Genomic DNA, 63023 nt, shown 5'->3' on the forward strand with positions numbered 1-63023 from the left:
TAGAAACAAATATTCAAGTATTTAACCTTACACTAAAAACACTCCTCAAATTCAGCAAAGGCAAACCTAATACAAGGTGTAGGCAGAACAGATTATTCACAGTATCTGAAAGTTTTGTGTACTGAGGTCCTTCTCTTTCAACACCTAAGACTGAAGATTTTTGAAACTTTTCAAGAAGACACAAGGCAGTCTTGCCTCAAAAATCAAATATGAAGTGACCATGTTTTCTCTTGACACAATTAACTCCTTATGGATCTTTGACAATGCACAAAATATAATGTGCACATCACTATTGTGTACAGTGATTGATGTAAGGAACTCCTGCAGGAGTAGCAAGCGCTTTAAGATCAATGAAATGCAGAAGGCAGACTTGCATGGCTTTTTCATACAGAGTTAAGAGAAAGCTAGGATTAATAATTCACTTAAAATACAGGTACTTTTTGTAAAGAGCTGTGGAATACTTTGCCAATACAATTATAAGGCAAGAAATGGTCTGATTTCATTTAGAAATGGGGTAGAACATGTGCTTTGTCACCATTAACTTACTGAATTGGCAGCAAGTTTCAACAAAATTTGACAGAGCTCTGAAGTATCAAATTCTTACAGAGTGTTAGAATAGCAGAGAGAAAGCATGTTAATAGAAGCCTGCAGCATGAGCATAAGGCATGGAAATCAACAGGTGACCACAAAGCAGGAAAATACACTGTATATAGAGTCTTTCTATTACTAATACAAGTGGTGAAGCCTTCCACTGAAGATTGGTTTCTATTGCCTGAAGTGAAGCACTGGAAATCCCTGGTAGATCTTTAAGTGATGACAGGTGCTTGTGCTACAACTAAAAAGTCAATAAACTGAGATGCAGAAATTACTTGGAAAACCAAGATCTGTGTTACTTCTGCTGGATTCCACAACTTTTAATTTATCATTTCTGGGAGTTGTGTGGGATTGGGGAGGAAAGAGTTGATGAACTACAAGTTGCCTTCAGACAGTAATGGGCAGGGGCACACTGTGAGGCCAGAGGGGAGTGCTAGCTAAAAGAATGAGAAGGATATTTAAAGCAAGGATAGGATGGGGTAAGGGGAAAAAGGGACTGCTTATAAATTTAGCAGGGCAGCAATCGTGTATTTCTGGCTATGGGTGCAGGCTGTTAGACTGGGAAAGAAGAACAGTACCCTGAAAGGTTACAGGCTTGCAACTGCTCAAAATGTCCAGTCCTGACTGGGAAAATAAATGCTGTTTGTTTTATATATATGATACTTACATTCTGGGTTTTTTTAAAGAAAGAAGCAGACACTCAAACTTGCATTGTTCACCTTGGTGCTACTCTTGGCAGTCTAAGTGCTTACTTGTCCAGGTTTCTGACCTGTATGATCCTTGGTGTTAAAGATCTTCATCTGCCTGACCATTTTGCTCACCTGAGAAGATGCCAGTCAGTGCTGTGTTCTCTAGCCTGCTGGCTGCTTTTGAGATGAAGTACAGCTCAGCCAGATCTGTGGCTGCTGCTGTTGTGCGTGTGGTGAGGCTTTTTAATCTTACCAACATATGATGTGCTGGTTATGGCCTTGCAGAGCCGAGATGTGTGACAATGACCTTATTCTAAAAATCCCTTGTGACTTGAGTATCAGTGATCTCAGCATTAGCAATGCTGGTAGCACATGTAAAGCTGCATCCTGGAGACATGGGTATCTTTATGCTGATACAATCAAGCAGGCACAGACAGAGCTGTAAAATGCAGCTGGGGAGAACAAGGAAGCAGATAAAGCATCTGATAAACTCATGCTTAAATATGCCCTCCTGACCAAGAAGCTGTGGAGGGGTAAGAGATTTTCTTTGTTCTGATTCTCACTGGGCTCTGGAAAGTCCAACAGTCAGTATTTCCTCATGAAAATAAGCCACAGAGTGCTGTATTGGGCAGCAGCTGTTCTCCTATCCAGGCTCATTTCAATGCCAATGTTTTGCATATACAGTTAGGGAGAACTTCTTGTTTTCAGCAAGCCCAGATCTTCTAACATAATGAAGTTACACTGAGAGGAAGAGGCGGAGGGCTTACTTGTTTCTAAGTACCAGTTTCCATGTTGGATTGAAGCACATTCTCAAGAGAAGGTAAACACTGTGTATACAAAATAGTAAGAAATCAAATTCAGATGTGCTTATACCTATCCAGTATTAAAATGTGTAAAGGCATAATTTATCTGGCACATGGGGAGACAGGAATGGAAACAGAGGTAGGACAACACAGAGACACTGCTGTAAAAAACAAAACCTGTGGCTGCACCTGTGAGGAGCATCCTCCTGCCTCAAGCAGTAGCTAATGCCATAGGAAGCCTTAAAAAACCTTCCTGCATGAGCTGACACAATGCTCTTGCAGCTAATGTTGAGAAACTGCATATGGATGTTTGTCTGGGCTTTTGTTCCTTCTTCTCCCATACAGTGTGACCACAACCAAATACAGCATGATCCGAGAGCATTGTGTAAGAATCCTGTGCTGCCCATGTCCCCTGTGTGGGCAGGTAGAGAGCTCAGTCGCTGCTATGATGCCTCTTAACGTTTTGATCACCCTAGTTTGGAGTAACTGCGTTTAACCACATCCTTTGAGGAACTAAATACCTCTTGACCCGCAAAGACAGCTAACTCTGCAGCAGCTAATCTCACCTGCAGTCTTCCCTGCATGCTACAGGGAAGACTGCAGGTGAGGCTAGCTACTACACCTGTAGTCTACAACTACTACCGTGTCTACAACTACTACCGTGTCTACAACTACTATTTGGCAGTAAGGCAACTCCTGTTATGGCAGAGATTTTGGTGAATTGCAGGGGACCCACAAGAGCGATGCAGCCCAACTCCCAGCCCCTCACGGGACATCCCCAGGAGTCACACGGTGTGTGTGAGAGCACCGCGCTCGGGCCGGGGCAGCGGGGCCGGGCGGGCTCAGGGCACGTGTGCGGCGGGGCTCCCTCCTCCGCCGGGCCCATAAAGGCGGCGCGGCCAGCGGGGCAGGAGCGGGGCCCGGGCTGCTCCGCCGCAGTCCTGCCCCGGCCGGGCAGCGGCCGAACCCCGCGGCCCATGGAGATCCCCCTCAAGTCCCTCCCCGGCGGGCGGGCCGCCGTTAGCGGGTGAGGGAAGCGGGCCGGGCTGAGCCGGGCTGGGCGCGGTGCCGAGCCCTCGGGTCAGCCCGCCCGGCGGGCAGCGGGGTCAGGGCGCGCCTTCGCCAGCGGCTGCGGACCGGACTGGGCCGAGCCGGGCTGGGCTATCCCATCCCATCCCGCCGGCCGGGGCCGCGGTAGCGCCGGGGCACGGGGACGGCGGGAGCCGCTCGGGAGGCACAGGGGGGAGGCGGGCGCGGGTGCCTCGGGCTGCGCTCAAGGTAGGTGGGTGGGTGGGTGCTGCCCGCCGCCGGGACGCTGCTCGTAGCGCAGAGGTCCGTGCAGGGCTCACACCGTCGCTGCCCCGGCTGCGGCCGCTCCGCCCGCGGCTGCCGGGCGCGTTTAGCGCGGCAGTGACGGTGTGAGCCCCGCACGGGAGCGCTTTCCCCTCCGCTTCTGAGAAGAGCGAAGCGGTGCCGTCCTCTGGCAGAGTGCTGAGAGCTTAGGACAGATCGGGAAGGTGAAGCTGGGGTTGCCCAGGCTGTCGTGTAGAACTCAATTCAGTGATGGCTTTTTTCCCCGGTTTTTTTCTCCTTCTTGCCACCTTAGGACCGCAGGGTTCTCGTTAATAGCTCTCCAAGATACAGAGCTCGAGTAGATAAATGTTGTTGATACGGAGCTCTGATGGGCACTGTTAGTGTCGCTGCTCTAGTGAGTTACTCATTAATGAAAGTGACTGTGCTCGCTTACTAAGCGCATTTTAGCTCTTGATTCAATGGTGCTTTTTCTGCTGGGTGAAGAGCTAACTACTACACGTGTATTTCAGGAGTAGGTAGCTGTAAATTGTTGTCCTTACTGTTGAAACTTCTTTGCTGAGTGGAATGCTGAGCTCTAAAATGCCTCGCTACAGAACAGCTGAACAGCAGACTGTCCTACCAGGTACAGCAGTGCAGTGCTGGTTACAGCAATGCAGCTGCTAGAACTGAGTTAGTACCGGTTATAATGTATGGGACACATGAACCTGGATGTGCAGCTCAGCAGGCATTATACAGTTAGTCTTCATTCACAAAAAAATTTGAATGTGTCGGTGCTTCCAAAACACTCTATGGAAACCCATTGAGTGGTGTTAATTACACTACTGTGTCAGGATTTAATTGCTTCATTACTCTGTGCTGAGCTGGGTACCGTGTTTCAATTAGGTTTAGATTATTAGGCTAATGACCATGTGGTAGAATTAGATGGTTTGGTTTAAATATGGTAAATCAGTGGTAATCTCTTGGAGCTTTTAAACTTCTTCGGGGCTTTGGTTGAAGGTTCTAGTTTTGCTGATTTAATGTGGTCTATTTGGATGTAAATTTTAATCTATCCTAGAAATGAATGAGTTCAAAACCAGTTGATCTATTTCACCTGTTGCCCTGTTACCTGTTTCACCTGTTTAAAAATGAATTCTTAAATACTACACCAGAGAATGCCTCTTTTTTAATTGAAAGACAAAGTCCAACAGTGATAGAGGCTTGAATCTTTGATCTCTCTTAAGCAAAAAATTGTGCTGCTTTCTTTGACAAATTTCCTGGTCATAATTTCTCCAGTTAACTAATGAAGGGAGCTAAAGACATCAATAATAATAATCCCTAGCCACAAGTGAGAGTTGTGTAAAGGGGAAAGTGCTGTTATTAGTCAACATCAAGTTTTTGGAATATCTGTGAGGTCTTGACACATCTTTGGAGTAACTGGTATATTTTTCATGCTCTGTATTTTAATATTTTTTTTAAAAAAGTTTATTATAAAGTTTGTTGTTTGATTTGTGAGGTTTTGGCCTATGTTTGTTTGCTTTTTTTATTTTAAAGATTTGTCACTTCTGATATGCTTTTACTGGAAGATTAGGGAAGGATTTTGCTGAAGTCTTGGCGTGGTTCTTATGTCATACCTTCATGCTTTAAAATGTGGCCAGATTTGGCTTAATCCTGTTCTGTTTCCTCTTTCCTGCCCTCCTCCTGCTGTCAGTTTCACTCTGGGCTGGCTCTTGTTCTCTGCGTGCCCACACAAACAAGCACTGCTGCCTGTGGGAGAGGCTGGTACGGAGCAGCGATGGCTTTGGGGGCCAGTGCAGGACTGAGGCACCTTTGTACCTGAGTCCTTGGTCAGTGCTCACAGCTGTAACTATCACATCCTCTTCTGGCAGCTGTGTTTGCATCTTTCGAAGTTTTTGTATCTTAGACATTACTGAAGCCAGTCCAGTGTGTTTTTATTATAAATTTAAATAGGGATGCTGCCCACAGTTTCTTTTTCTTGGAAACTTCTCATGTTTTTCCTGCTTCAAAAACCAAAATGGTCCTCCCTCTCATTGTCTTCATGAAAGATTGATTTAAGGCTGTGATGGAAAGATAACTTTTGAGCTTTTGATATTAAAATAGATTTTTTTGTAGTTTTCACTTCCTCTTTGAGGAAACCCCACAGTGTCAGCTTTACTCTGCTTCATTAACTGAAATTTCTCTTCTTGTGGGACAGCTGGTTCTAGCAAACCAAATATGCTTTGTGATCTACAGTTTGAGCTTAAATATCTGTGCACTTCAGACAGGCGAGGACACAAAATGTAAAAATTAAAAAGTATTCCAAGTACCTGAAAACTTGGAATCAATGCTTTTGGTTTTGAGCCTCAGACAAAATGGTATCCTTTATAAAATTCAGAACATTGGGAACAACATTCTGAATGGTAAATGGGACTGATAATCAGCTGGTGTCAGATATGATCCTCTTAACATGTAAAGAGAGAAAAAGAATTTACAAGTTGTGTTCTGGTCTGTGTGTGAAGTAGGAAAGTTCTGAAAGTTTATGGCACTGGAAAACAGGGTTAAAATGATCAGGAGATGGGTGAAGGTTTTTCAATGTCCCAGTCAGTTGAAAAGGAGAAACCTAAGGTGATTTAAAACACAACAACAGTCCTTTGTACTTGGTCCTCTGATTTTTACATGCCCAGGTATTTAAATAAATAAATGCCTTTGAATGTAGCCCTTGAAGCTGCATGTTCATAAGAGAAATGTGTGTAAAGCCTGCTCTTGTATAATCTTTAAGACACCTTTTTCTTCTGCTAGAATGTGGGTTATTTAGACAAACATGTTAACAGGGGTCCCTATTTGTTTCAATTACATTTTTTTACTAGCAAGTCTACATTTCTTTCTATTACAGACCTCTTATTTAATACTTATTAATTATTTGTCTAAATGGTGTGTTTTAATGATCAGATGTGTTTGAATGCTTCTCAATTATGTGATCACAGGAAAATATGTTTGCATTTCCATAAGATAACCCGAAAAACTATTTTGGACCTTTTATGTCATATGGTGATCTGAGGTGATACTGCAATGAGGAAATTGTCTGCCAAAATATTCTGTTGGTTTCTAATTAATATGTTTTGTTTGTGGCAGAAATATGATGACTCAGTCAGATTTAGATCTAAAAGAGATGGCTTTGAAAGAGGATTTGAAGTTTTACTTCATGAACCCATGTGAAAAATACAGAGCAAGAGGTCAGATACCATGGAAATTGGCTTTGCAGATTTTGAAGATACTTATGGTTACAACACAGGTGAGCCTCTGGTTTTACTCTTGGAGTAGCAATGGTGTGCAAGAGAGGCAGGTCTGTGCTCCTGGGCCTTGGCCATCCCTGGGTGCTTGTTACTGGCTTGAACCTCCCACTTCAGTCCATAAAGGAAAAATACTATGAAAGGTGTTTCTAGTGGGAAGAGTAACATAAATTATAAAAGCCTCCTGGAGATTTTTAGGGCAGTAATTGCTTTAAAGTATTTTTTTAGGGCAGTAATTTGCCTTAAACTGTTATGTCAAATTTTTGCCATTTCTGCCTTACTTTAAAGCAAATTACTCTTGCCACGAAATTCAACACTGTCTTCAGGCTTATTGTCACAGTAGGGCTTTTTGTTCCATTCTTGGATTACAGTTTCATTGGAGTATTTAAAAAGTGGTATTTCCTGATATCTAATGAGGAAATTAGGTTGTCCATGTTCAATATGGAGATGCTCTGGTTTCTGATGATGATGGGATGGCTGGGCTGCAGGAACTGGATGTGCCTCTTGCTTTTGTCATCAAATAATACATTTGAGAAGTCATGTACTGTTTGAGATACTACATGGAGGCAAAGCAGAGGGTGTTTGTAAACTGCACTGGTACCACAGTGCAGTTGGTTATGTTACAGTCCTCTAACAGTGACTGCATGTGGAAGGAAGAAAATGGGACACACACATAGGTAGAAATTGCTTTTTCTGAACCTTTGAAATGCAAGACTGACATCTGAGGGTTTGCAAGAACAGCTAAATATACAGGCTGGGTTGTTTCTCTTCCTTCAAAGACAGGACAGACTTTGCATGTGAATGATGACACAAAATACAACTTCACCTGTTCTCTGGAAAGATTCAGTACTGCCACCCGTACTAACCTGACTTCCATTTCTCTGGCTATCACTGAATATGTGATTTTTCTGTCTGCTGCCCCAGTCTCCCACTGTCCTTTGAGAGCAGAAGGGGTGCTCTGCTGCTTGGTTTTCAAAGGCCACAAGATTTTTCTGGACTGCTGCTTGAGACTTTTCTTGTCAGCCCTTGGTTTTGCTCAGATGTCAGGCTTGGGGAAATCCTCCTGCTACTGTGCGTATGAGGAAGCTCTTATGGAAAACCAAGCAGTTCCTAGGCTCTGTTTATGTTTTCCTTGGTGGAGGTGGTGGAAATGGGGAACATCCATATGGCAGGGGAATACAGGTCTTCAGTAGTAACTTTGCTGTTTGCTGTCCCTGCTTGTTACAGCCTCCTTAAGCAGCACCTGGGTCAGGCAGGTGAGGCTCTTTACTGCTCGGATCCTGTGCCATGGCAGGGGTAGGAAAGGAGCAGGAGTTTGTCCATAGCAAAGCAGAACATTTCAGGGGTAGCAGGGTGTCCTGTTAAGTTCTCTCGTCTGCCAAATGCATCCTCCGCAGAGGTTTTGCAAATCCCAGCTGGAGTTGTTGGTCCATGAGGTGTAAATCTGCAAGTGATGGAGCTGTCTGCTCAGCTGCTGTCTGTTTCACTTACCCTGCATGTGATAACCTTGCCTTTGGGTATCTTGTGCCATTGGTTAGAGGGTGCTCTGTCCCGCCAGAGTTACAGCAACAGGCACCTGTCTGGTTTGTATTTATTGTAATTTAAAGCTGTTTCCAAAATGCTGGTGCTTGACCACTGTTCAAAATTCAAATCTATTTTTTTTTTCTCTTGTTAGCTTGTTTTTTTTGGTTTGAGTAACCAGCTGGTGGTCTCATTCAAAGAGGAAAACACTGTTGCTTTCAAACACCTATTCCTGAAAGGCTATTCTGGAACTGATGAAGATGACTACAGCTGCAGCATATATACACAACAGGATGCTTATGATAGCATTTTTTATGTTATTAATCAGGTAGGTGTGAATTTTAATTTAAAAGCCTGTATTGATACATATAACTTTGAGGTTTCAGTTTGCTTTCTAATGCAAAAAAAAGATTACTTTCTCTAACTTCTATTTCTGTTTTTGTTTTTAAACTAGTACAGGAACTTAAAGAACATATCCCTGGGGACCCTTGGTTATGAACATGAGGAATCAGGTCTAAAAATCTGTAAACAGCAGTACAAGAAAGGCACAATGCTCCCTTCCAATGATACACTGAACATTGATGTTTCTACTGAAACAGGTACAGTACTGTTGTACTTAAAATGTCTTGCTGTGGAGTATTTGAATTCTTGTTCTAAAACTTAAAACAAATAGATTTTTGTGAGGCAAAAATCAGGAACATTACCATGCTTCTTGCCTATGTCCCTCTTGGCTTTTAGCACCTGTCTAGAAAAGACAGCTATGATTATAAGAGGCTCTCTTCAACCACCTACAGATCCTTGCAGTTGATGCTGAGGTGGTGTTTTGTTGTTCCTTTTCTTAAACACACCTATTCCCCTCCGTGCAGGAGGTTCAAATAGGGAATTTTGGATGCTGGGCAGTCTGTACCATCCACGGCTGGGTGCCCTTTCTGCCTCTCAGAGCTGAGTCCTGGCTGCTCACAAGCTGGTACACAAACCTGCTTCTGACCCCACTAGCTGGGCCTCTGAATAGGTTTGCTCAAAATTCATGTTTTGCCTGATTAGGACTTGCTGTACACACTGATCCTCTCAGTTTAATGCCACTTTCACCGTGAAGTTTTTATGCTAACATATTTTCCTCTTGTCTTTCCAGAATGTATCCTTTTAAAGCCAAAGGAACTAACTGGTAAAAAGGCAGAACTGAAGCTGAACTCTTCTTTTTTCAATCTTGAATTTTACAGGTAAAGTGATGAGGTTCTTTAAATTATCTCAACTTATTTTTTCATATTAATATGGTGGATTCTGATTTGTGCAATCTGTGTATATCTCTGTGATACTTAAATATCTTTGTGCACTTTTTCAAATATGCAGGCTAATACAGGTTGAAATCTCCTTCAAGCTGAAAGGCATTGCTCTTCAGACAATCCATGCCCGTGAATTGCCTGACTGCTATGCATTTCAAAACACTGTAAGTGAAAGTTTGGCCTCTTGGAATACTGCTCTGTAGGCAGTACATTTCATCTGCTCAAATTATGTCTACACCATCCTTTATTGTGGCAACTTTCTTAAAGCCTCTCTGATCAACAATATTAATACATGCTGTGTCCAAGGCACTTAGCAGGATTTATTTTTCTGGAATGCAATCTTGCTACTCCTGTTTCTGATGTAGCTCTGTATTTTCAGATAACTTTCAACAATAGAGCTCACAGCGGAAAAATCAAGGTCTATTTTGGCAGTGACACTGAAATTCAGGAGTGCAAAGACTGGCACATATTTAACTCAGGTAAGTGTGGTGCATGTGTGTTTGCCGAGCAGCGCTTACGGGTGTCCCTTTGCTTTCCCTGGTCTGTGGCAGTCTGTCCAGCAGGACATTCCCCAGCCTGCTCATCCCCTGCCTGTAAAACAAAGCAACTTGCCTAATGCAATTCATCACCGCTTGCTAATCAAGAGCTAGGAAATAATCCCTTTGGAAGAATATTATTAAATCCTTGTGAGGGTGTTGTGAGATGACATGATCACCTCTGCATGCCAGTGTGTGTTACCAGTGAGCTCCACCTGCAAGGAGGGTGAATGTTTCTTCCATAGATTTGTAATTGTGCTGCTCTGAGATAACTCAATTTAACCCACTAACACTGGATACATTTCCAACTGAAGCCTCCTGCAGCTTTCAATTTCATTTTCTTCTAACTGATTGAAGCATACTATTTCTGAAAGCTTGCTTTTCCTGTTGGTGCTTTTTTTGCCCCTGCTGGTAGATGAATGACATGTATGAACGAAGGCTGGCACCTGCCATGTATTTCCGTGTTAGGGCTTGGTCTGACAGCTCAGAAATGTGCACTAAAGGGCCCTTAAAGAAACAGCAGCTGTGGCAGACTGTGCAACTGCTTCTCCCATGTGGTGACTTGCTGTAAAGAACTGATGGAACAATTTTTTTTTAGTGTGCTATATAGCATGATGGATTAATAAATACATCAAGTGGCCTGCCTTTTGCCTTGGCAAAGGCAGCTTTTCTCTGATAATGCTGTGTTGTACCCGTATTAAAGTGGTAATTTATAGAATATTCTGAATAACCTCAAAGTGCCTTGGCTTGCATCTCTGGCCAGTAATTTCCTGTGGCTGTCTTTCAACTACCTGTTCCCGAGTACTTTATTTTGTGTCTAATCACTAGCTGAGGGATCCTGCATATTTCAGTAATAAAGGTGAGCTGAAGGGCTATTGCAATTATTAAAAGTGAGTGTTTGCCTCTTTCATATAGTTAAAAATGTATGCTATGGAAAAGATAGGGACTGTTGATGTGATAAAGCAAAGGACCTAATTTGTGTTCACATTATGGGTTTTAAATTTGTGGATGAAAAGAAAACAGTACGGAAAGTCCAACAAGTTTATTGCAGACTAAGGTGGGAATTTTTTAAAAATTTAATGGTGTTGATACAGACCAAATCTGCATTTTTTTTTTGCCTCATGTAGTTGTAACACTGTGGAAGCACAGATGGACAGGTAAAATGGAGGATACCTGTATTAATGTACCCATTTTTGGGTTTATTTTGAAGAACTTGAACATATTTTTCATTCTTGAGGCCCAGTCTCCATGACTGTCTTGATGTAATTCTCTGCTGAGCTGTGTTCAAGATATACTTGCAGGAAGAATATAGCTTGTAATCCATCCGCTTTGGGGTGAGAGTATTTGAATTGTTGCAAAATGTCACATAACTTGCATTAAAAGAGATGTGGAAAGATTTAACCTTATTGCCTTGTCTCTTTACAGTTCTCCAGAAGAACACCCAGTATATTCTAGTCTTTGATGGATTTGTCATATTGAGTTGCTTGGCCTCTCTCATCCTGTGCACACGATCCATCGTTCTTGCCTGGAGGCTGCAGAAGGTGAGCACAGGGCTCCTGGCCTTGATGCTGGTTTGGTCTCTGCTGCTTTGCTGCTGGTCTTGTGAGGGGAACCTGCTGAAACTTGGGGTGTTAAAGTGAGAAAATCTCCTGCAAGGTGTCCCTCTTACTGTTACCTCTAGGAAGGATGTGCAGGTATCTTGGTGGACAATTGCTAACTGCGAATGGATTTTATTTCTGTTTGTGTGGTGCTGTAATTTGAAGTATTTTGTTGTATCTCTCCATGGGCAAAAGAAGCATACTTTTTTTCCCCTCTTTCCCCCAGGATTTTAGACACAATGATTCTGATTCTTTGTGCTGCAAATAGGCAATGTGTCCTGCACCTCCAAACCACAAATCTTTCTTCCTTGGTTTCAGAGTAGAATTCCTGTAGAGGTCTAGTTATAAATTAATGCCTTAATAAACATCCCCCAAAGCCAGCTCCAACTGGAGAAAATGTAAAGCACAGCACATAATCTAACTCTGGTTTTTTTGTAAGCATGTGGCTTATGAGAGTTAGAAGAGTCCATGGCAGGTAGGCTATGAAAACACAAATACTTGTTTATCTAGCTCAATGCATCCTCTTTGTAGCTTGGAAACAAGACCAAGAGTCAAGAGGACATGATTCAACAAAGGCATTGTCAAACTGCTCTCAGGAATAGGCACTTAACATTTATTCCTGAGCAAAAAGAGCAAGTGAAAGCAGATGGGCTGTGCTGGGCATAGAGGTGATATTGTTTGCTCTATTGGAAATGAGAGCTCTTGCCCTGTAGTTGCATTTGAGTTCTATTTCACTTCTTTAGTTGGGTGCCTTGCTCTGTTAGAGGTGGATAGAACCTATGGTAAAGGGGATAACAGGCCATGGTTAGGTTGGTGGGAATGGGTTATGAATTCAAGTGTTCTGTGGAAAGTTCATTTTCACTGGCCTAAATCCATCTTAATTTTTTTCCTATTTATTTCTGTTGCCATTGAGAATCAGCTTTAAATTACTATTCCAGTGAATACTATAGGAAAATGGGTTGTGTGGAACTTGAACATTGCCTTGTTTTTCATCCAAGGTGACCTGTAACTAATGATCTAAATGTTTGTCAACAGAGATTTGTGCATTTCTTCCTGGAGAAGCACAAGCGCCGTGTGTGCTATGCTGACCGCCTGGAGTTCCTGAACGGGTGGTACGTCCTGGTCATTATCAGTGATGTGATGACAATCATTGGGTCAATCCTAAAAATGGAAATAAAAGCCAAGGTAAGAATCTCATACTTCAGCTAAAAAATTTCTAACTTGCTGCAACCATGTGTAATGTGTTTTAATTTGGAGACAGGTGGAAGTGAGCTATAACAGTCAATCGTCATCTGTTTGCTTATTTCAGTCCATTTTCTAGTTTATCTAATAACTGCCTTTAGTCTCTCTTCCCCAGAGTCTTTCAGTAAGACCATGTAGGCCATTTAAACATCTTATTTCCACAGTTCTAAGACCCCTAATTCCTGGTATGGGACCTGTGGTAGGCAGTTCCCAACAGAAAGACCCAACAATCTGAGTTGTTCATTCTGTAAGAAGTAGCACATACAGGGCTGGGAAGCCACAAGTCCTCCCCTTGAATGACACAGGGCTCTTGGTGGCTTGTGGGGCTGGACACACAGCTGTCACAACTTGCTTACCTGGCCAGCATTGGCACAGACAGTGTGTGACCTGCTCATCCTTGACCTCCCTGCCTGGGCTTGCTGAAATCAGTGTGCTTTGTCCAGCTGGCAGGAGGATTTTGGGGTTGGTTTTGTGTTTTTTTTTTTTTTTTTTCTGTTTCTTTTTTTTTTTTTCATCTCCAATAGATGTGTGTCAACAATTCACGTGTTCACAAAACTTTGTGTTCTGGGAAAAGCAGAGTAGGAGGTATGGTGCTCCTGCTTCATGTGTACTGAGGCTCAAAGGGCAGATCCCAGAGCGGCCTTCAGAGGAAGCACTTGGGAATCACTGGCTGTAGGTTGAGGTGGGGATTGAGGGTAGGAAAACTTGAGCTAGATGGCTCTCTTGTGCCTACTGCAACCAGTTCCAGCCTTCTAAAGTAAAGTGCAAGTAGATTTGGTTGTATAGAAACAATGCTCAGGTTCTGATCTGCTGGCAGAGAACCTGTTCAGAGATGTAAATGCATGGAAGCATGGAAAGAACTGTAGTCCCAAGGGTCACTTTTCATGTAAATGATGGCTCATGTGTTCTAAATAGTGAATGAGAGCTTCTTTGCCCAACAGCAAATAGTAACCTTCTTTTTAAACAAAAGTTTTGAGTTATCCAGTCTAATTTTGGAACGGTGTTGTAACCAAACTAAGGACTTTTTTTCTTCCAGACTTTGCGCTTCATGTAAAATTTCAGGAATATCAGCATAGGTGTACTTTCATTTGCAGCACTGTTGTGTTTAAATTATCTCAGTAAATAACTGCAGCTGACATTGATCTGATTTTTGTGATGTAGCAATAGGCTTTCAGTATTAGACTGTCCTGCTTTGTTTGTTTGAACTGCTGGAACCTGAATAGCTGTCAAGCTGACATATCTACTGCTTTGTAACTTGACCACCTGCTCTCTTTGGATCCCTCAGAACCTCACAAGTTATGATGTCTGCAGCATTTTACTTGGAACATCAACTCTGTTTGTCTGGGTTGGAGTCATCCGATACCTGGGATACTTTCAAACCTACAATGTAAGGAGAGAATCAAATGTCTAACAATTAAAGCTTATATATATATGCTTTTTTCCAGATCTCTCTCTAATTTTTTTGCTTTTTCCCCCCTTCTTTGCTCCCCTCTGACTTTGTAGGTGCTCATTTTGACTATGCAGGCCTCGCTGCCGAAAGTGCTGCGGTTTTGCTGTTGTGCTGGGATGATCTATCTTGGCTATACTTTCTGTGGTTGGATTGTCCTGGGGCCTTATCATGAAAAGGTACATCAGCAGTATCCCTCCTTTTGTGGTGCAATGATGGGAATATCTGTGTATGTGTGTATTGCTCCTAGCCAAACCAACAGAAATGTGTCTTAAATGGAAATGTCTGTTTAATAGCTGTAATGTGAACATGGGAGTCATTCCATCAGTGCTTCCTTCTACCTGCTCCTTTTAACAAAATAACTATTCTTGCTTTTCCTGCGTGCTCAGCGTGCTCTCCAGCACCAGGCTGTTTTGGTGAGGGGATGGTTTGCCCAGGCCATGACCATTGGTCTGTCTCTTCTGCCCTCTTCTGGCAATCCCACTTCAGCTGGGTTACAGAGGCACTAAATAGTTCGCTGGAATTTTTTTTTTTTTTTTTAATCTCCTTGGCTCTGGCCTTGTTTTTCCAAATCTTTCCTGTGCCATGTAACTTCAGCTCCTAAATTGTGACTCATAGAGGGATGGATGAATGCTTGTCTTGTTTGCTTTGCTTCCTGTGTGGGGGCGTGCTGTGGGTTTGTTTGTTTGTTTTCTTAAGGTTCGTATCAAAGTGTGTGCCTGGTATGTCTTGTCTGCAAGCTGGGTGCAGGAGTAAGGCTTTGTATATTCTAGAGCACAAACCAAAACAGCCCTAAAGCTTGTTTGCTTTTCCTCTTGGCAGATGCTCTGTGTGACAGTTTGAACAGAGGCAGATTCCTGTTGTGGCAAACTCTAAATGTCTGTTAATGACTAACAAATGTCTGACTCCTCGTTCTGGATCTCTGGGTGCACACAGTGTGTGTGTGATGGGGACATGTACAGTGCTTTTCCAGCTTGCTCTGCCCCCAGAGCTTGCATTGCTCCAGCTTACTGGAATTCCCCCTTTGGACAGTGCAGGTGTTCAGCCTGCATGTTCCCCCCAGAAATGACAATCCATTTCTCTGGGGGATGCTGGATGCAGAGGGATCTTCTGCCATACCAGAGGCTCAGTTGTTTATAACATTATAAGGCACAGCATAATTACTGTTGTAACCTCCCTGCAACAAATACCTTATCTGAGCCAAAGGAGGGACAATCAACAGCATGCTTATCTATGAAAATGTTACCTCCTCCCTAAATGTCATGGATCAATGTCAAGGGAAGCAGCTGGAGCTGTGGAGGATTCCCGTTCCTGCCAGTTCCCCAGGGTCCCACAGGAAGGCAATGTGGCACCGTGCAAGGCAGCCCAGCCCAGGGCTGCCTTCCCGGGGCTCTCCAGCACCGAGCCCTCCTGGAAGAGATGGGAAGAGTCCTCCTTGATGTGCAGAAACACTGGAGAGCTCCTTATGCTCAAAAATACAGAAATACACCCTCTGCTAGAGTCAGAGAGAGGGGGTGGGTGTCCTGCATTTTGTGCTATGTCAGTCAGGGGTTTCCAGGTGAGCAGCCCTTAGCAATGTCCCTGTGTCAGTGCATCAAAACTTGAGCTGCTCAAAAATTACCTGTGCCGTGCCTCCGTTCTTCCTGGATAATGTACTGCTGAGTTGCACAATGGCTTTAAAATTCAACTCAAAAAATAATGATAAAATAAGCCATAGGTGTGAACCAGACCTGCTGTTTCTGTGCACCAATATATTCTCCTTACAAGCATATACCTCTTGACATCTTGTTTTCATTGTGGGGCCACAGTTGTGTTAGTTCATTGATAATGCACAATGTTTTAATGTGGCTAATTATTCATATTGTCCATTAAATTAGAGTTAAGAAATCCAGTTATTTGGAAGGGCAGAGCAAAATGGGAAGTGGGCTTACCTGGTGGCTACAGGACACATTCCAGTTTGGGGAAATGGAGTTTGGAGTTTAAGAGACTGTCCTTGAAATTAAACCATGGTTTTTGTACAGAGTATGTTCCAGTAGCTTCATAATAAAGCTGTAGCTTGTACTTACAGCTCATAGAGGTCTTCCTGAGTGACAGATTGTTAGTTCAGCTTGGACCATTTGAGTTCTGAAGGCTGTGCTGACTCTGGCCCCTGAACACAGTATTGATTTATTACCCATACTCCAGTGATGCTGCAGAGCTGGGAAGCCAGAGAATGTGGGTGTGTTCCCAGCATGCTACCACTAATTTACTGTATAGGCACTGTGAAATCACTTCAGCTGTGCTTTGGGAGATGGAATGATACTTTTCTGCAGGTCCAAAATTGCCTATAATTCAGTAGCTTTCTGTGGTGGTCAGTTATTGACTGTTCTGCCTGTTGAACATCATGAGTTTTATTTCTTGATAATAAATTTTCCTATGTCTGATCTCAACACATCGTGCTTAGTCAAGATGATAATTCTACATGTTTCTATTACTGATGTATATTTTGGCCTGAATGGAAAGTGTGGTAGCATTTAATTGCCCGAGTTGGCTTTTTTGTCTGCTTTGAGTAAAACTCAATCTTTGACTCTTGATTGATCTTCACATTCTGCTAATAATTTGTACTCATTTTCTAGTTTGAGGATCTGAACACAGTGGCTGAATGTCTGTTTTCTTTGGTCAATGGTGATGATATGTTTGCGACATTTGCTCAAATCCAAGAGAAGAGTTCCCTGGTGTGGATGTTCAGCCGACTGTATCTGTACTCCTTCATCAGTCTGTTCATATACATGATCCTCAGCCTTTTCATTGCACTCATTACTGACTCCTATGACACCATAAAGGTAAAACATTTGTTTTCTGTTACACTTCTATTCAGTTTTGCATTCATTCTTGTTAATCACTCAACACCATGCCATCTACCATTGCTTCGGATGTGTGATGGGATTATTAAAATATTTTCCTTTAGTCTGTGGCAAAGGGTGGCTGGGTTTGCTGACATCTCAGAGATGTGCCTTTGGCAGGAGTTTGGAAAGGTTCAGGCAGATAACTCTAAAGTCATTTAGGTGTCCAGGCCTCCTTAATGTGCTGCTTAGAAATGTGTGGTTAAAAGGAAATGTCTTCTGAGAGATGCACTACTTCTCGTTCCAGTTAAAGTTGTGCCATCCATTTCCAGTATGGACTGTCTGAAAGTGAACCTCAGTTCTCAGTAATTACCTTCTGTTCTGACCTCAGGTGCTCTCTGCCCTCTGTGCTGCTGGTGGCCTCAGTGGCCAGGGGGAGAGAATGTGGATCCCACCCTCCAGCCCTCATCTCTTGCTTGTCTTGGTGTAAGGCTGGTCTGACACCTACTACAACTTCCAGACCAAGCAAGAGATTTACTTTTGAAGAACCCCAAAATATAGCTTAATTGTCTGTACTTCTTAGTTTACTGGATGGTCTGATCTGCAAAATGGTGTTTTACTGACTCTGAACATTTTAAACAGATCAACTGGGAGCTGTTTCAGTATGCTGAACTTGTTTTTTCATAGCATTTCTTCAGCATGGCAATATTGAATGGTCACACTGGAACCCTTCAAATCCAGAATTAGAGGTTTTAGGGAAAAGGAGCCCAGGGCACCTGCAGTGAGCACAGCATCTCACTGTGAACAAGGGAGAATCAAAACCATCATGGCCTGAGATCACTTGCTTGGCCTTATGGGCAGCAAACAAAACATAAGAGAGTCTGGGAACAATGTGAATTTTCTGCCACTTACATTGTTGGTGGAACAAAGCAAGCTATGTAGTGTTTCTAGGATGGGAATGGATTCTTTCCTTCCTACAGACATATTGAATTATTGAACCAAATAATCTGGCTTAACTGTCACACACTAGAGGAAATTTTAGAACGTTTCATGCCCAGTAACTTCTCATGTGTTGTAATTGAAATGCTTTTTCTTTCAGAAATACCAACAAAGTGGTTTTCCAGCAACAGATTTACATGAATTTCTAAAAGACCATAGCAGTGCTGGCTACAGAAAAGACAGAACTTCTTTTCCACTCATCTGCTGCTGCAGGAGGTCAGTAGGGTGTTTTTAATGTGTGTTTTCCTGAGTAGTACAACAGTTAGCTTCTCACTGCAAAATGCTGCTTCACGAATGCTGGAGCATCCAGAATTCAGCCTGGAAATATTGGTGCTGCTGTTCCTCCTGCACTTTACTTCATGTTAGATCTTTAGTCAGCTGCTGATGCAAAGGAAGCAGTTCTGAGCTTAAACATGTTTTAACTGTTGTACTCTTATGAAAACTGCTATGCAGAAGCTGATGAGAGGGCTGTGGAGTGCAGCATAAACTACCAAGGGTTCTGGAGCAAACCAAGTTTTTGCTTCAAGCTGTCTGTTTCTAAAAAGCTTTGCTACTAAGCTTGGAGTGGTAGCAGAAAGTGAGAGGGTGATTCAGCTGCAGGTGCTTGATCCCAAAACTATGCAGTGTCAGAGGCACACTGTTGGAATACCATCTGCCAGAATATTGGAAACTCACTGGTAAATGTCTTCTTGTGGGCATTGTGGCAAGGGTCCTTTTTAAGGTGGTGGTGAGAGACAAATGCCTCATCTGGTGCTTGCTGGTCTGCTTTGAATTGTGTTTCTGAGGCAGCATAACACACCTCTGAATCCTGTTAGAGACAGGAGGGGCCTTGTCACTGTCCCTAGATAGGCCAGGATTATCCATTCATGTGCACAGAATGGTTGTGGGCTCTGTGCAAGGAAGCCAGGCTATGAGAGAATGAGTGGACTAATATGTGAACAATTAATCACAATTGGTGTAAGAATTCCTCTTCTAGCAGTAGGATTGTTGTCTAATGATATACTGATGCTTTTGGGAGATGCAGTTTTATGCTTTTGGTGTACCCTTGCAGAAAGGGATCCATAGCCACAAAAGGAACATGTGAGATGATGATGATGATGGGCAGGTATCCCAGTGGCTGCTGGGGGCACACAATGAAAACCAACTAATTAACAAGAATATCAGCTTCAGGTTTCACCTGCAAGTCACTGTGGAGAGTGAGAGATTTGTGTGCTTGAGCATAATAAACATAGACCATAATATGCTGTGCAGTTCTGAGGGCACAAGCCTGGTGATGGAGTGATAATCTTTAGCTTTTGCTACTGTGGGAGGTTGTGCATCATTGTCCAGTGCAGGAGTCAGAGTTGTATGTGGAAATGGGAGAGCAGAGAACAAAAGGATCAAAACTGAGCTCATATGGGTAGGTGCTTCCTGTTGCATTTCTTGCTGATTGGAGAATTGTGAATTTTTTCTTTGCAGACAACAGAGTGATGACAACTTGATACTTATTAATTGATGGCTGCACATTGAAATTCACTACTGATATATGCAAAGAGAGCATAGTGGTGTGGAGAAGGATAATTCTCCAAATTGCAGTGGAACCTGCCATCTGGATCTGCCTCATGAACAGACTTGTCTTAGCTAATTCAGGCTTTGGGAGGAGAAATCTATTGATGTGACAGCAGCTGGCTGACCAACAGGAGACCCAGAAGCTGTGTCTGGAGGAGAGCTGTGAAGAATTCTGTGTTCTTGCCTCAAGTTCTGTCATGTTAGAGAAGACTGATCCTTGAGCATTGTCTGTGGAAGCTCTGCTGGTTAATGACATTGAGGAGGAAGGAAAATGGCCTTGAATCAACTGCTGTTAATAAGAAAAAGAATTATACAAAAAATAATTAAAAAAAAATAATCCTGTGTTTAAAAGTATTAAATAAAAAGAAGTCATGAAGGGAGGAGTTTATGACTTGACTTGTTGCATTCAGCCAGTCATTTCTACTTGGCACATTTTATTTATTTGGATTAAATTTATGTAAAACAAAAAAGCTGCACAAAATTGGAAAATAACTGTTGTTTTCCCTCATGTATATAATTTTACCACAAACCACTTATAGGTCACAGTCTTTTCTTTAACAGCTTTACTAAAAAGCAGTTTGTTATCCTTTTATCTTTTTTGGCTGTCTTTTCTATTATACCCACAATATTGATTTATACTGTGTCCAGATTCAACTTACTGCTTTAGTTATAATTAAATACTTCTTTACAGGGTAGAAAACTTTCATGGTAAGCATTATCTGAAGGCTGCTGGAAATATATTTTTTTTCTTCTTTTTTTTTTTTGGTAGTATTATGCTGTTGTATTGTCATAATCCAGAGGACAAATTCAGGCAAAAACAGTGCCATGGAATTTTACTTCTATTTCAAGCACACGTTAATTGGAAGAAAATATGTGGCAACTGAGCCTTGCAGTTGGCTTGCTCAGGTGACTTTCTAGCTGTCTTGGGGATGATCAGCTGTAAAGACTGTACTTTCCTCTGGCTCTTTATATAAGCTTTATTCAGTGAGAACAGAGGACTTTGGGGAACTTTAAAAGCACTTCCAGGACAATAGTGCACAAATGTTAACCAGGTACTTCTGGAAACTTCCAGGGATGCTGGCAGTTCCTGGGGTGGGTGTACTATTATATGAGATGCTCCACTTGTGTCTCTGCACTATTTACTCTCTAAAAAAGCCATTTTTTAGTAGATTATGTCAATGTGTTGGCTTGGACTAAATCTTGCTGTGTGTTCTTAACCACTAATGGTGCTCTCTGCAGGTTCTGCCTTGTCAGTGTTTCAAATGGCAAAGGCAATTCAAAATGATGTCTTGATAAGAGTGAGATGAGTGGCAGCTTTTTTTCCCCTTTTTTTTTTGTTTATTTTAATCTCCTGCCTAGTATTTACATTTGTAACAATTATACTTTTATTGTTAACTATTGAAAGTGAATGCCATTGCTTTGGCTGCAGCTGGGTGTCTAGAACAGATTTTTGGTGTCAGGATTTTGATGCATCCAGGTTCTGCACATTTTAATGCTTCTATTGCTGAGATGTATTTGGGACAGGGAATTTTCTTTCCATCCCAGATGTGCAATGTGTTGCTGTGGCCATAACTGAAATCGCTACCAATAACCAAGACACTGTGCTCTTAGCAAAGATTTTCTCTGTCTTTTCAAAAATTGTATGATCTAGAACAGAGCATTGCTGTCTTCCACTGATGACAGAAGAGTCAACTTTTCTCCTGGTGTTTTTTTGCAGAACTTGTTTGGGGCAATGTTAGTATTTTGGTGTGTGCTCTGGGGCCCTGGATAACCCAAGAACTCTTCTGCAGATTGCAGGAGGGTCAGCATCAACTGGCTGCCAAGGTCCCCCTGTCCCTTACAATGTGCAGTCTATTTGGTGATGTACAAGATGCTGATGTTTTCTGAATTTGCAGCTATTTTACTAGTTAGCTTTCTGGAGTGCCTCTTTCTAAATCAAACATTTTAAATCCATCATGTCTGAAAATGAGCTGCGTTTTCCTTACTGCTGTGCCCTCTGCCAGTACTGGCAGAAATCTTGGGTTAGAGACTGGAACCTAGCAGAAGCAGATGGTAAAGCAAGTGTGTGGGTAATTGGTGATGTAAAGCATGAACAATGTAACAGGTTCACCCCCTCCAGAGGCTGGTGCCTCTTCCCTGGAGCAGCTGAGGTGCCTCCATGCCCCTGACACCGAGCCATGGTGCAGGAGCCAGGGCTCCTCACTCAGCCTCCAGCTCCTTCTTGATGTGACCTGCCAAAACCACTGCTCACATAAATACTTGTTCATGAGAGAACCCCTCAGGGAATGAGGGAAAGCATTAGCAACAAAAGAAATGCAAAGAATACTTAATAATTCTTAACTGTTTTTAAGACTTGATTTCTGTAATGGAATCATAAGGCTTTCTTGTCCAGTATTGATTTTTTATTATTTGAATCATATGAAATGCTTGCTGCTTCTAGACTGCAGCTAGACTGCTGCTTCAGCCCTACCATATTAGAGCAGATCACTAATGTGCTGTAGAAACCACTTTTTATCTTCACCATCTGGTGTTCTGGTTTTTTCCCTTGTGAAAAAGAAGATAAGACACACTTGCTGGAGGCTATTACTGTCTCTCTGTTCCACAGAGGTGAAACTTAACAGGAAATCTGGCATATGTTGACTCTGAATTCTGCACATTAATACAGATTTGAACACAGTTGCTGGCTAATAGGTGGTCCCACTCCAGCTGCTGAGGAGGTAATGCACAATAATGGAAGCAGAACTGGAACATAAACTTTTGCAAAGTGCTCTGAAAAAGGGATGTTGCCTTTCATAGTCTTGTTCTTTGGGAATAGGAAGCTTTTGCTAATTGCTTATAGGACTTAACAAAAGGAGGATAGAAATGGATGAGGCAATGAGAAGCTTGATGAGACTTGGACAGGAAAGAAGAGAAGAGAATTTCCTAAGCCATCTTCAAGGTGAGCATTGAGGGGAACAGGGTCAATAAGATTTTGGGCTCTTATTCTGAGGTTTTTATTTTATTTTTTGTTTAAAACAGAAAAAAAAATTGACATGGAGCCTGTTTGGCATTTCATATATAATGTTCGTGTGCAAGGTTGTACCTAGGCTTTAACAACTAAGTTTCATGCTGTAATTGTGACCAGGATTTCTGAGAAATGGGACAGAGATCTGCTGAGATTTTGTTTAGTCAGTTCAGCTCTGAGCAGAGCCGTGCCGAGGTCTGCACTATTGGGCATATGCCTGCCCTCAGTGAGTGACTGAGGTGGGTAGCAGTGGGTCAGATCTTCTTGATCACAGCCTTCAGAAAAATGTCATTTTGTACTACCGTCTACTTTAGAGTTTGGCTTGTCTTTGCAAAGCTGTGTGTGCTCACTCTGGCCCCTTGGAGGTGGCATGAGCCGCTAAGTTTCTGTATCACACTGCTGGGTGTGAAATGGTTCTTGTTTGCTTTTTACACTGTTTTAAAGAACAGCTACGTGTGGTGCTCTACTGTCTGTACTGTCCGGATCTATTCGCAGAAGTTATTGCAGTTTTATCTGGGTTTTGCATTTGTTTCCTAATGTGTGAATGATGATGGACCTTCTGACGGGCTTTTCGGGCGGCACAGCCCTTTGGGCTTGTGCAGCTCGGAGGTCTCGCTAGTGTTCTCCAGCCGACCGTGCCGGGGGAGAGCCAAACCCTGGCCCCGGGGAGGGAACGAAGTCCTGGGCGAGCTCTGCCGTTCTCGGGCCGGGGGCAGGTGCGGGCGGGGCCGGACGGGTTAAGGCGGCGGGGCGGGCCGGGGAGCGGAGCGGAGCGGGGCGGGCGGGCCCGCGCTGGCGGCGGCGCTGGCGCGGCTCCGCTCGGACCGGGGCTGCCGCCGGGTGAGTGGGGCCGGGGTTACCGGTGAGTGAGTGGGACCGGGGCGGGCAGGCTCAGCCCCTGCCACCGACCGGACCGCGGGGCCGGGGCGGCGGCTCGGTGAGGGGGCAGCGGTGGGAAGGAGCGCCGTTACTGCGAGCTGGACGGGCTCCGCCAACAATGCGCCTTTGCTCCACGAGTCGGGCCGGCAAAACTTCTTCACTTCTGTAAAACTCTCTGCGGGGGTAGAGGAGCCCCGGGCCGTGCCGGGGAGCGGAGCGGGCAGAGCCCGGAGCCAGCCCGAGCCCGGCGGGGCTGTGCCCAGTGCCCGGAGCGCAGCCCGAGCCCGGCGGGGCAGTGCCCAGTGCCCGGAGCGCAGCCCGAGCCCGGCGGGCACAGCCGGGGTTGTCTCTCTGTCCCGGACAGACGCCGCGGTGTGCGCGGACATGGACACGCTCGTTTCGAAGCACACACGTGAGTTTCCAAGCATTCGAGACTCCGCTCGCACAGCCCTGGGTGCGGGGTCCTGCCCTGCTGGGGCGCGGGCAGCACGGACGGACTGGGGGCGCCGGGAAAGGTCTCGTGTTAAGCGGGTTTTTAATACGGTGTTATTCTATTCCATGCAATACACCGAAAAAATACACTGCGTTATTTTGCATACGTTCTTTCCTTTAAGGAAACAAACTCGGGGCCGGGGGGAGAGGAAGCAGTTTTGTACCCTTGCGTTTACAGAGATCATGTACTTGGGTCTGCTCTCTCTGTGATATGAGTTTAGAAAAAGACATTTCTTGTTGCAGACTGGTAAGCTGCATTGCTGTAGCTTTGTTCTTTAAGCTATTCTGTGTGTGGTTTCTTGCATATTCTTAAGGTCTTCAAAAAGTGCAGTAGAAAGCCTAGCTCAAATCCAGTTATACAGTGAAAAATCTGATTTCACTAAGCTTATCTCTATACTGAAAATTAAACTAAAAGCAAACAAATCAAACAGCCCCACAAACCAAATCTGCATAATCAGTAAAGAAGCAGCAGTTCTTACCACCATGGAGAGCTGAGAGATGTATTTAGCTCTTTTTTTCAGAATGCTAGGTAAAAGTTTCAGACAAGTTAGACTGGCTGTGTCCTTATCCTCCAGTGCTACACTGACCTTTTAGGAATGTCTTACAGCATAGGCTTTATGCTATCAGATAATGCAATAAAATCTCTGCACTATATGATTTGATGCTCTAGAGAATGTATTTATCTTGGGTGTTAAAGACTGACATACCTGAATTCTACTATTATGCCATTAGGCCAACTTCTCTGTCTTGAGCAAAAAGGTCTTGGAGTGTGCCATTTCTAACAGCTCCACATTTGTTTGTGAACCCAGGCTCTCAATCTCTCAAGAGATCAGATGCAGTCAGTGACTTGTTTTAACCAGCAGTGGTGTGATTTAGGTCCTCATCAGTATGTCCTGAAAATAAACAGTAAAATTGACTTGTTTGGGACTGTGCTGAAATTGTCTGTATCTGCATTCTGTAGGCTTTGTTAAGAAAGCTGATTTGTTGAATGGTAAAATGGAGCTTCTAGTGATCAGTGAGAGGACCTGGAAATTCTGCAAAAATGGGAAACTTACTTTAGAAGCAGAACAGGTATTTTCTTCTAGGCATGTTTCACAATGTATAGACTGTTTGAATGACTTTTAAATACTTTAAATGCTGTGTCTGTTTCCGCATTATAGGATGACCTGCCAGCTCCTTCCAGAACCACACTTAAAGGAGACTAAATGAAGGCTTTGCAGCAAAGTTTTTAGCTTGAACTCCATATATAGATCTAGTAAACCATAATTTCAGAAAGTCTTAAATTACCAAAGTCTGAAGTCTAAACTTGTGGTAACTAGCAAGTTACTTGCTATCTGTCCCTAACAAATTCCTGCAGTGTATCAGAGCTTTCAGACAATTTAGTGCATTAGAGCAGCTTTGAACTAAAGGGATTTCAGGAGCTGGAGCCTGAGCTTTGTAGTACCTAGGTGGAGGTGCCCCTGTATCCCTGTGTCACAGTTCTACTGTCAGTGACAGCCTGCAGCAGCTTGCAGAGGAACAGCACTGTCACTGACATGCACAGGGTGACTCTTGTGTGACAGTGATTTTAAAGCCTCTTACCAGATTTTGTGTACAGAGCACTGTGGTTCGTGGCTGGTGGTGCTACTTCCTCTCTCTGCAACTCTAAACATTTAGTCTTGAGAGTTTGGTAGGTTTAATACTTTTCTTGAGGCTCTCTATTCATACCATATTGCATTGGTATGCTATATGGTATCTTTTATGCAGGATGTATGGTAAATAAAAATCTTAAGTGTTTCCACCACAGATACTTAAGAGTTGCCAAAGAGTAATCTCCATTCCTTTTGCCCCACTCCCTTCCCAGTCCAAAAGATGACACCACAGAAATGGACCATTACTGGAAAGATCCAGAACAGTGGTGGAAATATGAGTGCTGCTGTACTTTCCATAAGTTAACATTATGTAAGTGAAACAGGCTTGGAGAGAAAATGGATGTGGCACTTTGCTCTCCTTAGTCTAAAAGGTATTGAAGACCAAGGTAGTGGGATAAAGCTGCTTGGGAGTGATTGATTTGAGTTCAGCAAGTTACCTGAACTTGGAGATACTACAGTTAAAGAAAAAAAAATACAGACAAACAAAACCACAAGTAGATTCCCTTACTAATAAGCAACTTCTCTGGCTGAAAAACTTATTCATTTGGCCTCATGGTTTTTTAGTCATAACTTTTTTTAATTTGTAAAGCTGCGTTTAAAAAATGTTTTTGAAAAATTACATTCTCAGGTCCTTGAAGTGTACTGTGTACCAGGCTGTTTCAAGTACAGGCAGTGCCTGTACAATTTCTGTAATAAACAAAATGTAAAACAGTTGCATTTCTGAGATAATTTGTCTCTGTAGGATCTGTTAAATGAATGTTGGCTTCAATAACGTCCTCTAGTAGTACCAGATGAAAAAAAAATCTTTAGTTTAGATATATTTGTATGAATAATTTTGTGTTATTTATGTGCTTCCTTTCAGTTTGTTTCTCTAAATTGATTTTGGTTATAATATCAATAAACTATTAAAGGCAATTAAAAGTGAGCCAGAGCACTTACCTTACAAAACTCTTCCTTACAGTTACATATTAACATTTTTGGCTTCTGCTATGTTCCACACCCTTTTCTGCACTGGTATTTCTTTCTAAGCTGAGGTAACCTGGATGGGTTTCTTGGGTTACTGTGCAATCATTGGGTTGTGTTTTCCTCCCTGGCCATACATGTAGCAGGGTGTGGAGGAGAACAAGGAACCAATTCCCATTGTGAGCTGGTGCTGCTCTGGCTGCCCAGCACCTGCCTTCCTCCCTGCCTGGGGAACGAGGTGAGCGAGGGCTTTTCAGTAGTGAGGAAAACAAAGGCACCAGGGGTGGTTTATCCAGCAGAAGAGGGCAGGACAGAGGGTGTCTGTGTCTGCCTGTGGCACAGGTGAGGGCAGGCAAACGTTGTGCTCTGAGGAGCCCTGGCTGCAAACCTCCAGACACTCCTTTTGTGCTGCTCTGCAAGAGCCATCTGCTGCTTGTAGGGTAGATTTAAACAGCTGAAGGAATGTGTGCAAGTAGGCAATTGCTGCTGATGTTTCTCTGCAGTGACAGTCTGAATGTGCAGAGAGTATTTCACAGTGTGCCACCTGTGCCTGTGATCAGGCATTGTGATAAACCCAGAGCAACTTTTGTGATAGGTTTCAAAATCTCTCAGAGATCTGTATTTAATGCCTGGTCTGTGCTGATGGCGAAGGGGAGCCAGGAGGCCCAGTGCTCGGGCAGGGCTGGCAGGCTGCCTGCTTGGCAGGCTGAGCGTGGGCACAGCTCTCTGCTCTGCCTTCTCACAGAGCTGCCCTCACAGGGCTGCGCTGCCTCTGGGATCTCTCCTGCTCCACTGTGGCTCCTCTGGCTGTTGAACTGCCCTGAAATTCTGCACAGAAATTCCTGCGCCAGCTCAGTGAGCCAGGCTGCAGTTCTGCCTGGGCGCACAGCCTCCCTCTCCCCTGGGATGGCTTTCTGCCCTGCTGAAGGGCTAAACCTCTTTTGTCCTCCTCGTAGGCTCAGTTTTGCTCTCAGGACCTTTCAGTCCATCGCCAAAGCTGGCTTGAATCCTCTCACTGTGGCTTTCTGTCTGCTCCCTCCCCCTTGCATTTATGCAGAAACAGGGCAGAAGCCATCAAAGTCCCCCAAACTGACGCCAGCCCTTCAATACAGTGGTAGCCAATGTATTGAAACATCTTGGTTTTTAATGGACAGGGAAGAAAACCATGGGAATGTGCCTTGAATTACATTATGGCTTGCAGGCTAAATTTTTTAATGACTTTATCATTAAAATACTATTTGTTTTTTTCCTTCAGAAATGTTTGCATTAATAATGAGGAGCTCAACTTAGAGCTGATTTACAGGCGAGATTTAATTTTTAATCAAAATTACTTAAAGCTAATTTTAATCACAGTTTCAATCAGCAAAATCCTTGACTTAAACAGCTGATATTAAATCTCATTATAAATATACAGATTTTCAGTGAATTTATTGAAGCAAACAAGATTCCAATTGAATAACAACCATTAAAGCATGCTAGCTTGCAACTAGCCAAACCTTTTGTCAAAAACATAATTTAGGTGTTGTTTTATTTCACTAACTCTTTATTCAGGTAGCTAGGGTAATATATTCCTACACAGTCATGCAAATTCTTGACTTTTATTTAAAGAACAGTGAAGAACATATCCTGACTTGGTAGGAGTTATACTGTCATAGAGGAATTTATAAGCAATGAAAATATATACATCTGTAATTAAGACAAATAATGCTCAAGATGTTATATATTGGGAAGAATTCTTGAAGTGTGCTTTAAGTTTGAAAACAGTTTAGCTAAAATGCCAAATCCTTTGAGATTTTTGGAACAGAGGATTTTTCCCACTCAAAAAAGAGAAAAAGCTTGAATGTTTACTCAAGAGCGGTATTGGAAAATGCAGTTCATAGTCCATCAGTTTGTGATCTTTGTGGCTACTATTGGTTGAAATGAGGTAATTAAATAAGTTGAAATGAGAGAAAGACTCTTTTAGACAAGAGTATGTTTTTGGCACTTGACAAGTTTTGATGTATTTGCCTGCAAGTAAAAGAGCAAGCTGTTAGCTCAATTCACCTGCAGAATATGCAGTATGTGATAACTGCTGGAGACCTGCATGAGGGGATAGGAAACACCAAGTGGTGTAGAACGGGTGAATAGAGATTATCTGCTGTCCTTTCTCATAAGAAAACCCAAGAACTCTCAAGCTTGGGAGAGCCAATTTCAAAGCAAAATAAGGCAATTCTTCTTTACGTGAGTAGCACAACAGGAGAGCTCTCTGCTGCAGACTCTGGATGACTTTCCAGCCTTTTTAAGTTTGGACTGACAAGTTTAGCTGTTTTTCTACTCACTTTGAACAGTATTTTGCCTGAATACTCAAATTCTTGTGTACTTAATAAACAGATCTGAAATATGTAATACTTAAGGATTATTTTAATAAAGGGTTATATTCAGGGGTTATTTTTTTCTTCTTAAGTTTAAACCTGCCCTGATTAAGGTAAACATCTCTGATCTGACTGCAGAAGAGAAGACCTGGGGAAGAAAGCCCTGCCAGGACGTGTCACATGCCAGGAACTATGGAATATCCCATCCCCGTGCCTGCTGAGGACTGGGGCAGGAGCACTGAGGATTCAGCTGCATAGCTCTGTCCCAGCTGTACCAGGCTCGTTCTGCTGGGAGGGCTGCAGATGAAGGTGTGAAGAAGACCTTGCACTGTCTGCAAGGCCCTGGTGTGTAAGTGCTTTTTGCACCCAGGCTGGTGCAAACAGCCACGTGCTGCATCTCCACTTCGAAAGGCTGGGATGTGAACTTGCTCCAGTTCAGCTTCTGCTTTGGTGCAGCTTCCATTTGGAAATCTCCAGGGTCTGCCCTGTGACTCTGAGACCTCAGCTGGATGCTTTTCTGCTCCTTCTCATCTCACCTCAATACCTCAAGACATCACTTTCAAAATCATTTGTCATTTGAGCTCTGCTGTGTGACAGTAAGTGTTTGTAGTGTAATTATTTCAGTGGAGAATTATGGATGTGTGAATGGGTTTTTTTCTTTGGTTACTACTTCAAATAAGGATGGGACCTCATTAAGCTGAAGTATTTAGAATAAATTCATAGCTGATATTTTGGATTTCTTTAAGCTTTTAAACAGATGAGATGCAAAAAGCATCTGTAGATTTCTTTATTCTCCTGTCACTGCAAGCAAAGGATTCATCTGTTGAGATGATTACACAGTAGGATACAACATGTTCAGAAAACCTTCCCTGTAATTTTCACAGTTTTGGCTTTTTGGGATTTTTTTTTTCCTTTTCCCTGCCATTCTTGCCCAAAATGCTGCTTCTATTTGCAGGCATTTGGGCTGCTCTGTAAAAGCTTAATGTCAAGCTCAGTAAGTCCTTTGGTGCCTTGATGTGTTAGAGCAGAGGCTTCTCTGCTGGCAGGGTTCCCAGCACTGGGCTACTCCAGTAGCTGCTGTCTGCAGCTCCTCAGGGACTTGTGGTCCCTTACAGAGTGGATTTGATTTTTGAGTAGCTCCTAGGTGAGAATGGGAAATGTGCTGACTGCCCAACTCCCCCTTGTTCCCTGAACAGGGAGCAGTGGGCGTTGAATTCCTGTTGACTCATTGCAGTGGATCTGCATTGCTGAGGCTTTTTTATTTTTAGATGGATGCTCTGTAATATTTCAGCACAAGGGATGATTTACTTGTTTCCTTCCACTTCATGTCCTTAAGTAGCTGTTCTTAGTTCTGACTATGTGTTTAAATTTGATGCTTTAAGTAATAGTCTTTTGTAAAAAGAAAGTTTTTTACAAAAGTGGCTGGCCAGGTTCTTGAGGGTAATAAAATGGACAGCAATGTCAAGTGGCCTGCTTTCATGTTGACTACTATGTGAGAATTAAGAAAAATCAAGGAAAAAAGACTAAGGAGCTAGTTCAGAAAAATGGAATATTAAAAAAAGATAAATTTCCTGAAAATATTCATTATGGAATGGTGTAATTTGATTTAATATTACTGTAAATATTGCATGAAATAACACAGGTAGCATAACGTAAATGACAAATGATGGACCATTTTAGTTCAAAGCTTGGCAGGAGCCTTTAATATAGCAGCGGTGCATTAACCAGCCTGCTGGGGATTGTTTAATTTTCTACCCAGTCCCTGGGGAGATGAGATTTAACTGTAAAATAACCACAGGGTAATAATAGGCTAAGTGAACCTGATGTTTATCTGTTAACAATTTTAGCTGCAGAGGTAGCAGGCCTATGCTTTTAAATTCTTTCTGCCTGTAACCACCTCTTCTAGGTTTTTTGTTGGTGCCACTCTGTATAATAGCTAGCATTTTGTGCCATGGCTGTGTTCCTGGGTTTTGCTAAAACTATACAATATCTCTTGTTAAAATCCTTCCTCAGATACTGACAGTGAATGTGAGGGATGGTGATGGTTGGACACAAACTCTCTCTTCTGAGCCATGAGTGATTGCTGTCAGATGTCCGGTATGAATTAGTGCAGGTTCAGTTTGGTTCATAAAAAAGGCAGGGAAGTTGCCAAAGCAGCTGACATTGACCTCATCAGAGCAGCACAAGTGTGATGTAAGCTGGAACATGGACTCCCTCTCCATCATCAGGTTTAATAGCCCTGTGTCCAAAATAGTGCTGAGTGGGTATGAGAAATAAACCCCAGCACTACTGCTGCTCCTGGGTGTTGCTTTAACCTGTAGGGAACTGGGTTTTGGTTTTAAAGATAACTGGGCTGTGTGGTGCTTGAGAGCCCAGTAAAATAATTCCTGGCTTTAGACTAGTCAAAGATCTAGAAAATATTTTTCTCTTTTCAGCACATTTACTGAAGTTCTCTAGTAGCAAATAACAGATATGCACTCAGAATATATAAGCCTGTAGTATCTTATATACATACCTTTTTACATTTATTAATATGTGATTGAAAAAACAAGAATTTATTTTTCTGCAATGGGTCTTTTATTACTTAGTCAGTAGAGTGGAAGGGTTATGATTTATGCTTCCCTATCCCAACTGGCTGTACTGAGAAATGGAAATAATGATGGGGCTGTGGCTCAAACATGGGATTTCACAGCAAAAATGGCTTGGCTGTTGCTCAGATTTTCTCCATGACCTCCAGAAAGTAATTTTTTTAACTCCTACTTTGTTGTTTGTACAGTACGACTGCTTGTGCATAAGAACTGTGCTGGAATTTTTTAAGTAGGAAAATCTTTTTAAACTCCTTAGTCAGCCAAGCATCATGCACTGTGGTCCTCCAGAGTATCTTCTGTATCCACCCTGTACAGCTTGAATTTTTACTTCAGGTGTCCTGTGCCAAGGACCCTCTCGTGTCCCTGTCACAGCCCCTTGTCCCCAAAAAGGAAGGTATGGTGGTTGAAGCAAGGACTATTAGCTGATTGTTAATCTTCCCCCTTTTTCCCTCCCACCCTCCCTAGGATGCAGGGCCTTTAATCCAGGATGAACGAATGCTACTATGACAAGCGCATGGACTTTTTCTACAACAGGACAAAGGCGGACACGGCGGATGAGTGGACAGGGCCGCAGCTCATCGGTGTTCTGTGCTTTGGCACCTTCTTCTGCCTCTTCATTTTTATCTCCAATTCCTTGGTCATAGCAGCTGTGGTGAAGAACAAGAGGTTTCACTTTCCCTTTTACTATCTTCTGGCCAACCTAGCAGCTGCAGACTTTTTTGCTGGAATCGCCTACGTGTTCTTGATGTTCAACACGGGCCCGGTGTCGAAGACGCTGACGGTGAACCGCTGGTTCCTGCGCCAGGGTCTGCTGGACACCAGCCTGACGGCGTCCCTGGTGAACCTGCTGGTCATCGCCGTGGAGCGCCACATGTCCATCATGCGCATGAAGATCCACAGCAACCTCACCAAGAAGAGAGTCACCTTCCTCATCATATCCATCTGGGCCATTGCCATTTTCATGGGCGCCGTTCCGACCCTGGGCTGGAACTGCCTCTGTGACATTACTGTCTGCTCGTCCCTGGCACCCATTTACAGCAGAAGCTACCTGGTGTTCTGGAGTGTCTTAAACCTGGTTGTCTTCTTCATTATGGTGGTGGTTTACATAAGAATCTACATGTATGTCCAGAGGAAAACCAACGTCTTGTCCTCACACACCAGCGGGTCCATCAGCCGGAGGAGAACCCCAGTGAAGCTGATGAAGACTGTCATGACTGTCTTAGGTAAGAGACCACAAACCATGCTGGGCAAGGCTGGCAGCGCCAGTGAATTGCTCTGTGTTGGTTTGGTTTAGTTTTTATTTGAAACAAACCAACAAAAACTCCACAAAAATTGCTCAGCCCTCCTAACACAAAGAAACCTCACTGAAATTTTAAGTGCTGGAGGCATTTAGGCTTCTGTTTACTTTAGATACTTGTAGAGCTGTTGCACTACAGAAACTTGAGACAGAGGACTCAAAACACAAATTTTGAAGGTAAAGGTTTTTGGCTGATTTTTTTTTCTTTTTTTGAGCGGGAAGATACAAAATCTCTATAGTGAGAGGCATGTGAAGGTTTATAATTACTTAGTAGAACATTTTCAAAGTAATATTTTTTAGTATTTGCAGAAGGCCATGAGAGCTAATGTTGGATGTTGATAGTTTTCTTTGCACATCTTCCTCTTGGCTGTTTCCTGGGCGGAGAAACTTCTTCACCCTGGAAATGCACCTTCCCTGGGGAAAGGAGAGAATGGCTGGTGGGTCTGTGACTTTGACAGAGGTCTGCTTTTTAAGGGAAGGATTCACCTTCATTCTGTGGATATTGCATGGTGCAAAGTACTTTTAGATAATGATGGTACAGTCTAGCCTTACATCTCTAAATCATAGCATGAGATTTGCCCTGGGTTCTAGCCTAAAGGCACTGTTGATACTTGAGCAGCTCAGACCACTTCATCAGGGAATTGTGATGTAGTGCACATTAAATTAGAGATGAAAGGATCAGGTGACCGATCCTTGGAACAAATACCAGCTGTAGCAGTCAATTTTCTCCAGAATTACTTGAATCTGAACAAGATGTGTCCTGGAAACCAAATATCATGTGAGCAGGGCTCCAGGTGGAGCTGGGGATATGCTGAGAGGTTTGTGAAGCTGGGCTCAGGTGGTGGTGGACTCTAACCCACAAATGTGGCTTTGCTGCTCTGACAGCTGTTCTGAGGTTGGATGAGCCAGTGCAGCAGAGCTGGAGCTTTTGGGAAAGGTGAGACACAGGTGTGTCATATTGCAGCTTGGTAGTATTAGAGAGCTCCGGGAGAAAAGTGTAATTTTTCATGGAGGTAGGACTTGCCAGGGTAAGAAGTTCAAGTTGAGGACACTTTATTTCCCTTGCAGTTTTTGGATGCTCTTTGAACCATTTGGTATCTGATTTTATTGGTTTATTTCTGAAATAATAGTGCTGTGCTGCTTAACAACTTTGTCTACCAAATCATCTCTTAAAGAGCTTCAGAGGCTGAAATCCATTAAACTTCACAGTGCTTGACCTTGTAAAAGAAAGTATGTACAAGGTTCTCACTTATTCTTCTGTGTCTTCTGGAGCTGGCTTGTTCACTGCCAAAGCCTTTTTCTACTAAATAATCCCCCAACTGTTCTTTTTGGAGAGTCAATTTGGTGTTTGTTCCTGTCTCTCTGCCCTTGACTTGCAGGAGCAAGATTTGATCTTTTGTCCCACCTAAGCTCCCATGCAGTGAAACCTAAACCATCCATCTGGAAGGAGAAAATCCCTGCAGGAAAACTCTGAATTGCTCCAAATATGATCCTGCCCTAATGCATAGGGATCAGCAGACTGTAGATAACTGCTGCATTGGACAGAGACAGAAAGCAGAACACTTTTAAAAAGCAGTTTTCTGAGCATTTCTGTTGAAGCAGGACTGCACCCTGCAGCCAGTGTGGGAGCTGGAGGGACAGGGGTGGTGGCTGCCATTCTCTCATCCCTCAAGGTCCTTCAGCCTGGGCAAGCCTTCAGTGTTCTCTGTGCTGCTGTGTGGAAATAAACCCCTTAAAATCTCATTTTGAACTTGGTATTTCTTTTCCTAGGGAGTGGGGCCTTAGGACTACGGGTTGATCAGAAGTTCAGCATTAGCTTCCTCTATCCAACAGCATATGGCTTTTCAGCCATGAAATTGAACTATAATTCAGGCAGAACATTTTATGTTATTGTGTGCTGGACTAGGCAAATTCAACATAGCCTGCGTGCTGCTTTAGAGATCCTAATTTTGTATATTTACTTTGTCAGTCAGAAACAAAACTGAAACAGAGCCTGCTTCCAAAGAAGTTAAATTAGTGCTGGTGTTGCTGGGTGTACAGTCTACTGCAAGCTCATGGTCAGAGGAAATGTATCTTGGCATGTTCCTTCATATCAGCTCTCCAAATTTTGACTCTGAGGGGCATTTTATAACCATTTATTTCCAAAAATGAGAACTTATTTTTTTGAACAGTTTGAAATGTGCTCTCCTGGCCAAGTCATTCAAGCACTGTGTGCAAAATGCATTAAAAACCAAATAGCTTGTTTTCTGGACTTTCCAATTACCAGGAATCACCAAATGTGATTCCTCCAAAATTCTGCTTATAACCACTGATGCAAGAGCCTGGAGCTATATGCAGCACATGGGTTTTGCCCAAAGCAGTTATTTTAAATGCTTTTTTCTGAAATATCTGAAAATGCTTTGGAGTACACACCTGACACCGTCTTAACTAAAAGCCCAATCCAACATGCTGTGCTGGATAATGCATAATAATCCCCAATACTCTTGTTGCCAAATGGCTCTATTGGTTTCATGGGAGATTCAGGACCAAACCCCTCTGCTGTGCTGCTGTGTGGAAGGAGGCTGTGTGTGCTGGGTACTGCTGCTCCCCACAGCTTCCTCCTGCTCCCTCCTTGGGAAGGCTGGGCTGTGCCTGGCTACCCTCCAGCCAAACATCCCTGTCCTCCCTGGGTGCTCCCCTCCTGTGGCCCTACAGCTGAGAGTCGGGGGAATTGAGATTTTGGTGTCATTTCATGGATTCCTGGTGACCACACTTGTGGTGGGTTTTTGCGCCATCCCTTAGGCTTGGAGCCAGGTCTCTGTCACCTGCATATTCCTGCCATGACCCCTGAAATAGTCCATCGTGGCATGGGAGTGAGGCTTTCCCCTTGGCATGCTGAACCACAGGGTGTTATCTCACTGAAACTGGAAGATGTGAAACCAGGAAAAAGGGGCTAAAACCCTCTTGGGCTGACCTTGTGGCACAATCCCAGCTCAGCCTGTGGCTGCAGCTCTGAAGAAGAGAGGCTGCAGGTGTGTGGATGTATGATTTTCAGGTGGTTGTGTATGTGGTAGCTCCTCTGAACCTGGCAGTGAGATTCCTGCTGAAATAGCAGCTTTGGAGGGGATGATTTTCAGTTTCAGTGAATTTATAGTTTAATTGGTAACTTGCTCTTTTAACTTGGTCACACATGTGGCATTGGCATCTGGAACCTACTGCACTTTTTTTTAAATCTCAGTTTTGGCATGCTCAGGGACAGCCTTGATGTGCAGGAGTTTATGAAATGATGCTGTTGAAGCATCAGTAGTGCTTCCAGATCCACAGGAATTAATTTTTAAACAGAGATGACGTAATCTACAAGAAATTCCATGGTTAAATCTAATGGAAAATCCTCAAACTAACCTTGAGGCATGGTGATCTCTCTCTTTGGTGAAGAGACTTGGAGTTGTTCTAATCTATGTGGCAGTCAGGCTGTATTTCATGTCACTTTTGTGAATTTTAATGAGTCCCAGAAGTTAAATTATTTTTAGAGTGTGTCACTTTGTCAGGGAGGGGAGCTCCTATGGGATAAATATTCTGCAAACAAGAAAATTGCTGAAGGGCTGAGACTAAGGTATATTTTTATGCTTAACCATGGCTCCCTCTGAAAGCTTGGTGGTAAAAATAACAAAATCTGAGCAAGGCTGCGAGTCTGAGACATGCCTCACTTTCATCTCTAAGTGGTGCTAAGAGCAAAATGTGTTTTTGATGGAGTCAAAGGAACCCCAAGAAAGCATTATCCAGTAACTTGGACACTGCATTGCCCTGTCGTTGTTTTTGGTTGTGGGAAATGTGTGGAGACATGCCTGAAGGTGTCTTTTATCTTCTCTTACTTTTGAAACCTTTTAGGGTTTACTTGTATAGATAGACAGGAATACATCCTATGAGTTTGTGACCACTCCTGCCTGCAGTTTTGGGTTTTGTTTAAAGGAGAGATTTCTGTGTCTTTTGTTAAATGTGCCTTTTGGGGTCTCTTTCCTCTCCTGCTAGCTTCCATACAAGCGTGGTTGCACCTTGCACTCTTTATGGTACAATGGTCAAAATGCTTTCAGTGTCTGTTCTAAGGAAGGTTTGTTACCATCTCAGTTTCTGCATGGAGCTGGTGGATTGGCAGCTTTGCCAGTGGCCCTTGTTAGTGAAACTTCTGTGTCTGAACACTTGCTGAGAGACTTAACCAGGCACAGTATTGTCTGGGGGCTGGGTTACAGCACTTGTTAAAGCTGATGGGATTTGCTGGTGAACCCCAGGACAGCCATTCTGTGCAGTGTTTTGTCCATTGTAGATGATAAGAGAGAGCTGCTCTCAACTGCTTACTCAGCATGCAGGAGCCAAACCAGTGTGTAGCACAGAGACTGACCAGGGAAAACAAGTGTTGTGGTAGCAGCAGGCAGCTCCCAATGCCAGTGGGCAATGGAGGAATGTTACTGATGTTAACCAGTATCTCAAAACTAACACCACGAAATTAGCACTTAGCATCACAAAAATCTTGGTACAGCAGAGGAGAAAATTCAGTTTCTGAAGAAAGTGGTCTCCTGCCTTTCTCTTCAGTATTGCCTAGAACAGAGTAAATCAGCTGAATTTTGTCTGCAGTCTAGGAGCAAAAGGTTGCAGCAAGATCCACAATACCTTGTCCTGATACATTTTTCAGCAACCCTAGTGCTTGCTAAATCCACAAATCCCCTTAGCATACCACTATGGCCTGCCTGTCACATGGGCATTGCCCACCCCAGTCCTCAATGGGGAGCAGTCTCAGTGCTGCTGACCCCAGCCCGTGTGAGCAGCACTGCTGGTGGGTGCCTGGCTGCTCCTGGGCACTGCCAGGCTCCCTCCCTCTGCTGCCTTCCACAGCTTGGAGATGGGAATATCCAGCTTTGAAAAGATGAGGTGGACTTGCTTCTTCTACCAAAATTGCTGAACAGATATCCACATTTCCAGAGAGCTTTTAGGCATGTAGATGCTATTTGTTGATTTTTTTTTTTTTTTTGTTTTCTAAGCTCCAAAATGGGGAAACTCTGCTGTGATGAGTGGTTGGAATTTCCTTGGTACATTGTTCAAACTGTGACTGCTGGGCAGAGTTGTAATTTTCTATTTCTGAATGTCAGACAGCAATTGTGGCTTGTGCTAAGTTAGTATTATCATGCATATGGCTACTCCTTCCCTGGGCTCTGGGCAAGGGATCACGGGGTGCAGTGCAGGGGGAGACCAAGGGGCAGATGGGGCAGGGCAGGGCTCCTCTCCAGCTGGTGCCTGAGGCTGCATTTGCTAGCAATGTTACCCCTGCTCACCCTCATCTATGGTGTGGGTGTGCAGGAACACGGGAAGGTGCAAATGCAATATTGAACTGCCTTCTAAGCTGTGGTTTTAATGCTTTCTTTGTGCTGTGTTCAGTCTAATATCTACCTCATTCTCCCTTTAATTTTTTTTTTGCCTCTCACAGAGTTTTCTCTTCCTCCACCACTAAGCACTTACTTCCTCATACTTTTTCTGTTTTGCTTTTGTTTTTTTTTTCCCCACACCTTCATTTCCCTTCACTTCACCTTCACCAATTCATCTATTTGTTCCTCCTCTCTTTTCCTGTGTAGCTAATTTTTTTCCTGCAGCTGAATTACTGTGCCTGAGCATGCAGAGCCTGGGAGGGAGCAGTGCAGGAGGTGGGCTCAGCTCTGACAGGGGAGCCCACGGTGCTGGTGTATTGTAGGGAGAGGCACATCCTACACTAGCTGTGGGTTTCCCTGCCAGGACATGTGGAAATTATGTGACACCTGTCTTATTAATTGGCACTGCAGAGTCAGCTGTGGGGTGGCTTGTCTCTTTAGATCATATTATGGCAGTGGTGGAAGTGAACCACTTGATATCTTCTCCTCCAGTACATGAAAGAAATGAACAGAGGAAATGTGCCTGTTCCCTGCTTTTAAATGCTCCAGAGCTCTTGTTTATTTATCAGCTTGGATAAATCATTGCTGTGATGACCTTCTCCCATGTGTGTTTGAGTTGATGCTGTCAGCAGCTCAGATTCTTGCTCCATGCAGTCCTCTGAGAGCTGCCCTGCCTCCTGCTCAGGGCTTGGCAGAGAAGCTGTAGCAGACATAATCTTGCTACTGTCATTAGAATTTTGTCCTCTCCTGCTTTTCTCACTTTTGTGTAGAATTTTGACAAAATCAATAATCTTGTAAGATATTAAACACTCCAAAACCCTAGAAGTTTGAAGTCAGATTTGGTTTTCTTTTTATTGTCTCCTATATTTCTAGGTGCCTTTGTTGTCTGCTGGACCCCTGGCCTGGTCGTCTTGTTGCTTGATGGGCTGAACTGTACTGACTGTGGGATTCAGCATGTTAAAAGGTGGTTTCTTCTCCTGGCCCTGTTGAACTCCGTCATGAATCCAATTATTTATTCATACAAAGATGATGAGATGTGGGCTACCATGAAAAGGATGATTTGCTGCTCCTCTGAGGACAGGAGCCAGGACAGACGCTCATCCCGGATCCCCTCGACAGTTCTCTGCAGGAGCACGGATATCTCGGGCCACTACATTGAAGATGGCATTATTCAAGGGACAATTTGTGGAAAAGGAGATCTTGGTGACAAAGGAAACTCCTGAGCTATGCAAGGGACTGACTTGGCTGGAAAAGGAGAGGGGGAAGGGAGAGGTTTTGTAAGAGGAGATCGACTGGCAAAGCTAGTAAACAATATATCCACTTTGTTCCAGAGCCTCAACTCCAGTGTTAACAAAAGTTCTTATAAATAATTGCCTGATGGAAAAACACTTTGTAATGAAGAAAACTTTCTGTACTGCCATCCTTTTTGTCTTTCAAGTACATGAAATTGTTTTTTCATGTGAATGGAATAAATACCTCTCAGAGACTTCTTGTGCATGGAAACAAAGTGTAAGCAATGTAAGGAGACCTTCCTTAAGCTCCTACAGAGAGAAGAAATTTGCCTGACTGTGCAGGTTTGGCATTCATTGAGTATTTGTGCTTTGAGTAGTTTCTGTGCATCTTGAGGAGGATTGCCGGCTTGGTTGGACAGAATTGTGACCTGTTTTCTTGGTTTGTGAATTTCATGAAAATGTTCATGCTTACCTCTTCTCTTCCTCCTCCTTATCTTGCTTTCAAAATAGGTAGTTTGATAGTTTATTAAAGCTATGCCAGAAACCTGGCTGTGATGGGAGAGCCAGAGCAGGCGTCAGTGGGTGTGAGTGTCTGACCATGGGCTGCCAGGACCTGAGAGTACAGAAAGCACAAAAGCCATTATTCCTTCACAGAGGGGTGAGTGCTGCAGGCAAAGACAGTGCACTCTGCTGCTGTTGTGCAGGCAGGCATGGAGGGTGGATTGACAGAAACGCAGCGAGGCTGTGCTCATTGTGCTCATTTTTTACTTCCCTAGACAACATCAAATGGGTGTGCTTGCTCCTCTTTACCTGCTGTGCCACTGAGAGAAATGAGATCCAAAGCTCTGGTTTACAAGGGAACTTTGAAGGGAAGTTTAAATACAATCAAGCTATTTAAAATAGAAATTAATTTACAGGCAAAAAAAAGCCTGAAATCAATTTAAGCCCCTACCATAGTACAGTATGCATTTATTGTCGGGCCTTGTCTGGACCACATTTAACCTCTGGTTTGCAAACAGATCTTACTGGAACAGGTACTTGAGGAAGGGGCCACGAAGCAGTGAGCCATGGAGGGCTTTCAGCATTGTAACTGACCAAATCTAGTGCTGATGCAGCCACAGCCCAAACAGCTGGAGTTTGGCTCATGGACTATGCTGTAACAGAGGATCCAGCAATACAGAGCTCTATGATAAACTTCTATTTAAACTGGATTGTAATTTCTCAGCACTCTGAAAGGCTGGTTCATGCTGCCTGGTTTCAACAGCAGTAAACTTCCTGTTGCCATTTTAACTTCAAGAGGAGTTTCCTGTGTTGTCTCCTAGGGAAAGTCTGATCCCTAGTATCAAAGCAGGTTACCACAACCAGAGGTCACTTTGAAAAGTTTTGGAAGTTTTGGCCACTTGGAATTATCAGAGAACAACACGAAGAGCCAACACCAAGGACATACTTTATGAAGCTGGAAGATAAAGTTCAGCTGTGGTTGGGACAAATCCTTCCTTTGGTGCCATTTGCATATGGATATCTGGACTGTATTGGTCAAAACAGAGCCAGCCCTTGGCTCAAAGGCTGAGCAGGAGATTTGCAGAATGCACTGGGGGACCTCACAGCAACCCTGAGCATATCCTGCAAGCACAGTAAGGCCCTGTTCAGAGAGCTCTCCCATAGCATGCTCATCCCATCCCATCTGGTAGGGATGTGCCCAGTATTCAAGGTAGATGCTGTATTTGAGCAACGCTAAAAATGTTTACACATTTTTTGCTATTATAATGCAATTTTTTGTGCAAATACTACTTCACTGCTCTGGTGTTCTGAAAAGCATGTAAAGTGGTGCTTTTAGAGGCGGTGGTGTGGTGGGCTGAGCCTGGCTGGAGACCAGGTGCCTACCAAAGCTGCTCCATCACTCCTCTCCTCAGCTGGACAGGGGAGAGAAAATAAAACAAAAGGCTCAAGATAAGGACAGGGAGAGATTGATCATCAATTATAGACTTGACTTGGAGAAAAATTAAGTTATTACCAATCACATGAGGGTAGGATAATGGGAAATAAACCCAGATCTTAATACTTTCCTCCCATCCTCTGTTTTTCTTGGGCTTAGCTTTACTCCTGATTTTCTCTATCTCCATTTCACAGTGGTGCAGGGGGACAGGGAATGGGTTGGTTCATCAGTTGTTGCCACTCCTTCCTCCTCATGGTGAGGTTTCCTCAAACTCTTCCCCTCTCCTTTATGGGGTCCCTCCCACAGCAGACAGTTCTCCTCAAATTTCTCCAAGAGGATGGGTCCCCCCTGGAGTCACTAGCCAGAAAACCTGCTCCAGCATGGCCTTTCCACATGCTCACAGCCTCCTTTGGGCATTCCCTTCTCCTGCATGAGATCCTCCACAGGCTGCAGGTAGAGCTTTGCTCACCATGGGCCTCCATGGGCTGCAGGAGAAGCTCAGCTCTTGTGCCTGGGGCCCCTCCTGCCCACCTTGGTGTTGGCACAGTTGTTTCTCTCACAAATTCTCACTCTCCACTTCAGCTGCAGTTGCACAGGTTTTTTCCATCCATCTTATTAAGTTATCCCAGATCTGCTGCCACTGTTGCTGATGGACTCAGCTTTGGACAGGGGTGGGTCTGTCTTGGAGCCAGCTGGCATTGGCTCTGGCAGACACAGGGAATTTCTGGTGTCCTCTCACCAAAGCCACCCCTGTTTCCCTCCCCATGCCTCTAGGGAAACCTTGCCCTGCAAAGCCAGCCCAGGTGGCCTTGCCAAGGCACCCCTGTCCCTACACCTCTACAGCTACTGCAGTGCACGGTTGGTCTGAGCTAGGCTGAGGCTCTGTATGCAAACCTAATAGAAAATAAAATGGTACTTCAAAATGCAAGTCTTGTTTTGCCTCCTGTTTGAATGGTGATGGAGCAACGATGGGGAAATGTTGTTTCATGTTACTGTGGGTCCAGGTAGGGGTGGGGGTTGTTTTAATAAAATTTTCCTATTTACTAGCAGTACTGGCCAGTGTATTGCTTGATTGAATCAGGCCCTGAAGAGAGCTTGGATGAAGATCTTGAGCGTCTGCAGCAGAGGAAACAACATCCTAAATCCCAAGCTCTGCAGGAGCGACCTAATGGTAAGCAGGAAAAGGTGACTTCTGCGAAGGTAAAGGAACTTAGGTTTTTTTTACAGCACTTCATCCAGTGGACTCCTCATCTGGGTTAAGGTCTGAGAGGTGTTAGCAATCATTCAGCTGCAAGTAAGTAGGAGGGTTTGAGGTCTCTTATCCTTTCTGTTGTCTAATTAAGGAGAAAAATAAAGAAGAAAAAACCCCAAAAGCCTGCAAATGGGTGCTTGGAGAATGGTATTTGCAGTGACATGCCCTTTGTTGCTGCAGAATGCTTTCCTTGGAGCTGCTACATTCATGGTCTACTGCAATGTGACATGAGTGGAAAAGGAAACTGATGTTGCATCAAACTTTCCTATGAACTGCTACAGCACAGGCTGTGTAATGTTTCCAGTATCAAACTGTCTAAACAACTACCTACTCACAGAGTAGGGAATTCCTTATTAACTCCATAAACATTTGTCAGAATAGTTTGTCTCAAGGAAACCATTAAAGCACTATTTACACTTGAGTAGGAAAAAAAATAATTAAAAGAACGTAGGGCGGTTGGTGAAGGCAAGTTCTGCAGGGTTCCTTTGTTCCCTTTTCCACTAATATCCCCAAATATCTGTGTCAGTTGACTTGGCATGTGCCTGCTCCTATTTGCATAAGCACATTCTGCTGGGGAGGGCTTTAGGGTGAACACTCACAGAAACCCCAGGGCATTGGTTCATGGGAGGCAGAGGAAGGAAAGGGAAGAGTTACCATTAGGTCAGATAGTTATGAGATTCTGCATGTTCCTGGTGGTGCCGGAGGTCTTTCTGCTTTTGAGAGCTGCTGTATTGCAGGAAGTAGCAAGCAGATCCTTCTAAGACAACATTTTCATAGCAATTATGGTTTGAAAACCTTTGTGATATTCTCCTCTTCTTTTCTCTCTCCAGCTGCTCCCAAACCAAAGTTGCTTTTCCACTTGATCATAGGGTCCAGGAAGAAACGCTCCATGGCTTTTCCCAGGCAAAGATGTATGGTCTGTCCTCTGTGATTTGCTCTCCCATAAAGCCTGTGTGGTCACAATCATTAGAGATGCTTTTCAGAGAACTGTTATTAAAAGCTGGGAACAATGAGGTTTTACTTTACACGAGAGATCTTTTGGATCTTTCTGGATAAGCAGCTAGGCTGATCCTTGTTTAATAGCTGTGTGCGTGGGAGAGAAGTTTCCCTGATATCTGTGCTGTCAGTCTGACCTAGGTGGTGTGGGTGATGAGTCCTCTGGGACAGCAGCCAGATTGCCAAAACTTGAGTGCCTCTAGAGCACGACCCTTCCACTGCTTTGGGGCTGCTCTGCCATGACTATGTTTCCCTCTGCATAGGTTTTTAGTGAGATTTTATTTTCAGTAATTCCTGCAGACTGGTGAAACACATCTGTATTTGTGCATATGACAGCTTGTGCGTGTATTTGAACTGCAATAATTACTGCAGCTCTATGATGGTGCCTTTCTCTTATCAGATCTTTATACATATTTATATATATTTTTTCTTAAAACTCTCTCCCAAGTAGCAGTGAACTATAGGAGCAATACTTCTGATACGATTCTTTCACAGTTTTAGTGAGCTCTGAAGATGCATGAAGATTCTAAAATACTGGTTAATGGAAGATGACAGAGGAAGGGTCCTTTTAAGCTTGACATATTTCTTATGCTTTTTCCCTGTGGTTCTGACTACAGGTCACCATCCAAGCAGATGCAGGGCAGGATCAGCCTTTGGTCCTGCCCAAAGCAATGGCTTGCAAGACTAGAGCCAAAAAAAAGAAAATATATGGAAATGTTAAAAAGAAGAAGGCAGGGACCTTCTGTTATTTACCTCTATAATTCTAATTAAATCACTTAAAAGAAGGGATCCCATTTTCCCCCTTGCTCCCACTCATGCTGGCACAGCCATTTGTGAGATCATATTGTGAACTGTAGTAGGTCTGAAAAATAACCCTGAATGTCATATTTTGCTAGTAACTGCAGAAGATTTTTTATTTGTCATGAGCCAGCAGCTGCATTATTTCCTCTGCTTGCTTTTTGGAGTCACACAGATTATTTTTTTTCTAGAAATCTTTGTGAAACACAGTCTCCCTTAAATGCTATACTTCACAGTGACTAGGCATGCTTCTATCAGGGAAAAATAAATCCATCTGGAAATGAGGAATTAGGTCATGATAGTTCCTCCCCACCCACAAGATCTTTTGGAAGACAGGGAATTTAGACTCATTTGCTTTAAGCCATGATTCAAAACATCCTGCTTATCTTTCAAGTACCATTTGGTCCCTGGCTTCTTTTGTACACATTTTTATAGTACTGAGAGTGTTTTTTCACTGCAGAAGATGTTTTCTTCCATCCCACTTAGAAGTGCTGCTTTGCAGCTCACAGGTATGCTGTTGTGAATTGTCTTGTACGTGCATCCATGCATCTCCTCCTATGGGAGCTGAGAGAACCAACATTTAAACCACCCTCTGCTGTACTTACCACAGACAGCTGTGCTAGGCACAGCTTCCTTCTCTGAACCAGCCTTCACTAAAATCCCATTTGTGCACTTCTGATTCTGATATATGGCACTCTGAGAAAGTCAACATGCAGAATAAGAAAAGCACAAATGACTTGTTAATCTATTCTCAACAATAGCTGTAGTTAATTTAAATGTTAATTTCATGGAAATCATAGATATGGCCTAACTTCTCTAAAAAAACCCCAAAGCAATAAACAAAAACTCCCATTAAAAAGGCTATGGCAAGCAAAAATCCACACCAAACCCAACATTATGCATACCTGTAGGCCAGGAGTAAGTCAGCACACTTATCATCCCTTTAGTTTCCCTGACTTGCTCTGAGATAGATGAAAATCAGGAATTCTTGTTTCTGAGCACAAGTAATTGCTTAGGGGTTTGGTATGTGATCTCCTGGGGATGTGCTTCTTATCTAGGCAGGTTCTTTAGCTTTCCTGCTAGAGCTTCTGTGGAAGGTGGTGGGATACTGGCCTGGGAGCATCGTTGTTCTCCCATTATTGCATTTCACATGTGCAACTGGTAAGAATATATTATCTACTATATTGTCCCTAAATGTTAAGCTATTGCTAAAGCTTTAAGCTTATGCTAAAGACTCTCACAGTTCTGTAGCACTAATTTCATCCCCAGGTTCCATTTGTATTTATGCAAACAACTGCTTGGTGTGTTTGCTTTACTTAGGTTTTTGTTAGCAATATGCTCAGTTGCTAAAAGATGTCAAAATGCACAGAAGTGGAAAGGCTTGATCTCCAGAGATGGAAATATTATTAATGCTTAAATGACTCTATTCAAATCCCAGTTAACACATCAGTTGATATGAATGTTAGTGTATTGGCTTGTGCAGTGCTCTCTGTGATGCTGGGCTGGGATTTTCCCACAGGTACAAACGAGTTAATTTAATTAGAAATGGAAGGGTTTGTGCCTGTAGGGCTGGTGAATGGTGAACTTGCAGTTGCTCACCCCCATGCTTTAACTCAGTGCCCCTTTCTGTGAAAGGAGCCCTGTGGGGTGAAGACATTTAATGGTGTGGTTAGATGGAAAGTCCCTGCTGTATGGGAAACTGTCCCTACAGCAAGAGGCTGGCTGACAAACACACCAGCCCCTCTCAGACACAATTACTGATTTTAAAGAGGAGACATTTGTGCTCATACCCACAAATTTACAGTATTGGATCATGTCCCAGATTTGACCTACATTGTTGTGTCCTGTTTTCTTCTTTATAATCTCTTTGCATGTAATTTTTTGTGTATTCTGCTTTGTTCTTCAAAGCACAGACTAAAGCACACTTCTCTCTAAACAGATAAATTCCAGCAGTATTGGGTCCTATAGCAACCCTTCAATTTTACAGACCAGAGAGCCACAAAAAGAAATAAAGTCGGTTGAGCAGAGATTTTAGTCTTGAGTTTTTGCAAGGTCAGAATACCAAAAATAACAAAAATAGTTATGCTTGCATGCATTAGTTAAAGATTTTGGAGAAAAATACTTTGTCAAAAAAAAAAGGAAACCCTGAGCTTATGGCTGATTTTTTGCAGTTAAAATGTGAGTAGGAAGTTCTAAACTTTTAAATTGTGAGTTTTTTCAACAGAAGCAAAGAAATCTGTTTTCTGATTGGTTTCTTTGAACTGGATAGAAGCTGCCATGTGCATTTATCTCCTTCCCAGCACGAGGGGATCCAGGCAGGAGGGAGATCTCCTGAACCCCTTCCCCCACCCAGGCCCATGTTTCTGTCTCCATGGGCTCCAGGAGCCTTTGCTGATTTACAGAAACAAGACCGAGGCCAAGGATGGAGGAACTTCTGCAGAATACAGTGTGAGCTTTGCCTGGAGACTTTCTGTTGAGTGCTTGTGCCTCCTGTCCCCAGTGGTGACTGAGATTGCTCCGTGGTCCTTGCTGCTCTGGAGCAGACTCTCTGCCCAATTGGTTATTTTCCCAAAACCTGTTGGTAAGGCAACACCTTTAAATCTTTGCTGCTCAGTCAAGTTTTACTGAAAGTAAGTGATGATTTCAAAAATTTCAAGGACTAGTCAGGCAAAAAGTGGCACACTGCCCATGCCTCATTCCATTTAGAAATCAGGATACAAGTGTTTTATGGATGCAATTTTATGCTTGCCTATGCATAGGTAAGGACTTGAAGGAAAATTATGAAGGCCATCTCCAAAGTGGCTTCCCAGCAAGTCCCCAGCACCCTGATATCCCATCACTGCTGTGCCTCTAATCTTTGCCCCCAGCCAATGCCAGGAAAATGCCAGTCTGCCATCTTTATCCAATTTGTAGTCAGCAAAATTGTTAAAGAATTACTGAGGTGAAGTAGTCTTGGCTCCTTCTTTTTGCAGGAGTATGAATATGGCTTGTCCAAAAGGTGGCAGGATGACTTGCAAAGAGCTGTTAGTCCATCTGTCAACACAGAGCTGTATGTGAAAGAAAATCAGGCTTCTGTGGTTGCTCACCTTGTGTACGGTGTGCTTGCTTTGTGATGCCTGATGTTCAGAGGTTTTGCAAAGTGACTTGAGGATTTACCTCTGTGTGAGTCCTGAGACCTTTCATTTGGTGGAAGTGGTTCAAATGAGCCAGAATAATAGAGGGATTGAAATGAGGGGGGTCAGGGGACGCAGATGGTCACAGGAGATGCCCAGTGCAGAAACTCTCCTTGTTAACAAAATCTGCTGCTACTGACTCTTCATTGCACTGCTTGTGTACCAGCTGGGGTTGTAAGTTGTGGTTGTGGTTGTTTTTGTCTGAATGGGACAGGGGTAGCAGCACCAGGTGCTGGTGTTCAGTGCCCTTACACAAGGGTAGGAAGCTGGAAGGAATATTGGGAGGTGACATCTCAGTATCTCAAGGGATTTAAGCCCAAATGGATCACTGAGGGTTTCTAGAAAGAAATCCCTGGTGGATGACAATTCACTTCTCTCTCTCTCCCCTCCTGTCTTGCCTTCTGTCCTTTCTCACCCTTTGCAGCAGCAGTTCAAGCTTCAGAGTTGAAGTACAAAACCTTTTGGCCAGTCAAGCCAAATGTTGATGAGAAGAGGTGCCAGGGATGAGATAACACTCGGATTTGGTATGAGCAGTTCATCCTCCCCTGAGGCAGTCAGACTGAATATTTTGACTTGCTACAATAATTTCCTGTGCACTGATAACCACTGATTCAGTACAAATGGTAGTAACAGGCTCCATCAGGAGCAGTCCTGAAGGGCTGTTGATTCATTTAATCCCACAATGAAGATTGAGTGAGCCATTATTTCGAAAGGCAAGCTGGATCCAGCGTGTATTTGTATCAACACGCCAGAGATGACACAACCAGTGCCTCACCCAGCCCAGCAAAGTGGGGTTTTTCTAATGTTTTATTTGGTCTCCATGTTTGGCTGGGAGACAAGCAATGCTCTTTTGATGTGTTGTTTCTATGAGCAGCACACTGGAAACGTTCTCTGTGAGAGGGTGGCACTGCTGTGTTCTGCTCACTCATTTCTGTGCACCTCCCTCCTGCATGGGTTCCAGTGGGAGATATCACTGTGAGAGTAAGGACCTGGGGCTCCTGGAGCTGCCACAGTGGCTGGCACTGCTTGACCCCAAATGCAGCTGGGAGCTCCTTACAGCTCCTGGCACACTTGGGGAGCAAGAGGAGCCTGAGGGTGGCCTTGCAGCCCTTGTGGTCCTGGTCAGACACGGTGCTGTAGCTGCCTCCCTCCTGCATGGGGGCTCCTCGTGACTGCTGTCCTGGGACAGCCCACAGGCACTCAGGCATCTTTCCAGGGATGAGGTTTGAATTTTTACCCTTTAGCTTTTAAGGAACTTTTTTGACATTGTCAAAGTTGAAGCAACTGGAGCTTTCTCTGATCCAGGAGTGAAGTTGACTCAGCTCTGCTTTGCCCAGTTTTATTTAAAGAGCATGACTCCTACTTCTGAAACATTGCTCATGAATGCTGTTATTGCATTATCTGCTTTTCCATCTGTTAGATGCCATGGCCCCAGCAGCACAAATACCATAACAGTAGCAGCTGTCAAAGGTCTATTTAGGCATCTTCAAAAAGTAGTAAAACCTGATACCACTGAAGATAAGCCAAGTTTTATTACAATAAAGTTTTCTTAGGGTCTGATTTTAAAAATGTTACTACTTTGAGCACCTCTGAAATTTTATTTTTGGTAGGAGGGAGGTTGTACTAATCTATTATTTTAAGAAAAAATATTTGCTTATTCCCGGTTTAAACAATGTTGTGTTATTGTCTATAACCCATGTACAAATATATAACCCTCTGTTATATCTGCCTGCAGTGTTCTGTTTGGTTGCTTCCCAACTCAGGGAGTTCACATAGGATAAAAAAGGATCACTTGGGCCAAACCCATGCCTGTCTTCTGGGTAACCCCCATGACTTCATGACAAATCAAAAGTCTAATCATAAGCATAGCTCATGAAGCAGGAGATGCCCTGAACCAAGTCCTGTGTATCACTTAGAATTGCAAAATTGAAATTCTGTAGTGAATAGTGCACTTAAATATGAATGATAATTGCAGCAACAAATTAACCTTGTTTATGCTAATTGAGTGCATCTGAAGACTCCTTGAGGACAGGTGTCCCATTAATAAGCATTGCCTAATGGACTGCAGTTCCTTCAGAGGCCTCACAGTCTTGACCAGGCGCAAGGAATTCTGCAACACCACAGCTCCATGATGCTGCACACAGACAAGCTGTATGTCTGCAGGAGGCCTGGGCACCCTGCTCCTGCTCCTGGCTGCTCCTACAGCCCTGTCCCCACGGGCTCAGCCCCTGCTGGTCTTTCAGCCAAGCTGGAAAACTGCAGGAGAGCGCAGTTCTTCCAGTCACAGCCCAGGAGGGACAGGGGTGATGGTGTAATGGCCACCAGCTGCTCTTGGGGTTTGGTCTGCCCTACAAGCAGTCCCAGAGGTGAGTGGTGCCCTGCGGCAGCTGCACATTCCCTGAGAGCTGAAGGACACAGCAGCAGCGCCAGCAGCTTCCCCGCATTTCCTGGGCATCTCCCTGCTCTCAGCTGTGGGTGTCTGAAAAGCACATTGGAGAAATGCATGTTTTAGGGCTAAAACCAGAAACGGGAAGCAGTTTGCTGGAGCCCAGGCTCTTCCTGGTGATGACAACTGCAATCTGTCAGGTAGGGTGTGCTTTTGGTGCGGCTGGTTTTTCCCTGACGGAGCACCCTTGGTGCTGCCGTGGGGCAGCCGGCAGGAGCCACTCTGGGAGGTGGCACGGCACGTTCCCTGCAAGGTACACGGCACTCCTGTCCCCTCCTCCCCGCTGCCTGCAGCCTGCCAGGACGGCCAGCCCCTCGGCGGCACTGCTGTGCGGTGCCTGCTGGCCATGTGCCACCCCAAGGGCTCCTCCCCACCCTGGGGACTTTGCACAGGGCGCTGATCCTGCCCAGACTTTGGAAACCCCTCAGCAGGGACTGGGCAGGGGTGGTGGGTGCTCTGGGGAGAGGCCAGGCAGAGCAGTGTAAAGATGGGGTTGTTGATAAGGCTCCAACCACCAAACCGGTCTGGAACCGTGTGATTTGGCACAGGGCGCGGAGCTGTAGCTAACAACACAAAAGATGAATGATTGCAGGTCACGGCATTCATTCTCCGAATTTAAAAATTATTAAGCTCTCGGTGAGGGCAGGCAGCTGCAGGTTTGGGCTGCCCTTGTCCCCCCAGCCGTGGCTGCCATGGCACTGACGTCCTCTCTCCTCCTCCAGCTGTGCCCTTTGCCAGAGCAGGGCTGCTGCAGGGCCCGGCTGTGCCCCTCCTGCCCTGGGCTAAGGGGGGATTGTGCACGGTAAGAACGGCAAGGGAGGTTCTGCTGCCCCCCAGCTTCTCCCCTCAAGTTGTAGAAAATATGACCAATGAGGAAAGTCTGCAATAATCAAGCTGGACCCTAGGCCTTTCTCATTAGTGAGGATAAGCATCATTAATAGATGTTTCAAAAAGAGATGGCTGTGCATGTTGGAGCCTCAGGTGTGGTTAGGTGCATCTTAAACAGAACAACCTTAAGTTCCATCCAGTACTGTGTTCTGGGATCTTCCTGTGTTATTGCAGATGCTGAACTGGGGTTTTAAACTTTTCACCCTTCTTCTTTTGCAGGATGGAGTGGGAGGAAGGCAGGCTGGCAGCACAAGACCTCACAACCACAACTCCCAGACCCCACTACTGGTTCCACTGCTGGTCCTGAGCAGCATTTTCTGCAGGTAATAATATTACAGTCCCTAGACTTCTCAAAGGGGTTAACAGCTAAACTCTTTCCTGAACTGGACTGAGGTCTCTGTGTGAGTGGAACTAAAGATCTGCTAAGTAATATCATGTTGCTGTTAAGGCGGCAGGAGAGATAAACTATCCTGGCTCATCTATAAATATTTGCACTTACAAACAGGAGCAAGGGTAACTGAAGAAAAATGTGAAAGACTTATGTTATTGTTTTTTGAAGTTTTCTGTCCTGCAATGAAATACCTCTTAAGTAAATCCATGGCAACCACAGTATAACAAACCCCCCATGGCCTTCTGCTCAGTTACTTTGACCAGCACCAGAATGCAGGTTGGAACCTCGATAGCTGCTGGTGTTTCAGCCAAAGCACAAGTCTGCAGAGCTGGGTCCTGCTTCTTTCTTTGCCCTGTTTAAGAAAATAAAATTAAAATAAAAGATGTTATACAGCAGGCAGTTACAGCAGGAGAGATACAGAAAAAACCTGTTTTATTAGTGAAAGATAGCTCTGAGCATCCGAGTGCTAGGCTCAGTAATTAAAAATCATCTTAGAACCATGAACCAAGCGGTGCCTTACACACTCCCATTTCAGACCTAACAATTCTAGAAAACAGCTTAAAAGAGACACTAAAAGCAGCAGACATCCAGTTAATAACCATAGGGTACATTAGGCACATTAGGGTACATTAGAGGTTTGCCTGTTTACTTGCATTTTTTCTGGCATAAAGAAATAACAAACTTCATGAGCCTCTCCTCTCCATGCTGAACGTGCTGCACACATCCGGTTAATAGCCATGGGGTACATTAGGCACGTTAGGGAACATTAGGAAATAAGAAGTTTGCCTGTTTATTTGCATTTTTCTGGCATAAAGAAATAACATTGTTTATGAGCCTATCCTCTTCAGGGCTGAACATGCTGCTGGTGGAAGGCTGAGATGGGAGATCAGCAGAGCTTCATGACTGCCAGTAGCAAATCCTGTAGAAAAAGCAAAGACAGAGTTGTTAAGGATCATCTTCTCAGAATCAGGACTGGGAGTGGTGAGCCCTGGAGCTTCTTCCTCCTTTACCAGCACCTTGTAGGTGGGTGAGATGGGGTTCAGTGCAATGAATCTACACAGAACATCCTGGAAGGAGAGGCTATTAGGGCAGGAAACCTCTCCTGCCCAGCAGAAGAATGAGGCTGTGGCTCAGGTGGGGCAGAGCTGTCTTCCTGCTGCTCTCCACAATCGTGGGTGAGGTGGGTCTGGTTTTGCCAGCCAAGGCAAATGCAACTGCTCTTGGAGATTAAAACAGTTAGAGGGTGAGTAGGACCTATTACCCAGCACCAGCTCTGAGGCAGAACTGTTCCTGGCAGTATATTCCCAAGCACTTGATCAGATTTAATTTTAAATACCCCTCTCCCTGTGATGTTCTCTGCTTCCTCCAAGAGGTTTGGTTCATTAGGTCCATTAGTGCAATTAGGGACTCAACACAGCAGGCCACTTGAAAAATATCAGTCCAAAGGTCATCTCACTGGCAGCTGATGTGGCTTCTCTCTTACTGCACAAGAAAAGCCTCAGGGAAAACAATAAGAATGTCCAAGTGTGTCCTTTCCATGAGAAACTTCCTTTGCCATAAAAAAGCAAAGTTGTTCATGTGGTGCTGCAGTCTGATGGCAAAGCAGAGCTTACAAGGCTGGGCTGTGTGGCAGAGCATCCTGGGGCCCAACCACTGCTGGGTCCCCCAGCCTTCACATCCTGGTGAGACCACCATGCAGAAGGAGCTAGGATGGTCTCTTATCTGGAAGCAGAACATGAATAGCTGGAGGAAATGTTGATCACATAATGGGGGTCACCATGGCCTTGTATTCACTAAAATGTGCCTGTGATCAGTGGCAGCACACACAGTTGTCTGCTGGAGATGGTGGATGTCCATCATGAGCTGCATCCTAACCATGGCTGCTCTTGGAGCACAGGGGGCCTGGGAATGAATCAGGAGTCAAGTTCCAGCCTCCCTTATGTATCTCTTTTCTTCTCTCACACCTGGAATGGAACTGGTCAGGTGTGAGGCAGCTCTGGCACCATTTCAACCAAGCTGCAAGCCAGAACTGAGTTATTTCTTGCTGTGTGCATTTGGAAGAAGCCCATTCTCCATATTGTCCTGCTAGTAATCTGCTGAATCAGAGGACAGTCAGTGCAATGAGAGGAAAATCACTTGTCAGGGAAAGAGTGGTGGCATATGCTAAAGCTGTCATGAGAATTTTGCCTGGTTTTGGACAGCTAGTTTCTGTTTGATAATGTGGGAGATCATCAAGATCCACTTTTAGATTTCAGTACAGAATAATCTAAGACAGCAACTCTTGATGTCAGTGGGAAATGAGCCTATTTGTGCTAGACAGAATTTGGGCATGGCAGAGCAGAACAGCCATATGTTGCACAGTATTATGCCACGCTCCATGTACGTGTCTAGTTAGTTCCCTACAATTCAATATGCTCACAGTAGAAGCAGGCTGTGCTGTGTTTCAGGAACTTGTGCAAGCAGCAAATCCTGTTAGGAGAATAAAGCTGCCTAACCCATGGATTGCTTGTTGCACGCTCGGCACCATCAATCACAGCAGCTGGGGAAGGTGCCAGAAGCGTTCTGGCAAAGGGCAATGCCAGCAGGGCTCATGGCCACCCCTCAGAGTGCTGCAGCCACAGCCCCTGGGGGACACCTGGCCCCTGCCATGGACGGATGCTTCGGTGGGAGATGCGGCTGAAGGGAATGTTCAGCTCCCCTGAGCCACCACATTTACAGCTTGGTGTGCTAAGCTGGAGCTTGGCAGGTTTCCTCTTGTGTGAATGTGCAGGGCAGTCAGCTAGGGCAGCTGTTTGGCTTCCAGAAAGGGCAGGACATTCCCCTGCATCTGGAATGGCTCCAAGGGCCACAGCTACATCCAGCTGCTGTTCAGCTTGCAAACAGTGTGTGCAGGGTATGTACCTTACAAAAGGCTGTACTGGCTTTTCCATTAGTTGAACCCTTAGGAATCTTCCACAGGTTTGAGTATTTTTCTCATACAAACCTTATTAAATTGCACAAATTCTTCCTGAGATCATTTGTCCCATCACAACCACACTCTATTCAACCTACTGTCAGTCACCACATTCCAGCTTATAAACCTGGCCAAACAGCTACCCCTGGCACTCTGTATGCACAGTGTTCTATGGGCTGTCATCCCCTGCCAAAGGCTGTGAGCAAGTCAGAGCTGAAGAGAAACAGAAAAAGCACTTCCTTTAAACAAACAAACAGGCAAACCAAAGAAAGAAAAAATATCAGGTCAAGTTTCTCCTGCAAAGGCTTGGGCTATAACTAAAGTGCAGGTATTGGAACTTTCTGGACAATAAACACTCCTACAAAGGCTTCTTTTGTTAAATCTTTGAAAAGCTAAATTGTACAGTAACACACCCAGCCAATGAATAGAATATTTCTTTTTCTATTTCATTTACTTAAAGGTCTGCCGTGGAGACTAATTCCTACAGCTGTGTGGATTGTCATCAGCCATGCCCTGCACAGGAGCCAAACATTACAGCCCTCTGTAAGACAACTTTTCAGACAGCTGCATCTCACGTGGCCATGAAAATGGACCTGATCTCACTGAAAGCTGGGTAATGGGCTCTAAAATCATCATTTCTTATATTGAAAAATTGCTGGGGGGACCTTAAGTAGTAGTACTAATACCAATAATGTCTTGGCTTGTGGAACATCGGTCTTTGTTGGTTTTATTTTGTAGAAGTGTTATGTTCATGTCTCTATTTAAATTATCTGGTCAAGTATAACCCTTCCCTTTGCATTGCACTGACTGACTACAGTGCTGCAGCAGTCAGATGCCGTTCAGACCCAGCAGCAGGGAGTGCATCACTGAGAAAATGGAATTGAGAAGGAGGATTGTTTGTTTTAACTAACCAGGCATATGGACACTACTGACCTTTCCTTTTATCATGTCTGTCCTGTTGCACAACCATTTTCCATTAATCCAGAAGTGTTTGCTTGATCCATTGCCATTACAATATACGATAAAGTTCAATGGTGTTATGCCCCACATTAATGTCCTTTCACTTTGCTGTGCTCAGCAATCTTCAGCTTTGCCCTAGTTTCACAGTGTTCTTAATTGTACTGGAAATGTTTGCCTCTAGCATCATAGTAACATCTTACTAATCAAACAATACTGGCAAGGAAAATTTTGCTATGCAGATAAACTTGACCATGAGAATTTAAACTGTAAAAATATTTAGAGCATTTAGGGGAAAATTGTTCCTGCAGTCACAGGGTGAAATGCAGGGCTGCAAACAAAGAAAGTAAGAGTTGGAAGCCATCTTCTCAGCCTATGGTTTTGTGGAAAAACCTGCTACATTTACAGAAGTCCTGCAAAAACTAAGTGCTTATATGCCAGACTTAATTTTGAGATATTTTAATAGGTTGCTTTCAAGTTATTTAACTTTTGAATTAGCACAAGGGTAATTTTTTACTTTTATATTTGCTCTAGAGAAACAGCATTGTCCACCAGAAGCTAGCTTTTTTTTTATTTTTATTACTGTAGCATATCAAGATATGATGTTGAAAATATTTTAAATCTGGGCCTTGAGCATATCAATATATTCTAGCAAATTGAAGTATACACTTTAAATTGCTGGAAAAATCTCACTCCCTTGATCTGCAATCACCATACACTGAAACACTGCTTAAATTAAGAGCATGTATGTACTCTCCACCTTAATTTGTGACATGCTCATTTTTATTTACTGATCAGCTGATTTGTGGGTAGATTCATGGCATTTCAGGCTATTTTCTTTCAATGTGTCCTTTGCCAATCCTCTGTCAAATTAAAGAGAAAATTTTGTAACCATTTCAATGCATTTTCCAAATCTGACTTGCCTCCTTCTGGTGCCTAACAGCATTTCTCAGCAGTATTTCCAGGCCTGTGCAGTGTTCCTGCTGTATCTGTTTAGGAAGATGCCTGAACTTGGTCCATTATAGTCAGAAGAGCTCTGTGGCAGAGATGGGGTTTGCACATTCAGAGGGGAGGCTGCTGATGAAGGAAGCTAACACTTCTGCAGTAAAAGTCATTAGGCATGCAGCCAAATTCACATCTTAGAATCTTCCTCTAGGCCATGCTTGTGAGATTCAGCATTGTTTTAATTATATTGTTTCCTTCATGTAGATTTTATAGGAAGAGGATTGCTCTGTTTTCCTTCAGTGACTACTTTTTTTCAGGGGCTCAGAGGTCAAGTATAAGATCTCTGGTGGTTAATTAATTTCTGCATAACCTTCTCACACCCATTATTGTATGGGGTTCATGTTCTAGAGCCAGATTGTGACAGGGAGAGCTGAGCTGGTGCAGGCTGCCGCTTGCAGAAGAGGAAGTTCTCTGAGCCACTCTCCAGTCATCACAGTCACTGTTCACAGCCCCTGCCAAACCAAAACAAGGCCTCCTGATGCTCAGGAGATAGGGAGGCCTGTCCACAGGGCACGGGTGGTCTCCAGAACAGATAGTCAGCACAGAGGTCGAGGAAGAGTGTTTCACAAAATTTGTCTGTCTTTCAGCATGGTCTGAAAACTGCATCCCCTTTTCCTCACATTAGCTCCCAGTTTCAGTTTGGATGAAGGCAGGGGCAGATCTCCCACTGACTTCAAAGCAGCAAAGTCTTGGCATTTGGAGGGAAATCAATATGAAGAATAATGATGCAATATAAACACTTCTGTTATAAACGCATAATGTAAATAACACTCTTTTATAGCATTTATTTAAATCCCCAGGCACTGGTAGAAAATAGGTCTCCAAATAACCTAAATAGTTTGGCACATTAAGCCCTCAGTCCTTACAAATATTGGTAGTGTTTCAAAGAATGCATTTTTAAGTGAGCAATAAAAAGCAATTAGCCATGTAATTGTTGTTTTAGAGATTTAATCCAATTCCCACTGCAGTCAGTGGGAGTCTACAATCACTTCAATGGGGACTGAGTTGGGACCTTACACATATGAAGGCAGGCAGGGAAAAAGAAGGGGATAGGCAAACCTGAACAAAATCAGAATTGGGAATTTCATAAGCCTAAATAAAATACACAAAACATTTTAGATAGAAGACAGAAAGCATCTACTAACCACAACTAAAGATTTCCCCCCTCCCCTCCATACAATGCCCCTCCTATCACATGACAGCCATATGATTAAATTATGGGATAGAAAACTTTTCTGAACTTCTCAAAGAAGATAACTCAGTTTTTCTCTGTCAGATGTCAACACCAGCTAATTATAATTAATTGTATTTCTGTATTTGTCAAGTAGCACAAATGCTGAAAGAAAATGTATAAACCTGAAATGAGTAAACACTTAAAACTTATATTTGACATATTTAGGATAGACATGAATGCTATCAACACAGGAGGATTGAAAGCATATTTTTCAGCATATTTTATGTTATTATTTTCAATTAAAGTAAAAACTGTATTTAGTTTTTAAGGTGGAAATTGGAAAGATATACTGTTCAGAACATTCACAATTACTTGTGATGGTCATATATCAATATCAATGTCATATATCAATATCTACACTGCAGAGATGTGAATCCAGGTTGTTAAGTATTCTGTTTTCCCCTTGGCTCATGTGCAAATATATTATGACTATCAAGTTAGATAATTCAAAACCAAGTTCCCTGTTTGCATCTTTAAACTTTTGTCAGGATTATATCTGATGGGAAAAAATATTATGCTTGTTACAAGATTTTAGAGTAATTTTTTTGCGTTTTTCCCCTAGGTATCACAGGATCTCATTTACAGCTTTTTGTTTCCTGCAGGACTGAGACTGCAGGCAAATATTTTGTCATTACTGAGTCAGGGTTAGGTTCATTGCTTTGGCTGAAATCTGAATGGGGTAAACAGAAGATGTAAATGGGTTACTGGGAGCTCTGGTGGAGAGAACACCCCATTTATTTTGGGGCAGCAACAGAGGCAATGGGCATTAAGATGATCAGCCTGGTGTGAATGGAAGCTCTCCATCTACAGTTCAAAGATAAAGCTCTAAAACTAAAGAGGGCAGATCATATTATCTTTAAACATGATTTTGGTCTAGGAAGAAATGCTATAAAGCTGCACAACACATTTTCCTAATAGTGAAATGGCCAGTAAGGAGACATGGTGCAACTGACTTCAGTGACATGACAAAATGAGTTTCCAAGGATTTATAGCAACCTAAGTATTACTTCTGGTGATTTATAAAGCTGCACACAGATCTTCCTCCAGACAGCCAGAGGAACCAAACACAGAAGACAGCTGCAATGATGTATTACTGTTTGTTTGACCTCATTTGTCACAAGAACAGGGCCCTTAGAGCAAATGTATTTGCATCAAGGCCAACTCTGCCCTCCCTACAGCTACTTGCCAACTGGAATAGGACCTTGGAGAATTAACATTTTAACTATTGGACTTTAGAAAATGTATTTTACTCTTTCTACATCAATGCAAATGCACTCAATTTTCAAGGAAAAGTACTATCTACCAGTATTCAAAAAAAAAAAAAAAAAAAAAAAGCAATCAAGGACAGACTATGAGCATATCTCAGTGAAACCCTGGAGGAGCAGGGCTTTGAATTTGCTGATTGTCCACTGGATGCCACTATTGTTCCACTGAAAGGAAGTGCAGTGTTGTCTGACTGGCTTACTATCCCAAAGAGGAGAGTCCAAATAGCACTGGTATGTGCAATTTTCTGTAGAAAACAAGCAATCCGATTTGAAATTATTAATGCCTTTCAGTGTGTTTAGAAATTTGATTTTTCTCCAGGCTCAGAGCCCTTTCCCTGCAGGAATCTCAGCACCAGTCTCTCCCTTTGAAGGCCCTGGCAGACTACCTCCAGGTTTTGACTGAAGAGAAGCATTTACAAATCCACACTCTCTTCATGCAGAATATTTAGGCATTATTCAGGAAAAGAGGAAGAGATGAATGACCTAACATTAGCCTCCAGAAATTCAGAGACCTGAACTGGGGAGATGGTAATGGTACTGTGCTCCCCAGCTGGCAGAGCCTCTGTCTGTGATAAGCTCAGAGTTGGATGTCACAGAGACATTAAGATTAGAAGACAACAATGTTAAAATATTGTGAAATTTTCTCTACATGAATAGGTCTGGGTTATCTTGCTTTTAAAATCTGTCCTGTTTTTACCATTTTAAACTGTATATATATGCATTTGAAGCCAGACCAGTTCTGCCTGTCTGCAGAATCACGGGACATGGATTGCTGTATTTCTCACCATCCTCAGGCCTGTGTGTGCAGCTTGTGAAGATCTCTGGAAGCCCACAGGGGAGCCCTGTGGCTCTCAGGACAAGGAGCAGTGCTGGGGTGTTGCCATGACTGCTCTGCAGCCTTCCCCCCTGAGAGGGCTTTCCTTTCACCCTTGAGATAAACACAGGGCACAGCACTGCACCCCACGACACTGGATCTGTGCACTGTCTCATGCTGATGTTTCCCATGAATAAATTCACATTTGGAGCTGGCACTGAGCCCTGCTCTAGTAACAGAAAGTGTCAGCAGCAATGCTGCTTGTGAGCCCCTCTGCTCTCAGCTTTTCCTCATTTTCCTGTGCAAGCTCTCCACACATCAGCCATTAATCCCTCACTGTCTGTGCCATGGAGCCATGGTGTAGATTTTTCCCATTTCCAGGAGATAACTCTGTCAGGAAGGAATAGACATTCTCCTCTTAACTGCTCTACTTGATATTCCAGAGGCAGTCACCTCCAGCAAGAGGTGAAGAAAACAACTGCAGGTAGTAATGTCTTAAATCCTCTGCTCTAAAACTTTGCACTAAATCAGGGAATTATGTTATATGCTGGCACCTCACTGTACAACTAAAAAGTTTTTCCCTTTCCTCCAGATAATATAAGAGGAAAATATAGGAGCTTTTTTCCCTCATGAAACCCAGCAATTTCACATACACAATACTGGATTTTGAAATTAAAATCAAAATTGCTTTATTCTAGCTGTGGACTCTCTAACCTCATTTTTCAATTGCCTTTCAAAATCCAGCAAGTGTACTCGAGTCACCAGGGAAAGATAACTGCCAGCTATGTGGATATGGAGCCAGAAATAACAGCATAATTTATGATTGAACCTAAAACAAATCACCCTGATTTTTTTCTTTTGCAGTTTTTAGCAGTTCAAGTGATTTCAATATGACAACAAACCATCCCCACCAAGTTTTGTCATCAGTTTTATTGAAGTAAAGCCCTTTTTATTAATTGTGGATTCCTTTTATGCTCCAATGCAGATGTTTAAAAAGATTTATTTGGTTTCATTTCAAAAGGGCACTGTTTAAATTTTTGTAAATCCAATTTTACAGTGCAGAGCACCAGATTTCAGTCAAAAAGAATCTGATATAATAATAATAATCACTGTCATCATCTAAGTGTTCTAGACCACATCACAGTCTGGACAATGACTGCAGAAGTGCATAAAAGACTTGTTACCACTCCCACAGCATACAAGATTAGATGTCATTCCTGCAGATATTCAAAGAAATAACCTAAGCTGATGGAGTGGAATATTCAGGTGTTTCCTGGAATGCAATTCCTGATAACAATTTTGCAAAAATTATTTCACTCAAGGAGATTTTTAAACATCCATTTGTTGGCCTCAATCTGTTTGTTTGTTTTGTTTTTTTTTAAGTAGTTCACATTATTTCTTCAAATAACAGAAAACTTTTTTTAAAATATTACCTTAGAGATTGGTAAGAACAAGTTGCTCATCACTGTTTCACCAGTTCTGGACAGAGTTATTGTACCAGCTGTATTTATTGTGTCTGGACTGTATGTGCTGGTGAATGAGAAGTTTGTGCAGGCTTCAGATCAAGAACTTAGAAGAAAACAACCCACATTACCAAGACTTTCTTATTATCTTTAAACCTTTAGATTTAAAAATATTTTCTTCAGTTTTTGGCCTTTGCATTTCTGCTGCAGGCACAGTGTGCAAGAGGCAGGTCAGCTCTCAGCAGAGACAGCATGTCTGGGCAAAGATACCTGAGAGACACTGCTCTCCCCCTTATTATTGTCCCTCACATTTATTTTAAACCATGTTTGATTATATTTTAAGATATTAACTTGAATATTGCATCTTTTCTAAATAGTTAAAGAGCCTTTCAGTTGGTTATCGGTCTTGAAATTTCCTTCTTTCCTTTTTTCTTGAAATTTCCTTTCCTTTCCTAGTGCAGGTGATGGCACTTGTGCACATGAAGTTGTACATGGACATCTGAGCATCAGCACTTGCCAGACTGAAGAGTGATAGAGAAGCACATACACAATTGTTTCCTAAATTTTTGTTGGGCTCAAAAGGAAAGGATTTTGATTTAAGTGCCTTTAACTCACCCTAGCTCAGCCACTCCAGCAGAGTGACATGAAGCACCTCTCTTGAGAGAGGCACAGTTCAAAACTAGTTGCAGCTGAGAATGCTTAAAAACTGGAGTATCAGCTGTGTTCTGTGCGGACAACTGCAGTTTAATGGCTCTGCAAGCTAATCAGAGATCAACTAAAGGGAGACAGGATTGAAATGATTATTTTATGCTGCTTTTCTAACACTTTGTGGGTATCAGACTGAAAGGACAGTGCTGTGGTGAAATATGAGTCTAGAAATTTTATTTTCTTAAAAATTTCACTATATGGTTGATTGTTGCACTGGGTGAAAGTTTTTAATTTTTCTCAACAAATTATGCTACAGTAAATTTTCTCAAGAAAACAGAAGATTGTATTTACGTGCAGTGTCCTGGTAGCTCTGAGGCCTGTGCTGCTTCATTGGACTGAAAAATGAATGGTAAACTCAGCTGAGTGCATCAGGAGCACATTTTTATTGAAATTTAACATTCTAATGATCTGAAATTGGAACTAAGAAAATAAATTCCAGCCCTTGGTTATGGAATAGGTTTCTTTAAAGATACGCTTAATACTTTGGTGCTTAATTTCCCACATGTTTAAAATCGACACCACTCCTGCTCCCTTTTCTCTGATAACTCTACAGAGTTTGGGGTCGTGTGTTTATTTTGGGGTGCTGAATTATGACATAGATTTATTTTCTGACAGTAAAAAAGGCTTGTTTTTGTGACTGGTGAGAGATCAGATAAACCACACACTGTTTCTGCAGGCACCAAACTAACACACCTCATTTATTGCTTTCCCCTGAAATGTTATTTTGCTGCTTTTTACAAGCTGTGGGAGCTTCTCTTCCTTTCCCTGGAGCTACCTTTGGCTCTTCCTCCTTTGCAAATACACTACAACAATTTCAAACACTTTTGAGTGCCTTAGTGTTTGGTAATGGCATTTGCACAACTATTTCAGCAGCTGGTCTAATGGAGGAGAGCAGTTAGATGCACAAGATTCAGTGACATTTGGCCCTGCCTATAGTGATATTTCACAAGTGTGAGATGCTGAACAAATTTTTGTCAAGCTTTTTCAGATGGAGATTGAAGCAGACGTGCAAAATATTGCACATATTCTCCAAAGATGATGTATGTGTAGCACAGGATAGGGTGGGAAGGAGAACAGCTGTTTCATGGCATGAGTTGCTATAGCTACTGGCATCAAAATTTGTCATGAAATATCTGCATCACTGAAACTCTTCAAAACAGTTAAACTAAATGGCATTGTCTGTGCTGCTCCTTACTTCATGGAAAAGGTCCCTTGAATTACTGTCTGAATAATTTCAGAAGGGAACCTGAGT

The 63023-nt window shown here is 43.3% G+C and overlaps 2 protein-coding genes and 1 long non-coding RNA gene across 4 annotated transcripts; all 3 read left to right on the top strand.

The window, feature by feature from the left end:
• The first annotated feature begins 2990 nt into the window (after window positions 1–2990).
• On the top strand, window positions 2991–20057 carry MCOLN2 (mucolipin TRP cation channel 2). Of its 2 annotated transcripts, XM_064719609.1 has the most exons (14): window positions 2991–3113; window positions 6509–6668; window positions 8342–8515; window positions 8642–8786; window positions 9320–9407; window positions 9538–9634; window positions 9850–9949; window positions 11432–11547; window positions 12640–12789; window positions 14132–14233; window positions 14350–14472; window positions 16909–17115; window positions 18215–18330; window positions 19573–20057. In XM_064719609.1, the coding sequence occupies exons 1-14, from the start codon at window positions 3064–3066 to the stop codon at window positions 19607–19609; spliced, it is 1665 nt and encodes a 554-aa protein (XP_064575679.1). In that variant the 5' UTR covers window positions 2991–3063; the 3' UTR covers window positions 19610–20057. The 2 variants fall into 2 exon arrangements, with proteins under 2 accessions (XP_064575679.1, XP_064575680.1); XM_064719610.1 differs by lacking the exons at window positions 2991–3113; window positions 6509–6668 and having other exon boundaries at window positions 8390–8515; window positions 8647–8786; window positions 19573–19748.
• Window positions 20058–23446: 3389 nt separating this feature from the next.
• LPAR3 (lysophosphatidic acid receptor 3) lies at window positions 23447–42382 on the top strand. The gene is made up of 4 exons (XM_064720373.1): window positions 23447–23506; window positions 29121–29578; window positions 32036–32793; window positions 39134–42382. The coding sequence occupies exons 3-4, from the start codon at window positions 32058–32060 to the stop codon at window positions 39481–39483; spliced, it is 1086 nt and encodes a 361-aa protein (XP_064576443.1). The 5' UTR covers window positions 23447–23506; window positions 29121–29578; window positions 32036–32057; the 3' UTR covers window positions 39484–42382.
• Window positions 42383–49760: 7378 nt separating this feature from the next.
• Window positions 49761–54974, top strand: LOC135451244 (uncharacterized). The gene is made up of 3 exons (XR_010441248.1): window positions 49761–50013; window positions 51201–51304; window positions 54786–54974. It is a non-coding gene; the product is annotated as an uncharacterized LOC135451244 (long non-coding RNA).
• Window positions 54975–63023: the final 8049 nt, after the last annotated feature.

Source organism: Zonotrichia leucophrys, chromosome 8, assembly GCF_028769735.1.
Source record: "Zonotrichia leucophrys gambelii isolate GWCS_2022_RI chromosome 8, RI_Zleu_2.0, whole genome shotgun sequence".
Taxonomy (NCBI): Eukaryota; Metazoa; Chordata; class Aves; order Passeriformes; family Passerellidae; genus Zonotrichia; species Zonotrichia leucophrys.

Excerpts from the sequence above, each read along its gene's own strand:
- MCOLN2 (XM_064719609.1), top strand. The coding sequence starts at position 3,064 with ATGGAGATCCCCCTCAAGTCCCTCCCCGGCGGGCGGGCCGCCGTTAGC. Across the intron at positions 14,234-14,349 it reads GATACTTTCAAACCTACAAT|GTGCTCATTTTGACTATGCA; the intron begins GTAAGGAGAGAA and ends CTGACTTTGTAG. Across the intron at positions 18,331-19,572 it reads CTCATCTGCTGCTGCAGGAG|ACAACAGAGTGATGACAACT; the intron begins GTCAGTAGGGTG and ends TTTTCTTTGCAG.
- LPAR3 (XM_064720373.1), top strand. The coding sequence starts at position 32,058 with ATGAACGAATGCTACTATGACAAGCGCATGGACTTTTTCTACAACAGG. Across the intron at positions 32,794-39,133 it reads GACTGTCATGACTGTCTTAG|GTGCCTTTGTTGTCTGCTGG; the intron begins GTAAGAGACCAC and ends CTATATTTCTAG.